Source organism: Nicotiana tabacum, chromosome 16, assembly GCF_000715075.1.
Source record: "Nicotiana tabacum cultivar K326 chromosome 16, ASM71507v2, whole genome shotgun sequence".
Classification (NCBI taxonomy): domain Eukaryota; kingdom Viridiplantae; phylum Streptophyta; class Magnoliopsida; order Solanales; family Solanaceae; genus Nicotiana; species Nicotiana tabacum.
This window is the reverse complement of record NC_134095.1, coordinates 142582618-142654706: the sequence shown is the minus strand read 5'-3', so window position 1 is coordinate 142654706 and position 72089 is coordinate 142582618. Positions and strand designations below refer to the sequence as shown.

General features: G+C 38.3%; 3 protein-coding genes across 4 annotated transcripts; 2 read left to right on the top strand and 1 right to left on the bottom strand.

Moving 5' to 3' along the window:
• Positions 1-23724: 23724 nt before the first annotated feature.
• Positions 23725-26767, top strand: LOC107812371 (uncharacterized). Its single transcript, XM_016637438.2, has 3 exons — positions 23725-24090; positions 24188-24334; positions 26206-26767. Exons 2-3 carry the CDS (start codon positions 24209-24211, stop codon positions 26524-26526), a joined length of 447 nt encoding a protein of 148 aa, XP_016492924.1. The 5' UTR covers positions 23725-24090; positions 24188-24208; the 3' UTR covers positions 26527-26767.
• Positions 26768-27386: 619 nt separating this feature from the next.
• LOC107824919 (65-kDa microtubule-associated protein 6) lies at positions 27387-35041 on the bottom strand. 2 transcript variants are annotated; one of them, XM_075233391.1, is made up of 12 exons: positions 34018-35041; positions 32627-32830; positions 31735-31998; positions 31256-31471; positions 31034-31189; positions 30541-30700; positions 30304-30455; positions 30061-30148; positions 28713-28786; positions 28558-28632; positions 28086-28438; positions 27387-27793 (listed from the first exon to the last, which is right to left on the bottom strand). In XM_075233391.1, the coding sequence occupies exons 1-11, from the start codon at positions 34096-34098 to the stop codon at positions 28103-28105; spliced, it is 1806 nt and encodes a 601-aa protein (XP_075089492.1). In that variant the 5' UTR covers positions 34099-35041; the 3' UTR covers positions 27387-27793; positions 28086-28102. The 2 variants fall into 2 exon arrangements, with proteins under 2 accessions (XP_075089492.1, XP_075089493.1); XM_075233392.1 differs by having other exon boundaries at positions 27387-27781; positions 34018-35033.
• Positions 35042-44879: 9838 nt separating this feature from the next.
• Positions 44880-45731, top strand: LOC142170443 (uncharacterized). The gene is made up of 2 exons (XM_075232352.1): positions 44880-44998; positions 45056-45731. Exons 1-2 carry the CDS (start codon positions 44880-44882, stop codon positions 45729-45731), a joined length of 795 nt encoding a protein of 264 aa, XP_075088453.1.
• The last annotated feature ends 26358 nt before the right edge of the window (positions 45732-72089 follow it).

The following is a 72089-nucleotide window of genomic DNA, read 5'->3' as shown; positions in this document are numbered from 1 at the left end:
CTCTCTAACACCTTTATATAAAGAGGCAAATATGTTGTTATAAACCAAGGAACAAAATACATAATTTGATTATGCAAAGCACAATTTTCGTAAAATTCTTGAGAAATACTGTTTAAATCTTCTTTGCTATAAGTATCAAAAAACCAAGTTTTAAACTGGCTCCATTTATCACTAAAAAATTCCTTTTGAATATATTTTCTTGCCGGTGAACCTGGGCTAAAATCAATTTGGTGTGGAATCATTAAGTATCATTGGGGTCGAAATTCATAGTCTATGATTAGAAAACGAATGTCTATTATAAACAGTAGACTTATCATCAAATTGAATACAAATCCTACCATCCGGGTTTTGAGTAACATGCGAACAATCAGTATTTGACAAATCATTAGTAATCTGACTTGGGGATATAACCGAATTTAAAGTCCAAGTAGTTGGGAAATTAATTTCTTCCCACCTAATAGGTCTCCTAGTGGTGACCTTGGACCTTGTAAAATTGGTTTCTACTAATATGGTCTGATCTGATGTATCGTATAGCTTACATCAAGGATTTAAAGTAGACAATAATTTAAAATATATCCTATAAGATAAACATATAAGTTCAGAACCAGGCACATAATTATAACCATGCGTTTTCACATTTAAAGTCAAGGCATCAAGAATATTAACATCAGAAAGAGATAGTTGCAAATTGGGTTGAGTATTAAAATATACTGGACCATAGGCCACAGTAGATTCAATCGAACCCATCAGAGACTGTCTGAAATTCAGATCTCTAGCATCTCTAAGGACTGCCAAAAAGGTCTCTGGTAACCCTTTAAGGTTTAAAGGTTTAAACGCAATTTGAACCATACCAATATGCAAGTAATGATAATGATGTTTGTATAAGTCAATATCGTGTTTGTTTAACAAACGAATAGTTTGTTCAGAAGAATTTAACGCCAAAGACTGTTCAGCCGTTTTTATCAATTGTTTTGAAGAAAGTTTATCAAACCAACCATAATCATAAATGGTTTTTATAGAAACTTTAGGAATAGTCCATTTATTTAATAAATCAAGGTTTCGAGGTATATCTACCTCTTCAAGTCTAGAACTTTTAGTACTTGTTTCTCCCAGATCTATTCCAAAAGCTTCATATCTATGTTGAATATTTCATATTTATTACATATTTACCATCAGAGATAGATAGATAGATAGATAGATAGATAGATAGATAGATAGATAGATAGATAGATAGTTTATAACACAGTGTCGTAAGGCAATATATAATTATATATACATACTATATATACTATATATATTTATATAGCTATATATAAGCAATTTATATTAGTATATACATATATAGTTTACAAGAAATTGCCTTAGATAAAAAAAAATAAAAAAAAATAAATAAAAAAAAAATAGCCCGGAACGAAAAAGCCCTTTTAGGCCCGCGGGCCCCGCCCATTTAGCCCGGGACCATGTGGGCTTAGGACCGCAGTGGGCCAGTTCCACTCATTTGGCCCGTTAGGCCCGGACCACAATACAGCCTTAAAGCTGACAAACTCACTTCTTTTGTAACCTTTTTGCATCTTCTTGGTACCGATTATGATATCCTACTTACCGTAAGAATTTAAATTTTATCGAATTTAAATTCATAAAATAATTTGAACCACGTTAAAATTTAAGAAACTAATCCAAACAAATATTGTGGCTAGTAAATTGAGTTAATTATTTAAATTCAATATATATGTGTTGGGCTAGTCCATTCAATTGGACTACAAATTAAATGATAAGCCCACTTCATTAGTCCAAGGTCCAAATGGATATTATCCCACCACGTGTCGAGTGATATGGCAATCCAAGCCAAATAAATAAGTCAATAAAATCATGACACGTGTCAAGTGATGTGGCATTAATCCAAGTCAAAAGAACGAGCCAACAAAATTATGTCACGTGTCAAGTGATGTGGCAATCTAAGCCAAATAAATGAGCCAATTAAATCATGCCATGTATCAAGAAAGGGTGGCATACCAAGTCAAATCAACAACCAATAGAGTTGTGCCAAGTGTCTAGATGATATTGGTCAGTTCAAATGGACCAATCAAATCTCAGAGCCATACCACTCCAACAACGACCCAGTATAATCCCACAAGTGGGGTTTGGAGAGCCACACCACTCCCTACAACTATAAATAGAGGTCTTCATAAAGCTAGAAGACACCAGAAGTGATAACAAGAAGCAAGCAGAGAGCTCGTGGATCAAACACCACAAATTTCTCTACAAGCTACAAGTTCAAGCACTCAAGCTACAAGTTCAAGTTCCAGTTCAAGATCAAGAACGAAGCCAAATCAAATACTAAGGTGTTCAAGATCAAATTACTTGTTCGTGATTAAATTCAAATTCAAGCTCAAGAAGGAGATTCAAGACCAAGCTTTACAAGCCGTTGAATCAAAATCAAAATCAAGCTCATCAAGATAGTTTATATTCTTGAAGAATCAGATGAATACCATAGAGATTGTAAGACTTTCATTTATTGAAATCAAATACTACATTTGTGATGCAATTTTTTGGCCTTGATTATTTATTTTTCTCGACGCGAAAATTTGTTGTTACAAATTTCTGGCACGTCCGGTGGGACCATCTCTACCTCTAATCTCTTCAAGTTACCAAATTTCAAGAAAACATAAATGGCTCCTAAGAAGATCAACTTCAAACTCACTACTGCTAAGGATACGGATTCCAAGTTTTCATCGGGTGTGGAAAACTTGCTAGATACTACTATGGAAAGCGTAGGACCTATCACTAGGAACAAGGCAAACTTGCTGGGACAACAAGCATTTCAAATGCCGCCTGCATCAGTTTCTATCCTTGATTTTCGATCCCTAAAATGGAAAAATATCATTTCCAACTAAATTGGAAGAAGGAGCAAATATTGTTGAAATCGTTGAGAATATATTGGCTCTACTTAGCCCATCTAGATCTAAAAATCTCATCACATATGATGATGATGATGTCTTGATCACTGGATCTACTCCAAGCACTCCACGTGAGTTGTTCCACTCAAAGTATGGTGTAACAGAAAATCCATGCTTTGCTCCACCATCCACGATGGTTATCAAAGCAATGGTGACTAACACTTCAACTGTTGAAGAACAACTCGCAAATTTAACAAAGGAAATTGAAGGGTTAATGAAGCATATGCAAGATCAAGACAATCAAATTGTCAAGCTGGCAAATAGAGTTGAAAGCACGATGGAGGGAAATTCAAGTCATGCACTTGGAAAGCTCCCTATGATGCAAGATAAAGGAGACTCATCTGTAAGGCAGACAATGACTCCTAAAAAACTTCAAATTTCATCTGACGGGGTTATTCCCATTAACCAATTGAAAGACTTCATCATGTGAACCATCAAAGATAAGTACGACGTTGCTGCCAAGTCTTCTCTTGTATATGCGAAGCCATACACTACGAGAATTGATAGTTTGAAGATGCCTGCAGGTTATCAACCCCCAAAATTTCAACAATTTCATGGTAAAAGAAATTCAAAGCAACACATTGCACACTTCGCCGAAACTAGTAGTAATGTTGGAACATATGGAGATTATCTTGTCAAGTAATTTGCCCGTTCCTTAAAAGGAAATGCATTTTATTGGTATACTGATCTCGAGGCTGGCTTCATTGATTGCTGGGAGCAACTTGAACATGAATTTCTCAATCGCTTCTAAAGCACAAGGTGTATTGTAAGTATGGTTGAACTTACAAACACACGTCAGTGGAAAGATGAACCAGTTGTTGATTTCATCAATCAATAGAAGCCTCAACTACAAAGACAGACGTAGTGAAGCTTCTAAAATGGAAATGTGTATCCAAGGAATGCATTGGGGACTTCGTTATATCCTACAGGGTATCAAGCCTAAGTCTTTTGAAGAATTGGCTACACATGCTCATGATATGGAGTTAAACATGTCTTCAAGTGGAAATCAGGGACCACCTATTTATGAACCTCGCAAAGTAAAGGATAAACAAGAAATAAAGAAAGTAGGCAAGTTTTTTCCGAAGTTTGAGAGCAAGGAATCAATGAATGTTAATGCCTCGCCATTATAGGTCACTACAAAAGTGAGTAAGAAGCAAGGTGTGAAGACAACGTTTTGACATGATAAAGTTGGTTGAAAGTTAGCTCTGAAGGAAATGCAAGCGAAAGAATATCCATTCTTGGACTCCGATGTCCCAGCAATTTTTGAAGAACTCATTGAGTTACCTAAAATGAAATGGCCAGATGAAGCTGGAAGGACTAATGATCTAAATTTTTGCAAGTACCATTGGTTAATTAGCCACCATATTAAAAAGTGCTTTATCTTCAAGGAGAAAGTCACGGACTTGGGTGCTGAAGGAAAAATCTTTCTTGAGGATGAGAAGGAAAGCTCGAATCAAGTCTCTGTCACTTTTAGTTCACTTGATTCCATTTTCCTTTGCAATTTTGTTGAAGTACATGAATATGATGGCATCCAAACTGCATCATTACCAAATATGATTAAATTTAGTGACTTTGAACCTATCGATGTGAGCAAAACATTGCTTCTCCCTATAGTGAATGAAGTAGTAGTGGACGAAAGATCCCAAGAGGAAAGTGAATCACATGATGGTCAAACTGATGATGAAGGTTGGATTCTTATGACTTGGCGGAGATGCTGCAAGACAAATTTACAAAGGAAGTCAAGTAAGCAATTAACTAGGGGAAATGGTAAAAAGACCCAAAAAGAAAATGATAAAGAAGAATTGGAAGAAACAAAAATGGAGGAGAATCGCTATCAAAGGCTACGTTGTCCAGTGACATTGGAGGAATTTCTGCCAAGCTGGTTACCTACGCAAGCATCCTGTGAAGATATCAAGGCCTCATGTTGTATGGTAGATAAAGAAGAGACAAAGAAGGAAGAAGCATCACTGCTGCCACATCCCTTGTCTGAAAAACTCACCAAGCATCTCTCTAAAGAAGATGACACTTGTGATGCAAAAATCACATTTACTAATGATGATCTTTTGCTTGGTGAAACACTCTATAATCGCCCCCTATTTATGGTTAGCTTTGTGCGAGAACAGAGAATAAGTAGAATTTTAATTGATGATGGATCTGGCATCAACATTCTCCCAACTCGTACTGTCAAAGAGCTTGGCATACCGATGGATGAACTATGTAAAAGTCGTTTGATGATTCAAGGGTTCAATCAAGGGGGCAAAGAGCTATAGTGGATATCTAATTAGAAATAAATATAGGAGATTTGCATTCGAGTGTATGGATGCACGTGACTGATGCAAAGACCTCGTATACTATCTTGTTAGGAAGGCCATGGATACACGAGCACAAAGTGGTCTCATCTACCTACCATCAATGCTTGAAGTACTGTGAAGATAGGGTCGAAAAGAAGATAGTTGTTGATGATAAGCCATTTACTGAGGCTGAATCATACTTTGTCAATGCGAAATTCTACTTAAAGAATTACGTTCAAAGGAGGTTAAGGTTGATGATGTGATGGTGACCAAAAGTATTGCAAAGAATGTTGATTTCACAACTATTAAGGCAAAGATTACGTTGAAAAAGATCAAGTGTTTTATGATAGGAACAAGATGAAGGAGGCATCTTCAAGTAAGAAAGTGACTCATGTTCTTCGCTATGTCCCAAAGGCAAGGAAGGTTGAAGATCCATCTTCTGAACTACAAGGTAATGTGTTAGGAGACTTGACCCTTCCTATCAAGCGAATTGATGCAATTAAGTCGTCTACAAAGTTGCTTAAAGGGTTTGTCAAATCATCAAACCACAATTTGCTTCTAAATCTAGCACCTTCTGCAAAGCGCACAGATAAGGGCTTTGACCCAAATGGCTACAAATTGTTAGCAAAAGCTGGATATGATCCCAATGAACCATCCAAGTTGGGAAAGCTCCCGCCTGAAGCATCAAACCCTACTCAAAAGATGATGATGGAGAAAGGATACCCACTGAAGCAATCACGTGAAGGATTGGTTACAAACAACCCACCAATCGGTATCTCCATTAAAAGGGAAAACTGTAACTACATTACTGCTAAAGAAGTGTCTACGACGCTTAATGAGACGTTTTTTGTGTTTGATCGACTTACAAAACCAAGGACCTTGGTCTTTGGTAGGTTGGGACCACTTAAGAAGGAAAACTAGCTCTATGGAAGTAATAGAAGGATTGAAGCACCTATCTTCGCTAAAAAGGAGATTTTGACCACAGACTGCCTAAGTCTTAATCCTTTTAGAATGAGGCGAGAGACCAAACTTGTAGTTTCGTGTGGAGAGGTCCTCAAAGCAAAGGCTAATACTATAGTCCACACTAAAGAACGAGAGGAAGATAAAGAAAGTGTGGGGTCATCATATCATATCACTATTCATGACGAATAAAATGCTTCATATTATATGGAAGTCAAGGAAAAGTGCATTGATATTCATTTATGCCATCACATATCTTTCAATGATGGTGATTGTCGCGCCCCCCTCGCGGAATCGGGTTCATGACACTTTGGTTGGGACAACTCTTTCCTTTTGGGAAAGGGTTCTTGTAATTTTGGAGAGTCACCACCTAACGATTTAAGGTGCGCTAGGACACCTATGGGGTTCATTTATAACTATTTTTGGTAACCAGAGATAGATTAAGGGCTTGAAATTATCCTAAGGGGAAGGTGTTAGGCACCCCTCAGGATCCACTAGTGTAGTTCCCGGCCAGACAGTTTTTGTGAATTTGTGCAATTAGCAAATAGACAAGTAAGACTCAAATAATAGGGGATTTAAGTTTAAGTACACAAGTGTTTGAAGAGCAATTAATGAAAAAGCAAGATTTTTAAAAAGAATTACAATCTAAGCATAAAAGGGGAGGGGGTCCTAGGTTTATTTATAATATGGATCACATTAATGCAATTTCCGGTATGACACTCCTCAAAAGAGGGGCTACACGTGGTATTAGAGCATCGGTCATCATATCCATATCTACCCTTTCCCGCCCGTGAAGGTAATTAAAGCGAGGGTTGGTCTCGGCCCCTACTACATGCTATTACCCGTCCCTTCCTATCAGTCCAGGAGGAATTTAGGACTCTTATCCTATAAGAAGGAAGTTCTAGGCAGACCCTCAGATTTAAAGGGGCAAATTACTAAGGCGACATACAAAACAAGTAGGACTGCATTTAAAGGGGAAAATACAGAAACAAGTAGAAGGCTCAGATATACCTCCACAAATAATACACATAGACGGCATAACTCATACACAATTAAGGTCCATATTTGAATTCTAAAGCATGGTATCTAAGTGATAACAACAGAACCAGATTTATTACATGACTCAGAAAAGAAGTTCGAATCAGGTTTGCCTACTGATTTTAACAGTTGATAATTAAACAAAGGCAGTTCTAATTTTATTTAATTTATTACCTAAGGTTGCCTAGGTGTAAAGCAATATGCAGTAGTTATTCAGCATTATTGAAAGATGGTTTGGAAATTATTTTACCCTAAGAGTATGCTGTTCTAGTCAAATGCAGAGATTATTACCAGTTATTTTAAACGGGAAAATCAAGTGTGAAGCTATTTTTACCTATTTTATAATCAGCAATTTACACTAAATGTGAATGCAAGTGCAAATAAGATCCTAAAACACGGTGTCTAAGGTTCATGTATAAAACTCATGACGCAGAATACCTAGAGCAGGATTTCTAAATGCATATGGCAGGATTGCAGAATTTCCTAAAAGCAGGATTTCTAAATGCACATGGCAGGATTGCAGAATTTCCCTAAGAGCAAGATTTCTAAGTGCATAGACAGAGAGCATGGATCAATGAATGAGGTGCTGAAGCAAGAAACATAGGTCCTAAGAACATGGTTTCTAATGCATTGTATGAATCCTAAGCATGGTTTCTATTGCACAATTAGGAATATAAACCTAATAACATGTTTTCTACCCTTAACAAATTATGGCATGCATTTTTACCCTATCTCTTTTCACTAGCCACCCCAATACTTGTTTACAAAATTACATACCAACGTTACATAAGTAGCAATGAAAATAAGAAGTTACAGTATAGGAAGCCTGATTAGGACCTCCCCTCTGAGTTATGTAATAAACCACCTCAAGTGCCAATATTGTTCCATAGTCTTTCTCATACCTGGGTGTGTCAGAGTTCCCTAAGGACCTCCAGGGATCCCGGGCAGTGCTCACACCCAGATTATATAACCAAGACAGAGTAAGTACAGTGTGGAAGGGGCAGCTTTTATGTGTCCAAGTTCAAAGGGAGCTCAAGGGTCCCAAAGCAAGGCTCACACAAAAGGGGCAGAACCTAGTGGTCTAAGAGTATATGTGAGAGTGCTTGACATAGATTTAGAGGAGTTGAATTAAAAAAACAGTTTTGAAAACAGTCATGTTTGAAGTGAGTTTGCAAAAGACAACAGAACAGTTTTTGAAAAGGAGAAAGGAATATGAGCAACAACACCACATATAGAACAAGTTCAAAGAGTAGTACATCTTCAGGAGTTACAAACAGGGAAGTAGGGGGTGGGGACATAGAGGACCCAAATCAGAAACACATAATCATGGCTGAGAAGAGATGCACATAGACCAGCAAATACAAGGAGGAAGTAGGGGCTGATTGGTCTTCAGAACACAAACAGCTACTGCAAGGGAATCCTGCTTGAAATTATAACAGTAATAGGGGACAGGGTATGGGGGTAGTCATGCAGGAGTCTATTACACATAATTAGCCATGAATTAGTGTTAATCAAATAAATACGGAGACATACTGACTGAGGGACATAACCAAACCTCAAATAGACATGCTGATTACATTTGAACAAGAGAGGGCAGAACTTAAACATGCTGAGTAAAGTAGTGAACAAGAAGTGAAATAAACAACATGAGCCATTAAGTTAATGTAGAAAGAGGCAGGGATTGACAAGCAATAGAGCACATAAGGTTGAGTTTCAGAATTGAACTAGGAACATACCAGTTAACGAAGCAAAATGCAGAAAAGTAAAGCAAGTATAGTTCCACAGTTAAGGGTGTTAAATGGGCCGGGTTGACCCGAAACCGGACCGGCCCGGTATATAGGGGCCGGGTGGGGCTGGGTAGAAGGGGTAGAGGGGGTTGGACTATTTATTTTTTGGTAACGGTTAACCGGACCGGTCAAACCTGGTCCACGTGAACAGTACCGTGTACCTGTTTAACCAGCCCAGACCGGACCGGTACAACGGCTATAACTTTTTTTTTGTTTTTTTAAATTTTTTGAATTAATTGGGGCCCACTAACCATTGGCAACGGTCAGACCTGGAATTGATCCGTTGGCCAGCGGTTCAATTGCATAAATAGCCTCTTTTTTAAAAAACATTTAACCTTTTTTCAATTTACAAAATTAACCTTCTCTAAAACTATAAATAACCCCCCCCCCCTCTTCTTCATTTCTTCACTCAACTCTCATTTCTCAATCTCAATTTCTCTCATTCTCTCATTCTCCAATTTTCAAGACTTCAAGTCTTCAATTCATCTTCTAATTTTATTTGGTTCTTTTTTTTTGAATTTAATTTATCGTGTTTTATCATTCGGATTTTGAAGTTTGAACAATTGAACTTCAAAATTAAAATACTTGCTTGACATTTGTTTGTGGTAACATCGGAATTGCATAATCAAGTGCTCAATTTATTGTCGAATTCGGTGCACTCCCTCCAACTCTTTCTCTTATTTACTATTTTAATTGAATATTTAATTTTAGCTTATACTTTAATTTTTACAATACGTTTAATGCTGCTAAAAGAGCGTGTAGAAAAGTTACTGGTAGGGAAAATAAAAAAAGAGGTAGTCCTTCAGCATCTGGTAGTAATAGTAATACCCCATTAACTTTTACACATGTTTCCGAAACATCTCCTAATGATAATATAGATTATGAACAATTACAAGAAGATTTTGGAATAGAAGATAATGAATTAGGAATGGAAGATGAGATACCAGCTACACCTACTAGTGCTGGAGCTAGTAGTGTTGGAGTTGCTACAAGTGGTGGTGGTCGTGGCACTAGTAGTAGACCACCTGTGGCTCCGAATACTAATCGTAGAAAAAGAAGGTTTGGAATTTTTTTGAAATAATAAAAGGTACTGATAGAGTTAAATGCAAACTTTGTAAAGGTGATTTTAAACATTTGACTGGAGGAAATTTAGGGGAGACTGGGACGCTTAGTAGACATATGAGAACTGAGCATCCCATAGAATGGGGCGCCGATGGTGATGGAAATCAAACAACTCTTAACCCTACTACTGGAGGTCTTGTGAAATATGATAAAATGAAGGATCGTGAGGAGTTAGCAAAAATAATTGTTTTGGGTTGTCTACCTTTTTTTTTTTGCTTCTTCATCATATCTTATTATGTATATTCAAAGGATTTACAATCTTTTATTTAAAGGTATCCCTAGAAGTACTTGTAGAGCTGATGTATTTAGACTTCATGGACAATATCAAACATACATATGTTATTTATTTAGCCACCTTCCTTGTAGAGTTTCTCTAACTTCTGATATTGGCCATGCTGTTAATGAAAATGATTATTTGACAATTACATGTCATTGGATAGATGATACTACTTGTATGCAAAAACGTATTATCGTTTTTAGATATGATGAAGATCAGAGTCATACTGCTGCGTTTATAAGTAGTACTATTTGTGAAGTTGTTGAATTTTATAATCTCAAGCAAAAAGTTTTGTGTATGTCTTTTGATAATGTTTCTAATAATAATGCCGCAATTTCAATATTAAAACTGTATTTGCAACCACCTCTTGATGAAATTTTTCATGTTAGGTGTGCATGTCATGTTTATAATTTAATTGTTAAAAGTGCCCTTGATTTATTTTCAACTGAGATTACTCACGTTAGAAGAGCAGTTGGTATTATTCAAGGAAATAATAGACAATCTAGAATAAAGGAATTTAAGAATAAGTGTGTCCAGTATAACCTTAAACCCAGATTCATGCCAGACGAAATTGTTACTAGATGGAATTATACATATATATTTTTAAAATGTTGCTACAAATATATATTCCCAATAACTGAAGTTGATAATGCGCATTGTACTGATCCAAACCGTATGTTAACAACTACTACTTGGGAGGTCATTAATGATGTTGTTAAATTTTTACATAAATTTTATACAGCTACTGTTGAGTTTTCTGAAGCATATTACCCTACTGTTACTATGGCTTTAGTACATATAGCTGAAATTCTTTTCTACTCTTTGAATTTAAGAAGAAAGAAAAATATAGAGATGTTGTTGAATAAATGCAAGCAAAGTTCAAAAAATATTTCTTTTCAATTCCTCCGATTTACTTAATTGGTGCTGTTTTAAATCCTTCTATTAAGATGTCTGATTGTCACCAATTAATGAATGTTGTATATACTTATATGAAGATTGGACCAACTGAAACCCCAGATTTATATGTTTGTATGAACAAGCTAAATGAATATTTACAACAATTATATAATTATTATGCAAATGTAATTGATGATGATGCTCGTACTGTAGGCAATGTTAATCCCACTATGCACTGTACCACTTCTGCTACTGTGGATGATAAAGAAGGCCTTGATAGTTTTAATATTTTTTCTACATTTTCTAACACTCAAACCAGTAGCAGGAACATTGATGAACTTCAATTCTACTTGCAGAAGCAAAAAGAGCCTCGCACAAAGGAATTTTCACCGTTGGGATGGTGGCATGAGAATGGAAAGCAATTTCCTGTTCTTTTCGCTATGGCTCGGGACGTGCTGAATGTGCCAATTTCTACTGTTGCATCGGAGAGTGCATTTAGCCAAGCAAGACAACAACTTGGAGACACTCGTCACTCATTGGGAAGCATGCTTTGGAAGTTTTAGTATGTTTCAGAGATCGGATTAGATCGGAACGAAGAAATCAAGGACGTGAAGATGTTGATAGCCCAGAAGACGAGGAACTTGGAGATATATTAACACATGGTAACCCATCCGAATTTAACACTCTAGAAGAAGGTCACTCAGTTCATATTGATTATGAAGAACTTACTAAGGCAATGCAAAACCTTTGAATTTACTCTTTTTTGGTTAATTTACTTGTTGTTAAATGTAAACCTTTCAATTTGTAATTTGAATTTTGAAATAAATGTAGCACTTGCAATTTATAAGTGCAATTTTTTCCCATCTTCCTTGTATTATTTATGTTAATGCTTTGTATTAATATAACTTAGAATAGTTATACAAAATATAAAAAAAGAAAATGCACTAAACCCGGCTTGGCCCCCTCAACCCGTAACCTTTACGGTTCAATTTTTACCCGGATGAACCCGAACCCGTTAAACCCGTTAAGACCCAACCCGTAACCGGCCCGGACCATAACCCGTACGGGTCCAAAAAATCCTAACCCAGCCTGGCCCCGCCCACCCATTTAACACCCTTACTTTTAGCCAGCTAGACAAAGCAGTAACACAAGTAGTAGAGAAAGAAAAGAGAGTTTGAATGTGTATGTGTGTGTTCTAAACTATTGTTCGTGTATTTAAAGAAGAGAGGGTAAAGTATTTATAGTTTTTGAAAACAAGCAGGAAAATAAGGTAATAAGTACTGACTTAGCATAATTACAGAAATAATACAAATTAGAATCAATTAAAGACCCAGACTTCCTTCAATTAGGGAGTCATAGTTCAAACAGGTACAAGTTGTATCAAACAAGGAAAAGAATTGCTTGTAAGACTGATTTTACCCTAATAGGAATAGTAAAAGCATGTAGCATGTAATAAGGACTAAGTACAGAATATTTTCAAGTAAGGAAAGTATAATAACAGCATATTGTGCACATAAACAGGGTAGAGTACAATTTGATTCTAAAATTTAGTTCAGAGAAACACAAAATGAGATTGAAAATCACAGGGAATCGACACTAACTAAGGAAAGTATCACAAAAGTAAGGAAGCAATTTCGAAAAATCAGTACAAAATTACAAGAAAAATACACAAAATCAAAGTTGTAGGTTTAAGGAGATTACACAAAATCACCATAAATTATGTGAACAATCAGTAAAACAAATAGTCGAACCCATAAATGACACGGGTTTGGGCAAAATCAAAGAAACCTTAAGAACAAATCAAAACAGGAAGCACAGGAGCATGTAGAACACACATAAAGCCCAGAATGTTCATGATAGTCATGCAAACAAACCGCAAATAAATTCAAACTTTGAATCGAACCCAGAAGTATTAGGGTTTCTTGACAAAAAAATGAATCGAGCCAAAAGGAAAGACTTAGGTAATGTTTAAACATGCTAAAAATAACAATTATCAGAAAGAATTCATTTTTTTGCAAAAAGGATTTAGAAACCCTAGTTTGAAAAATGAAGAAACCGTTTGAAATCGTAGAAACATTTTGAGGAAAACAAGTGAAAACCTTAAGAAACCCATAGATCCATCACAGATCTAAAAAGATCGGAGAATTTATAGCTAGGTTTTTTTAGAAAATAAAAGAGACGAAGAAAAGATCGGTAAAAACCCATGGATACACCTAGATCGAAGATAGATCTAAAAAGAAGTAAAAAATCTCGAGATCTAGGGTTTCAGAGAACCCAAAGAGGATGAGAAAACAATAGATCGTTATCGGTTTCAGCCGGAAAAGCCATGGATCTGACTCGAACAGCCATGGATGGCTGGAAAGTAGCATAAAAGACCATGGATAGAAGTTGAGCAAGGTATGGACTAGATATCTTCGAGATCTTTCCATGAAATCACGAAAACAGACAACCAAGAGACGTAGGAGACAAGTATACGTCTCAAACAGCCATGAGAGTCCATGGATTGAGTGAGGATTGAAGGGATTAGGGTTAGTTTCGGTGGCGGAGGCTAGGGTTAGCTTTAGGTTTCAGAGAGAGTTGGAGAGGAGAGGGGATTCAAGGGCCGCAGATTGTAAGAATGAGAGGGTTTGGGGGGAGGGGTCGTTTGGGATTAATTATGGTAAGGGGAAGTAAGGGTCGTTGATCTTAGAGATCAACGGCTAGGATGAGACGGGTAGGTAGATCGGGTATAAAATTGGGTTTGGGCTTGGGTCCGGTGGGTTTTAATTGGGCTGGGAATTGGGGTTTTGATTTGGCTATAATTAAAACCAAATTTGGCTATAAGTTAAATAGTCATTTTTTCCTATTTAAATTATAAAAATAGTAAATATTTTTCTGAAAACTAATTTAAAGGGCTAAAATGATTTATAATATATAATTAACAATTCAAAAAATACAGGATCCAATTTTATGAGTATAAAATATAATTAAATCTAAAAACGGCTAGTGTTGCAATTATGTACAATTTAGCTTTAAAAATACTAAATAAAATTGTAAAAATATGTAAAAATTACTTTAACTATATTTTGGCATAAGTATAGAAATAAAATAGATGAATTATCAAAGCAATAATTTTGGAAATAATTATTAAGGATTTTATGGATAAAAGGGAGAAAATAAATCAATTTAAACCTATAAAATTATGGAAAAAATAATAAAACCTTTGGACATGCTTATATATGCATATATATGCTATTTTGAAGGTATTTTGCATATTGAAAATATTTATATGGAAAATTGGGTATCAACAGTAATCCTCAAGAGGATGAAGACACTAAAGATGCACTGCCTGAGCTTGAAGAAAGGGTGAAGACAACGGTCGATGCACTAAAAGAAGTCAATCTCGGAGTTGTTGAAGATCCAAAGCCTACATATGTAAGTGCCTCTCTAACTGGTGATGAAGAGAGCAAATATATTGAGCTACTTAAGGAGTTCAAAGATGTATTTTCTTGGAGCTACAAATAAATGCCAGGTTTAGCCCCCAAGGTGGTTGTTCATTATCTTGCTGTCAAATGAGGTGCTCATCCTGTGAAGCAAGTACAACATCGCTTCAGACCTGAACTGGTTCCCTTGATTAAAATCGAAGTTAACAAGCTTATTGAGGCTGGTTTTGTTCGTGAATTTAAATATCCTACATGGATTTCAAGCATCGCCCTTGTAGGAAGAAGAATGGCCAAATCCGAGTTTGTGTTGACTTTAGGGACCTAAATAACGCTTGCCCTAAGTATGAATTTCCTCTTCCTATCCCTGATCTCATGATTTATGCCACGACTGGATACGAGGCGATGTCATTCATGGATGGTTCGTCTGGATATAATCAAATTCGCATGGCTCTGAAGGATGAAGAACTTAGTGTCTTTCGCACCCCTAAAGGTATATACTGCTACAAGGTAATACCTTTTGGTTTGAAGAATGCCGATGTTACATATCAACGTGCCATGCAAAATATTTTTGATGACATGATTCATAAAAACGTGGAGTGTTATATTGACGACTTGGTGGTAAAGTCAAGGAAGAAAGATGATCACTTGCAAGATTTGAGAATGGTATTTGAACGGCTTCGAAGATAACAACTCAGAATGAATCCGTTGAAGTGCGCCTTTGGAGTTACTTCTAGGAAGTTCCTCGATTTTATTATTCGACACCGAGGTATCGAAATTGATCAAGCTAAGGTGGATACTATCTTGAAAATGCCCGAGCCTAAGGATATTCACGAATTAAAAAGCTTACAAGGTAAGTTGGCATATCTTAGAAGATTTATTTTAAATCTGGCTAGAAGATGCCAACTATTTAATTATCTCGTGAATAACGGGATTCCTTTTGAATGGGACCAAGCTTGCAAAAATACTTTTGAAAGCATTAAGTCTTATTTGATGAAACCTCCAGTACTGGCAGCCCTCATACCTGAAAAACCATTAATATTATACATTTCAGCACATGAAAGATCAATAGGAGCGCTTTTGGCTCAAGGAAACAATGAAGGCAAAGAAAATGCACTTTATTACTTGAGTAGGATGAGGACGCCAAATGAGCTCAAGTATTCACGTATTGAGAAGTTATGTTCGACACTTATCTTCTTTATTCAGAAGCTGAAGCATTACTTCCAAGCTCACATTGTGAGACTCGTCTCAAGAGAGAATCCTATCAATTTTGTCATCTCTAAGCCAGTCCTAAGTGATCGATTAGCGAGGTGGTACCTCCAATTTCAACAATTTGAAATTGTGTATGTTGCTCAAAAGGCGATAAAAGGACAAGCATTAGCAGATTTCCTAGCTAACCATCTGATTCCAGATGATTGGGAGTTGTCTGATGAATTGCCTGATGAAGATGCAATGGTCATAGTAATTCAACCTCATTGGAAGATGCATTTTGATGGCGCTGCACATAGTGAAGGAGTTGGCGCTGGAATATTGTTTATCACTTCTCAAGGAGAATTTTTTCCATATTCTTTCACTCTGACATAACGGTGCTCCAATAATGTTGCTGAAATATCAAACAATTGCAACTACAAGTTTTTGGAGACTCCAGTTAGTGATCAATCAGATTTTGGGGTAGCTATGAGTTCAAAAAGCCAGAGTTGGTACCTTACCACAAATATGCTCAAAGATTGGTAAGTTGGCTTGGAGAGGTAAACTATTCAACACGTGTCGAGAAAGAAAAATAAGAGAGTTGATGCATTAGTAGCTTTAGCTTCTACATTATCTTTGCTTGATCAAACACAATTCGTTGTTTGCCAAAGATGGGTAGTTCCTCCACCAAATGACTATGAGGAAGAAGAAAGCGAAGTTGAGCATCTTGCTTCCATTCTTGAGGTTGAAATTGAAGATTGGCAACAACCATTAATCGATTATCTTTGTTATGGGATATTGATAGAAAATCCCTAAAGGAAGACGAAATCCGAAGGAGAGCCCCTCATTTTCTTTGTTACAAGAATACACTCTATAGACGATCATTTAATGGAGTGCTCCTACGTTCTTTGGGGGCTGATGAATTCCTTCAAGACCTGCAAGAATCACACTCTAGAGTATGTGGTTCACATCAATTTGGGCCAAAACTATATTTTCACATAAAAAGAATAGGGTATTACTGGCCAACCATGATGAAAGATTGTTTAGATTACGCTCGAAGGTGTAAATCTTTCCAATTCCATGCTAACTTCATACATCAACTACTTGAAGTATTGCACCCAACTGTTGCCTCTTGGCCATTTGATGTTTGAGGCTAGATGTTGTTGGTCCATTGCCAAATTCTTCTGGTGGACATATATACATTTTGGCAGCAACTGATTACTTCTCGAAGTGGGCTAAAGTTGTTTATTTTAAGGAAGTAAAGAAGAAAAATGTGGCTAACTTCATCCTAGTCAATATTATCTATTGATTTGGCATTCCTCGATATATATTGACGGACAATTGTGAGCTATTTTATAACAAGTTTATGAATAAAATATGTGATCTTTTTGGCTTCAAGCAACGCAATTCCTCCATGTATTATGTTGCTGCCAATAGACTTGCTGAAACATTTAACAAAACGATCTGCAACTTGTTGAAAAAGGTTGTCTCTAAGTCTAACAGAGGGCATATAGGACCACATATCGCACACCAACACAAGTGACTCCTTATTCACTTGTTTATGGAGTTGAAGCAGTCCTTCCACTTGAGCATCAAATCCCATCGTTGCAGCTTACCATTCAAGAAGGACTCACTGATGAAGAAAATGCTCGGTTACGCTTTGAAGAACTAGAAGCTCTTGATGAAAAGAGGCTAGAATCTCAACAAAGCCTTGAATGTTATCAAGCTCGTACATCTCGATCTTTTAACAAAAGGGTGCGCCTTATATCTTTCCAAGTGGGTGACCAAGTTCTTGTGGTCAAAAGGCCTATTATTACCTCTCGTCGATCTGGGGGAAAATTCTCTGCTAAGTGGGATGGACCATATATTGTACAAGAGGTATACTCAAGTGGCGCTGATAAGATAGTTGACTCAGAAGGTTTGCAAATTGGCCCCATAAATGGGAAATTCATGAAGAGATACTATCCATGAATAAAACAAATACGCTCCTTAATGCACGAGCATAAACTGCATGTTACTCCTGCCCCGCAAGAGTATAGACTGTTCACGGTCTAAAAAACGTCCGCTAGGTTGAAAACCTCGAAAGAGGCAGCCTAGGCAAACGTTAGGACATCAAAAAAAAAGTCACCCATTTCGAACTACGGAATGACTTGATTATCTTCATCGAGGTATGTAGGCAGCTTAGAGTTTCATTCTAAGTTCAGTCATATGAGTTCAAAAAATATATATCTCCCAAGGCATTATTCAAATGAGGTACGATAGAATATAATTCACTTGATTGACATTTGAAAATTAGGTGTACATGTATTTTTTCATTGAACCTTCTGTCTTGTCTTGATGGCTTAATAGGGGCAAACCCTCAAGATCAAACCGAGGCCTTCGAATTCGTCAAGAGTTGAAGTCTTCAATTCTGCAAAAATTTCAAGTTGAATCATCAACTTAAAATCTTCAAATCTGTCAAGTCTTCAAGTAGAAACTTTCAAGTCTGCCATGTCTTCAAGTTGAAATCTGCAAGTTAATCCTCAATTAAAAGCCAATCAGAAGCTGCCATAATAGTCTCGAAGTCTTCAAATTGATATAGCCTTCAATTCTTTAATTGGAAGCTTCAGTATATCTCCAAGTGTATAGTAAAATCCTTTAATATAGTATGCACCATCTTCAAATATTTATATCTTGAGTTATTTGAAGAAAGGTTTTAATATGTCTTCAAATTTTCAACTGGAAGTATTAAAATATTGACTTGCATGACTTGATTTGTGTTGCAGAAAGAGGATCCTTCAACTGTGAGGTTTTCTTTACTAAAGTGGTATCTTTGGAATTGATTCTTCTTCAGCCTGCAAAAAAAAAAGGAGAAACATATCTATATAAAGGAGATCATAAAACTACATGTGCAGATTGAAATTGAAGAGATATTCTTGGTGGTCAGCTTTTTAAAAAAGAAATCATGCTTCATACAATCTCTGATTCATGCATCTCAAAATGAGGACGAGTTTTCGTTCCTTTGCACCAAAAGATCAAATCTTTTGGCGGTAAAGTAAAATCTGCAAGTTAGACTCTATAATGGTCTTCGCTGGTTTTCGTCTTGGATAAAATATAGTCTTCAGCTTAGACGGAAGACCTCGGACAAAGTAAAGTCTTCAGCTCAGATTGTCATCACCTTTGCAAAATAAAATTTTCAGCTTAGACGGTGTAATGGTCTTCACCTCAGACAAAATAAATTTTTGCCTCAGACGGTGTAATGATCTTCACCTAAGATAAAGTAAAATCTTTAGCTCAGACGGTGTAATGGTCTTTGCCTCAGATAAAAGTAAAATCTTTGGCTTAGACGATATAATGGTCTTTGCAACAGATAAAGAAAGTCAAATTTTCAAATAAAATGAAGTCTTTAGCTCAAACAGTGCAATGGTCTTTACCTCAGATAAGGTAAAATCTTTGGCTCAGATGGTGTAATGGACTTTGCCTCAGATAAAAGTAAAATTTTTGGCTTAGACGATGTAATGGTCTTTTCTACAGATAAAGAAAATCAAATTTTCAAATAAAATTAATTCTTTAACTTAGTACACCCGCTTAGACGGTGTAATGATCTTTGTCACAAATAAAGAAAATTAAATTTTCAAATAAAGTGAAGTATTCAGCTAAGCCTCGGAGCATTCACCTTGCACGAAATAATGCCTTGATAACCTCAATTAGGGTAATTTCTTAGACAAAATGAGTAAAATCTATTACAAGATTATTTGTGTGCATAAAAAAGAAGAAAAAGAGGAGCAGCTGCATGGAGTAGGAACCTCAACAACAACAACAACAACAAAAAGGAAGAAGAAAAAAGACGAGCATTACCTGAGAAGAGTTGTGTCGAGACTGCCTTTGGTTATAAATCATGACACGAAAAATAGATGTTGCTCAGTATTTGTATTTATAGGCGTGGATTCAATAGAGACCCAACGAGTTGATCTCCTTAAAATAAGGATTTGAGTTCATCAGATTGGACACTGTTGAGAGAATTACAGTCCGACTGAAACTCAAAGACTCTAGAATCTATCTTTACGAGTCCATTCAAATACAATTTCCATGGAATTAGGCATAAATTTGGAAGATAGTGGAATTGGATATCTTCTAGAAATTAAGTTCAAAAATATCTAAAATCATGAGATACTCACGTGGAGCCAAATATGTATTGACTTTAATTGAGGGTTTAAATCTTGAAACAAGACTATTAATCCTTTGATTTTATAATCAATCAAACTATCTGAGAGGAATTGCAAGAAGACAATTAAAAGTCTTTTGTCTTACTTCAAGGCTAATCTTTAAGGATTAACAAGCTTTTTTTATACTCCAACAAGTCTTGAAGTAGGGGCATTTGTGAGCATTTAAATCCATAGAATAATTTGGACCACGTTAAATTCAAGACACTAGTCCAAACAAATATTGTGGCTAGTAAATTGGGTTAATTATTTAAATTTAATATATATGTGTTGGGCTAGTCCATTCAATTGGACTATAAATTAAATGATAAGCTCACTTCATTAGCCCAAGGTCCAAATGGCTATTAGCCCATCTTAAAGCCCAGGCTCAAGCCACGTGTCGAGTGATATGGCGATCCAAGCCAAATAAATGAGTAAATAAAATCATGACACGTGTCAAGTGATATGGCATTAATCTAAGTTAAAAGAACGAGCCAACAAAATTATGCCATGTATCAAGTGATGTGGCAATCCAAGCCAAATAAATGAGCCAATTAAATCATGACATGTGTCAAGAAAGGGTGGTATACCAAGTCAAATCAACAACCAATAGAGTTGTGCCAAGTGTCTAGATGGTATTGGTCAGTTCAAACGGACCAATCAAATCCCAGAGGCACACCACTCCCTACAAATTATAAATAGAGATCTTTATAAAGCTAGAAGACACCTGAAGTGATAACAAGAAGCAAGTAGAGAGCTCGTGGATTAAACATCGCAAATTTTTCTACAAGTTCAAGATCAAGAACGAAGCCAAATCAAATACCAAGGCGTTCAATATCAAATTACTTGTTCGTGATTAAATCCAAATCGAAGCTCAAGAAGGAGATTCAAGACCAAGCTTTACAAGCCCTTGAATCAGAATCAAAATCAAGCTCATCAAAATAGTTTATATTCTTGAAGAATCAGAGGAATACCATAGAGATTGTAACACTTTCATTTATTGAAATTAAATACTGCTCTTGTGACACAATTTTTCAGCCTTGATTATTTATTTTTCTCGACGCGAAAATTTGTTGTTACACTTCATCAAAAAAAAAAAATAGAGACATAAAAAGCACATAAATTATTAGAAAATTTGGTGAAAAAATAACGTGACTTCAATAATATTAGTTTTAAATTAAATTAATTGACCCATATATTACTTAATATCTTTTTTCATCTCAAATCTAAAAAATACAGGATGAGCCCGGGAGTAGAGTAGGAAGAAAAAAGAATAGCTGAAAACAAAATCCAAAAAGAAGAAAAGAAAAGAAATAAAAAGGAAAAGAGAAACGAAATAAGCAGTGTTCCCGTTGTTTAAAAAACCAAGAAAAAAGAAATGGAAAGATTTGTTTTTGAAAAAGCGGGCTCCCTGCTGAAGAAAAAGTAAAATAGAGGGTTTACTTCTCCGGCACAGTGTAAGTCAGTGACGAAACTCCGATCAAGCCAACAATAGAGAGACCATTTGCGCTCATTTCCTGATTTTTTACCATAACAAATAATCTAGCCTGACTTGGGGAAGAAGGTTCTGAATTTCTAATTCAAATTTAACAGACATGGCGTCGGCCAATCGAGTCATAGTCATTCCCGGTAAACACTTTCTTCCATTAACGTGTTGATATATAGTTTAATTATTAGGATAATTTAAGTTAATAATTATAATATTCTGTTGTTTTTGTCAGGAGGAGGACGAGGAATTTTGCCATTGCTGACATTGGGAGGAATCGGTATCGCTTTTTTTGATAAATTATTACGGGAAAAGACCTAGAAGAAAAGATCTATTTTTGTGGTCAAGTGCAAGACGATTAATTAACAATTTGGTAAACTTGTTTACTTTAACCTATTACATACACATTTTTTGCTATATCCCCAAACTTATTTGGACTTAGCCATAGTAGTAGTAGTTGTTGTTGAATACACATTTTGCTATTTCTGCTAACTTGTTTGGGATTGAGCCGTAATAGTAGTAGTTGTTGTTGTATACACATGTTGCTATATCTCCTAACTTGTTTGGGACTGAGCAACAGTAGTAGTTGTTGTTGTATACACATTTTGCTATATCTCCTAACTTGTTTGGGGCTGACTCGTAGTAGTAGTTGTTGTTGTTGTATACACATTTCTCTATATCTCCTAACTTGTTTGGGATTGAGCCGCAGTAATAATAATAGTCGTAGTAGTTGTTGTTGTATTTGTATACACATTTTGCTATATCTCCTAACTTGTTTGGGACTGACCTGCAGTAGTAGTAGTTGTTGTTGTTGTATACACATTTTTCTATATCTCTTAACTTGTAGTAGTAGTAGTAGTTGTTGTATACACAATTGCTATATCTCCTAACTTGTTTGGGACTGACCTGCAGTAGTAGTAGTTGTTGTTGGATACACATTTTGCTATATCTCTTAACTTGTTTAGTACTGAGCCATAGTAGTAGTAGTTGTTGTATACACATTTGCTATATCTCCTAACATGTTTGGGACTGAGCGGTAGTAGTAGTTGTTGTGTGCACATTTTGCTATAACTCCTAACTTGTTTGGGACTGAGCTAGTAGTAGAAGTTATTGTTGTATATACATTTTGCTATCTCCTAACTTGTTTGGGACAGAGCCGCAATAATAGTAGTAATTGTTGTTATACATATTTTGCTTGATAAACAATAAGTGATCTCCCTCTGTTTCAAAATATGAGGCAAAGTTTGACTAGCATGTAGTTTAGGAAAAAAAATAAAAACTTTTGAAACTTATGATTTTTAACATGACATAGCTTTTATCTGGCTATAAGACTTTTGAAATTTACAATCTTAAACATGCCATGACATTTGTGTGGCAATAAAAACTTGTTATTAAGGTTAAAATTAGAAGTTTATATTAAATTGTTTCCAAATTTGAAAATGTCAAATAAACTAGAACAGAGGAAGTGGTAAATTTCCCCATAAGCCGAGGAAGGGGCATACAATTTCTCTAGCTCTTCTATAATATGTGGCTTCTATTAAATTCCTTCTTAAACATTTTTGTTGGCACTTTAGGTTCATAATGCAAAGGAGGACTACATCAGTCAGCTACCAGATGCAGTTTTGTCTTCCATTCTTGCAAATTTGACAGTAACAGATGCTGTTAGGACGCGCATTTTATCCAGAAGTTGGAAGCGTCTCTTTTCTGCTATGCCCGCATTAAATTTCAGTTGCCTTGACATGTACGGGGTTTACTGTGATGATCACGAGTGGTAACCTTACTATCAACAAAAGTTCTTGAAAGGAGTAAATGAGTTACTAGAACTTTATTCAGGTCGTAGAGTGCCCCGCATTAACATGGCATGTTGCTTTGCGAGAAAGTTTTATAGTGAATTTAACCACTTGATGCATTCTATTTCACGACTAGATGTTGAAACGTTATACCTTTACTTTGATTGTGGCACTGCTCCCTTCGCTCTTGGCACCAACCCCATCTGCGACCCCAGCAAGTTGTTCAATTTTTCTCTTGAGCTCCTCTCTCAAGCATCCTCGTTGAAACATTTGCTTTTGCACCATTGCATTGTGCAACCAAGTTCTAAAGTCTGTTTTAATTCCCTTGTGATTGAGGGGTGTTTTGTTAGCTAGCGGACAACTGGAGGGCATTTTGTCCTCTTGTTTTAACCTTAAGTTGTTAGCTCTTCGACTTTGTAAACTTCCTTATAAATTACGCATCTCTGGTTCAGTAACCTTTGTTGTTTTTTGGTCTTGTGGCGGAGTGGAAGAGATTGAGCTTCAGGCTGCAAATCTTCGTAAGCTTGAGAGTGAACTTTTTAACAAAGCAAGATTCTTTTTCTCATTTGTTCCCGTGTTGGAAGATGTAATAATTCATCCTCTTAAAGACGATATAGTGTCATATGTATTTGATGATCTTGCGAGAGATTTACCTGCTCAAGTTAAATCTTTAACAATCAAACTTGTTCCGTCTCAGGTATTAATTTGACGTGTCTTGTCTTCTCAAAGTTTTTAATCTTTGTCTTTTTGTAGACCCTAATCATTTAGCTATTCTTTTATATTGTGCATTTCAGGTTAACTACTTCCCAACGGAGATGAAGATGTTCAGAAACCTTAGGCTGTTAAGCTTGATACTTGTGAGCACGCATGACTGTTTTGACATAGTTAAACTATCTCCACTCTTGGGTGCCTGTCCTCTTCTTCAGTATTTGGGTCTGGTGGTGAGTTATTTATGTTCAACATTTTCGTCTTTTTTTCTTATTTGGATATTCTTTGCTTGGTCTTTTATATATATTCTGGGTGAACCCTCAGGTATAGGAGTGTTTGGTTTGTTCTTTTCTTCGAAATGGTATAATGTATTATAAACCGAAAGGCACAAAGATTGTGCAGTATATTGCATCCCAAAAGAACCATTGACTATGTATGCAGTAAATCTATGAACTGTAACAGGGTCTCAGCTTCATCTACAAATTCCGAATTACACCAAAAGGAAGCTATCAGTTTTTATCTTCACAGTAGAGCTGGTTTTTCCTTCAAAAATTTTTCTCTTTCTTTTCTCTCCATACGCACCACCATATGAACTCTTCATTGCTTTAGGCAAACCTTTTCTCTCCAGCTTCACAAAACTTCTGTTGCAGGTGATTTTTGAGTCCTCAGCTGTCTTTTGTTGTCATTTTTTGTAAAAAGTTGCATTGCTGCCCTTTCGAAACCTTCAAATTCTACTCCCATTAGTTTGCAGAGTTTTAAAATGTTTCTGCGAACCCAACAGTTGCTTCGGCCTCTCTAGATAAAGTTGGGGCCTCCCCCTCTTGTTCATACCATTCTATTAAAGGGAATCGATCTTCATCAATTGCCCCAGACCCCACTGATGGGATTATACTGGGATGTTGTTGTTGTTGATCTTCATCAATTGCTTGTGTAATCATCATTTTGACCCAGGTAGTAGTCTCTGACGGCCTGCATGTCGGTTGTTAGTTCTTCTTTGTCATCTGGATTATCATGCTGTAATACATAATTTTGAGAAAATGAAGATGAATTCCTGTGATGGAACTTGGTCGAAGCTTCAGTTTCGACGAGAAAAGGGTCTAGTTCAGTCTTGACCTGCGTCAAAAACGAGTCTTTTGTCTTAAAACATAATTCAGCTGGGTCTGGTCTTACTTGGGGCTTTGTTTCGGGGACAAAAAGTTTTGGCTGGCCCTTTTCCTTTTTAATTGGGAGCCATTACAAACTCTGTGGATATAGGCGAAAAATAGCAGCATACTTTGTAACCAACGGCATTTCAGGTCTTTTTCCTTGCCCTGCCACCTGTCTCCCATCTGTTATCTTAGATATTTTTGAAATTTGAAACAGCCCCTTGAATTCTCGAACAGTACCGCATTTCCTTCATGGTAGTGTATTGCCCATGAATCCGCAGCCCTTGTTCCCCGGTTCTCAATTTTGAAGCCTGCATGTGCCCGTTACATGCTTCTTAATACCCACAGGTCCTTGTAAATCTTCAAAGGTCCCAAACTCGGATTTGTGAACCTATTTTCTGACTTTGTTGCTTGTTGGAATCTTATTCTGGTTTTCTTCAAAACTGCCTACCGGATAATTTTGTAGGTGATCCATTTTCCAATTTGTAGCATCAGGAACTGCCCATAGTTTGTTGGCAGTGACTTTTGGTTCCGACCAGTGTCTTCCTCCGACATTTTAAATATTAAACTTAGATGCGATTCTTTTAGTACTATTTACTAAAAAAATAAGGTGCTCTTGATGATATATTTGACAAGGACTGTTTTGTAGATTGATAAACTTAGTGTTTGAAATGGCTTGTCTACTATATTTTGCTACATCCACATAAATTAATGAAGAGACATAATATGATTAGTATATCATCGTTTCACTCTCATAAAGTCATGTTTACACCAATAAACAAGTATTAACCAATGGTAAGCTAGGGATAATGTACTCTGAGTCTATTCCTTACCGTTCATGTTTTTGCTTTAGAAATTACTCTTAGTTCAGTTAAATGCTTGCATTGCAGCTTGCTAAACTACGTAAGTCGTCTTGATCATTTAGCAATATGTTGATCTCATTCTCATTGTGACCTCAGGTGACAACACCAAGGACAAAGAGGAATGGAAAAGGAAGTAGAGGGCCTCCGTTATCTCCTACATGTCACACTGAACTAAAAGAAGTGATATTTTGTGGATTTGATGGAACAGGATCAGAGATTGAATTTGTTCTTTATATTCTGAGAAGTGCAATAACTCTTGAGCAAATGTGTCTCTCCCGAGGGTACAGCTGTTATTTGGGTTGTGATAAGTGGGAGAACAATTTGGATGTTCCATTCAGTGGAAGACAACGTAACTCAATCCAAAAGAAACTAAATGGTCAAGCTATCTCTAGTAAAGCAGAAGTGATCATCCAATAGGTTCTTGTACAAATACTATATTAGATCTTTATAGTCATCAATGATAGGTAAATTTGAGTTTTCTTCTTTTGGATAATATAGTTTCTCTTTTGGTGTTTTAGCATATAGTACTGGTCAATTGCTTTCTCTCCAGTTTGGTGCATTGTTTCCTTCGTCGTTTGGCATGTCAAGCGCCCGTTGTAGTGTCGTGAAAGTTCTCTGTTTTTTTTTTTAATTCTGACATAGAAGATGTTTCTTTAGAGTTGTTTTTTGTCAGCATTAACTGGGAGTTGGAAGAATTGCTATCTTGGTTGCAAATTTGCAATCCACTAGTTTACTGAGTGACATTAAGACTTTGACTATATTATTATTGTCCCTTTTAGGGAGAGAGTGTTAATTAGTACTGCTACTTTCAGTGTCAAGCCTAGCTTCATTGTGTTCCATATCTGGAGTTAATTTCTCAATTATCATCCAACTTATAATTTTTATTTACCAAGTCATTGAATTTATTTTGTACTTTAAGATCATTGATGTGTTGTATTGGCTATTTGTATGTTTCTCTCTCTTAAGTCTTTGCATTTTTGCAGAAATGCATAGTAAGGCTACGTAAATAGATCCTTGTGGTCCGACCCTTTCTCGAATACAATGCATAGTGGAAGCTTAGTACCTGGGTTGTCCTTTATTTCTCTCTTTAGTCTACCATCCTCCTCCCCCTTTTTCAATGAATGACATTATTTTCCTGTATTTTAAACTATTACAAGCTAAGCAATTTCAATTACATTAAAAGGTCCAAGGTTAAAACGTCCAAACACCAACTGATTATCAGTAATTCATTAAGAGAATTAAATTTCACCCAAACAAACATGAGTAAGAATGATCAATGAACATTTTAATGGTACAAGCTTTATTGGCAGCTAGAAATTTAAGAGGTCCTAAATTACACAATCCAAAAAATAAGAAGAGTTCCTAATCAAATCATAGCAATCACATTCCACTATATGTACATGCAAATGACTAACAAAGAGAAAATATTCAAGGTACATATTGGTCAGTGAGCTTCTATTCAAACAGAGAACTTCCATATCACTAATATATCCACAACAATCTATATAGTAACCAGCAAAGTCACTAACAAAAAAAGTTACCAAGTGCCAGAACTGCCCAACACTTTACAGCATTACAGTAGTGTACAATCCCTTCAGTATTCACATGTTCTAAGGTATATCCTTCTTCTGTTATGTTGCCTTGGAATTAGGAAGATTACGCGATCATCTCCCTGCAAAGACATCTGAGTATAACGTGAAACTTAACAAGTGTTAAAAACTTCTATGCATTTTTCATGCACTTAAAAATTAATAAGTTAAGACATTACAGCATAATAAGAGGAGATCACAGAAGAGGCAACGAAAAAACAGTGACAGGATCGCCAACTCCTTGTTTGCTTAAGTTATCAAGGATGCAATTCTTATCTTCAAACATCTTAAAAGATGATCTTGAAGTCCCAAAGTTTCACAGCGAATTTTGACATGTTAAAATTTCCAAAGTTCGACGAAGTACATCAAACAAAGGGAAAGACTTACCTACTCAAGTTGTGAATTCAGCCTTGAGGCGGGGACTCTGGCTCAGAACCGCCAATGGAAGAAAATGACATGGTATCTTCCTTTGCTATGGCCACAAAGTTGAGGGGGGCAGTAGATAGTCTTCGCATTTCCTTGAAATAGGTATTCTGCCGCCCAGAGTAGGAACGGGGTGTTGAAAGCTCTGGAGTTGCACAACCAACTGAGTTCCGGCGTGGTGAGGGGGTGACTGACCCATTTCCATTTGCATGGTATCCATTCGTTTTCCTAAAGCTGCTGCTTCTTCTCGGACTAGGTCTAGAACCATATATAGATTCCTTCTCTGCCAGCAGCATATCTTGGAGTTTCTTTTGATCCTGTGTAAAAGAAAAGATAATAGATTTCAATGAGTTTTTGATATTATGCATTCCCTTACATACATACGCTTCATCTACCAAATCAGCATTTATTAGTATATGGGGGTATTTGAAAATACCCGAGCCCGTTTCTTCTCCTCTTCTTTCTGATGTCGACTAACTTTGTAATCCTCCAATATTGACACCAATCTCACCTACAAGTAAACCAAGTGCACTTGATCGACGGTAACAACAAAAAAATAATCTAGCAATATGTAGCTGCAAAAGAACTCACCCCATCGTACAGAAACAACTTCTGTTTCTCATCTTCCCAAGCTAGTGTCTTGATAATCAAACTGTCAACCATACCTGAGTATAAAAAGACATTGAGTTCCATTTATACTAAGCCTGTGTAATCGGGCCGGTCTGACCCGTTTCCAGCCCGCTTCAACCCGCTTCAGCCCGCTACTGTTCGCTATTGGGCGGGTTGTGGACGTTCATGTTCTGGTTAACGGTGCACCGAACCCGCTAAGCCCGTGACCCGTTAACGGGCTGCAGCCCGTTATGAGCCCGTTTACCGTTGCTGAATTATTATTTTTTAAAAATTATTTGGACCGTTGCCAACGGTCAAATTGAGAAATGACTGTTGGGGAACGGCCAGATTTTGCAGAAATGGCCATTTCGGCCTCCCCCATTAAAAATATAGCCCTCCCACCCCTAATAATTAAAAAAATTACATTTTTAACCTTTTAAAACCTATAAATAGCCCCCCTTCTTTATTTTTTCTCACAATTCACTCTCTTTCTAGTTACTACTCTAATTCTCTCTCAATTTCTCCCTTGATATTATTGTTGTTAAATTCTCAATTCAAGACTTCAAGTTAAATCATGCCCCGTAATTCTAGAGTGCGCTCATATGTTTGGGAACACTTTGATGTGGTAGAAGAAAATGAAGAAGCTCAAAAAGTAAAGTGCAAGAACTGTGTTCTAGTCTTAAATCTTCGTCCAAAGTGTGGCACAGGCTCTTTAAGGAGGCATATCAAGAGTTGTCTTGAGCGTACTCCAGAAATTCGTATTTTAAGTTAATTTGAGACAATTTGTGTTATTTTAAAATTATTAGACGTATTTATGCTTAATGTTTTAGTTTGTTAGATTAATTTGAATTTTGAAGTATTATTAATTTATTATGCATGAAAATTTAGTTTCTCTTTTTTCGTTCAATTTTATAAATAATTTGCCTATTGGTCTTATTAAATAATTTGTTGTAGCCACTTACTTTCTAATTTCAATTTTATAATTTTAAAATACAAATTTCAAATATAAAACTTTAAACTTCAAAGTTTAATTTTACGTCTTAAAAGTTTGCAAATATTTAAGTATCAATAACATTGAATAAGAAAAATAAAATTTTATTTAAGAAAAAAAAGTAGCCAGGCCCGCCCGAACCCGAACGGGCCCTAAAAACCCGAAATTTCCCAACCCGCCCCCAGCCCGTTATCCCAGCCCGCTAAACAGCCCGCCCGCTAACCGAACGAGCTGGAGTTTTTCCCGTTCAGCCCGTCCCAGCCCGCCCGATAAACACCTATAATTTATACTAATGATCCAGGATTATATGACACCAATGAATGCGCTAGAGTAGAATACCTGGAATCTTAGTCACTGTAATTCTTGCTCGTTCTGCCCGCTTTAGATTTATGTGAGCACCTCTTCCACCACTGTAACGTGTATGATCCTGATAATCAAAAACTAATCAAACTTTTGCCGATGTAAATTTTTTGTCAACAATAAAAGTAAAAGGTACTAGAAGCATCGGTCAGTAGGGAATGGAGATTTTAGATCAGCTAATATCATTGGCTACATGAAATCAATTACTTAGATTTTACTTACCCGGTTATAATCTTCAAGCCAGTTTTCCTCATCACATGCTGAAAGCCACCGCTCTATCCTATCCATAATTTCTTTTCGGCTTAAAGCTTCGTCCTTCACATTGTTTATTTGTGCTTCAATATTTGCTAGGAGTTCACAAGGGTCCACAAGACCTTCAAATGGAGATTGGATTCATTTCTGTGCATTGAAAGTTCAGATGAACAGAGCATTTAATGAATCTAAGATCAGATGACTTACCAGAGTCAATCATTGCACTGGATTTATCAGCAGCAGTACTTTGATCAGGTTGAATATGGGTTTTGTAGCATAAGTCCTCCAATTCTGCCCTCCTTTTCATGACCAACTCCTTCATCCTGCTTGCTTTCAATTTGTTGAGCCTCTCAACTTCTGCTGATACCTATCAATGTCAAACCAATGTAATAGACAAATTCAAATTTCTAGTCAGCCTTTGAATTCATCAACCTCAAGTGATCACTACTTGAGCATATTCGCCATTTGAGTACATATGTATATATGCACATACTACTGGTTGCATTTCTGCAAAATCAGTCCAGCAAACTGGTATATGCACTCTCTTCTTCGATAATCGCTCACATTGGAATCATTCTTTGTGTCAAATCACTCGAGGAGAAAAGCAATGAGGGTGGAAATGAAACTTAACCAACAACAAAAAAAAGCAACAGAGCAAGAGATAGGGAAAAATTATAAGAGGTGGGAAGTGCTTGCAGACCTGTTGAATAACCTCTAATGAAAGTGCACCAGGCTCCACAACCTCTGATTCAGAAATATCAAGAACGGAAATGATCCTTGATAACTTACTCCTTTCTTCTCTCATTGTATCCATCAAGTTCCAAAGCTCAAACAGCGATCCCACCACATCCTTTAGCTGCATTATTGATGTGATTAGATAGGGAGTACATAAAAGACAGTACAATGCCGAGGAATATAATACCTTCTGATATCGAACTTTTCGTTCTGTTTTCAATCGAAGGATGGCCTGGTCTAGACCTTCCAATGTGCTGTCACTGATGTTTGTGTATTGTCCGGGGTTTGTCTCATGCAAGCTTGGATGCACAGTACTTACAGTATTGCTAAAATCCAGCCCAAGTACGCCGCAAAAAGTGTGAACCTCATTCACACTGTCCAGAACTCTTTGGATCCGCACAGACTGCATGCAGAAAAAATTATCTATTATTTAATTTGCTAAAAGAAAGACAACCGCAAAAATGCACCATTCATGATGGTTAACTCAGTGGCCTTTGACAGAAGAACATCCTCAGTTGAGGGTAACTCAGTCATTTAATATTGTAACTTTAAGAAACATGCCTGTCGCAATGTTTCTAAGATAAGCTTCAGCAGAAATGAAAATTGTAATCGGATTCTTTAAAAATATTAAAAAATAACACGAAACACAGTTTAGTCCATGCATACCTTCTCCTTTTGGAGAGCAAGTAGATGGGATTGGCACTCCGAGAGCTTTCTCATCGACAAGTCATGTTCTTCCAAGTTTAAGCTACTCAGAGAATTGACAATATTACAACACCCTGAAATCTCACCAGTTATTTTCTCAATTTGCGCCTTTATATCTCCGAACTGCTTAACTCTTTCATCTTTCTTAGCTCTTAAATCATCTACAAGAGGCATGATTAACCCAAGCTGCTCCTTCAGTGAAGCTGATTTTTTCTCTGACTGTATCTGTTTTAACCAGAAAAGCAGAATTAACAAGCAAAAAATAGGATCAGTTGTTCAAAAGGATTCCAGAAAGTTTTTCAAAAACCAAAACTGAAGTTGTTTGGTTCTAAAACAATATTTTCGTTTTGGAAAATAAGAAATCATGAGATGGATCATCCTATATATTTTCACACCAACAAAACTTGTGCAGTTTCGCCTTCCCATTTACGAGATCCACTTCTATTCAGAAGATTCTTGTTTGATAAGGTAATATCATCTCAATTTGAGATCTCTGTTATTGGGAAGATCTGCCCTTGATTTTGAAACCATAGGCTGTTCAATCACGCTAACTGCTTAAGAAAAGATACAACATAACAGTCCAGAAGAACTTCTGAGCCATACGGCAAAAGTAACAATAGCATCTACTATATCCATTTTGCACGAACTGGGGTATCACCAAAAATAAAGCTACAAGCAAGAAATCAGTTTATAGATATTTGGTGGATTTGATGAAAGTAAGTACCCTACCAAGAAGAAGAAGCAGTACTAGTACCATATGAAAGGAAATATATACACAAGGGGGAGAAGAGGGGTTTGGAAGATAAATCATTTATGATAAAAGCTTCCGCACTTGGAGAGAAGCATTCAATACCGGTGAATTAATGTTGATTTCGCCAAGAGCAGCCATTAAGGTAGCAAGCTCAGCTTCTTTAGCTGCAACAGATTGATGAAGACGTGCTTTTGCATTGGCCGCTTCTTCAACTTTTCTTCGATAGACTTCCCTACACTCTCTTTCCAGCTCCAACAGCATACGGTCTTTATCAGATTCGCTCTCTCCAATGTCGGTCCATATTTGCTGGACATCACATCAATACCGAGTCAATACATATTACACAGTTCAAGCACCAATGTTATGCAATTTCTCACATACATGGGAAACAGGAAAAACCTACTTGCTTCTTTTCCCTCCCAGAAGCCAGAAATCCCTTTAAAGATTCCCAGGCAGGCTAAGTCCCCTACTTAAGATTGAATTCATAAGGCTAATTTTATGTTGTCCCGAGGATTTGGTTAGGCCGACTACTATAGGTTAGCTACTTCTAGCTTCTATTGGCCCTTCCACTTTGGTGTAGCTTTAGTTTGTGTTCCTACTGTATGAACATATCAATTAAAGAGTGAGCAGTGCAAGCCCTTCTCTGCATCTTATTCAACCAGAATCCTATGCAGGACCTACATGAATTCTTGGATACAAAATGTTATCTTTTCTGCTAAAGGGGCAGCACGGTGCACGAAGCATCATGCATTCACACAGAGTCCGTGGTAGGACCGCACCCCAAAGGAATGTGGTGTAGGAAGCCTACCCTAATTGAAGTATTAGTGGTTGATTTTACGACTCGAACCTGTAACTTATAGGTCAATAAGGAGACGACTTTACCGTTATCTTTTCTGCTATCGTAAAATTCCAGTTGAAAACACAAACATAAGCTGAGCATTTATGGACTACTGTGAGAAAGATAAAAACAAAGAAAATATCCAGAATAAGTCAACATAAGCAGACCTGGACTTCATCATTCATAAACCATCCTATCATAAAATCCATTAGACTTTAACTTAAAGTTCAAAAACTAAACTACTACAATGATTCTATCTACTTGACAAGCCATGATTACTACCAAATCATTAAACAAACACACAGTAAATAGTTTTCTTAAAGCATAGACTACTGGTTCCTAGACTACCCAATATAGAGTTAACTCCAGTTTATTCACCACTGAGCATAACCCCACCTCAAAATCAGGTAAAAGGTCCAATCTTTTTCCAAAGCAAAGAAAACTGAAGAGAAATAAACCAAGAAAAGTAAATTATTTTTCGACAAGTACCATGAAAAAACAAAATTCAAGAACTATAAACAAACTTCCCCTATACAGAACATTCAGTCACAAGGATTTTCAGGCTTCAGACCAAGATACAAGAAAGACAAAAAACAAAACTTGAACAGTAAATTAGTAAAGTGAAGAAAAAAAGAAAGTGAGAGAGAAAAGAGACCTGCAGTTCTCTAAGTAAAGAGTGGCAACTAGAGCTTGTAAAACCAATATTGCTACAAGTAGGACTTCCAAAAGCCAGCATTTTTACTTTTAACCAATGATTATATCAATACCCCTCTTATCTTTCTCTAGCAAAAGCCACACAACAGCCTAAAAAAAGCTGATTCTTGAAAAATTTGTCCCTCAAGAAAGCTTCTCAAAAAACTCCAAAAATAGCTGACTAGTTTCTACTTTCAGTCCTTCAAGTCAACGACCAAAAAAGAAAGGACCAAGAAAGCAGTAGCAGCAACAACACTTGTTCTTGTCCATCTTCAGATCTGAAGCTTCCTTATACTCACAACCTCAAATTTTGCTAAAAGTTGTTGTTTCACCATGTTACAAACTACCAAAACTACAACTTTAGACTTGTTTTTTTTCTAAATGTTGTTGTTTCTTGGCTCCTTCATGCTTTTTACTTCATAAAAATATGGACTTTAAAAGAGGGTGTGAAGTGGGTACAAAGAAAGGTACTAAAAGGACAATAACAAAGAACAGCAACAACAAAGGACAGAAATGGATTTTACTTTTTATTAAGTAAAGAGAGAGGGGATAGAGAGAATAGTGAGGAAGAAAAGAGTGAATGAGATACTTTGGGGTTAGTGGGTGGGGCTAAAATGCGCCAATGCCGACGGATCTACGGGCATTAAGCTCGGACTTCAATGGTGGTTGGTTCAATGGTTCTCTCTTTCTCTTTCTCTCTCTGTGTGTGTGGAAGAAAAGGGAGGGAGTGAGCAGTGACGGAAAAACACAGCTTCTTATGTATTGTAGTTTTTATTTTTCAATTTTTTTGAAAATCTTTCAGGAATACTCGCATAGGCTATTCTTTGGATGCACACTCACACTGGACAATTTGTTCACTATGCAGTAGCTCCCAAATTTATATAAACCGCACTGCGAGGAGCTTTGATCGGGGAGATTGTTAGTGAGAAAAATTTTTCCTTTAGTGAGAAAAATTGTCCGATATTTTCATTGAGGTCTGACTATCCATTAATTCGGAATCTTATTACATAGTGTTCATTAAAAGAAAATTGTTTTTTACTAAACAAAAAATCTCATTTCTAAAATTTGAACATGCGGTCTTGATTAAGGGGTCGTTTGATATGAGGTATAAGAAGGTATAGGGTGGTATAAAAATTTAATACCACCTTAATATTTTGTTTGGTTAGCAAATCAGGTATAAGTTATTCCGGTGTTAATTTTAACACCAGGATAACTTATACCTTATAGAGGGTGGGATAATTAGCACCGGTATAACTTATACCTTCTTCTTAGAAATTATGCAATTGTCACTCTTAATATAACATACCAAACAGTGAATAAACAACAATCCCATCATAACTTATCCCAACATAACTTATACCAGCATAATTTATACCGGCATAAGGCGTATTCCAACCAAACGACCCCTAAGTGTTAAGGATCTTATACATCATATTATAATTTATAAGTGGTAATAACAATAATAATATACTCAGTATAATCTCATATAGTGAGATCTTGGGAAGGTAATGTGTAAGCAAAACCTTACGTCTACCTTAGGAGATAGAAACGATGTTTCCAATAGACCCTCGCCATATTATAAGTGGTAGTAATGGAGTACAGTCAGATCTCTCTATAGCAGCATTCCTATATAACAATCATTCACTATAAAAGCCAAGTTTTCCTTAGAAATCGAGTTTTTAAGTTATATTTTACCTCCCTATAACAACTGTTTACCTATAACATCAACAACCATATTTGTAGCAGAACGCTCTTTGTAAAATTATCCATCTATAACCTATATATAAAATCTTTAAGATTATTAATAATAATTCTAAAAAAATGCACACTCTTTTCCAAAGTTTCTATCTCGCATAAGACATAAAATTTGGAGATATGCACATGATATATTTTATATTTTTCATTAGATATCTTTTTGCTGAAAATTTGCACACGAATATTTGTCACTTCAAGCATTATATCGGTAGTAAGAGAATGAAATCTATAAAACATCTACAATTATAAAGTTCTTTCATCAATCTTGAAAGAATTTATATTCCTAATAGCTTTAAAATATGTCTTAGAGTTTAAATCTTTGTATGCTTAGTTACAAATTTTATTAATAATGTATTAACTTTATTCAATATATACCTAGTGAAATATGCATATCTTTTGAGATTTTAAATTTGAAGAATTTTCTTATCTTTTATATGTAACATTAAAATAAAATTAATTTTTGGATAAGTTTTATCTATAACAACCAAAAAATATTAAAACATCAAATGTCGTTATATGTGTATAATAACTATTCGCTATAAAAGTCAAAAAATATCGAAATAAATAAGGCTATTATAGAGAAGTTTGACTGTATATGTTATTACATGTGAAGTACTTTTTTCTTTTTTTTGGCTTGAATGTGAAGTACTTGCATTAACTATTCGTCTATTTTGTTTACTAGTAAAAGAATCAGTTTATCTTTTATGGTGTACATGCAGTAAGGATTAGATATTAGTACGATATTTTCTATTCTATATTTGTTAGCCGTTACGACTCCTTTTTATATATTTGAGGTATTTTTTCTCACAAGTCTCACCAAGTTTAGGAGTTACACAAAAAAAGAAGTGTGTAATAGCCTGTTTGGCCAAGCTGGAGAAATCAGCTTATTTTGAGAAGTGCTTTTGAAAAAAAATACTTTTGGAGAGAATCAGTTTGTGTTTGGCTAATCAGTCTGAAAAGCACTTTTGAGAAATAATTTATGTTTGGCCAAACTTTTTAGAAAGTACTTTTAAGTGTCAAATTACGAATAAGGACATGAATAGATTTACTTAATAATTAATATTATAAGTAAATAAATAATATCAAAATTTTGTTATTACATGCAATAATTAAAAAAATTCATTTTATTTAAGTAAAATATGAAAATAAAATTAAAAAGTACTTAATTCTTTTAATATAAGTTAAATATATTAAAATTCCTTCAACAAATATAAAAGCATTCACCCCTAAAGTCACTATATATTAGAAAGTTTCCTAAAAATAAGAAGAAATATTTATAAATTAATATCCTAAGTATTAGGTTTAAGGGTTATTTTGGTATATACTATATTTTGTTAAGGGTATTTTAGGTAAGAAGAAAAGTCAAAACTGCTTCTGTTTCTGCTTTTGGAAAGAAACTACTTTTTTCTGCTTCTCTGAAACTGCTTCTGCTTCTTCCCAAAAGCACTTTTTTCCCAAATAAGCTTGGTCAAACACCTCAAATTAGGAAAAGAAAAGTGTTTTTGGAAGGAAAAAAAAAGCATTTTTTTGTCTTGAGAAGCTTGGCCAAACAAGCTATAAGTAGCATACTAATAATAAAGAGTTTAAACTATACATATTAATATTCTAAAAAGTTATATATTATCATGTCATATTTACTTGTTAAATCACGGACATATTTTATTTTTAAAATTATAAATTTCATTTTTTGTGGAGTCACGTTGATATTTTTTACGTGACTCATATAAAATCTTTACTCTATCCATGCATATGAGCTAATCAATAGTAAATTAGATAACGTCGCCAAGATTTGAAAAGAAACATATTAAAAATTCAATTATGAAGATTTAACAAAAGTTAAGAGATGAAATTTTTTCAGATGAATTGTCCATCAAAATCACTTTTATCAAAATTGAGAATATGTGATATTAGTCACTTATTTTTATTTGCAACATTCTCAATTTCTAAGTTATAATCAATGAAGAGGTTTTGAAGAGTAATTCGAATTACGAAATGACTTTTGAGGATCTATAAGGCTAATTACATATGATTGCATGTGGGATGATCCTTGTATGTTGGATATTGGTCATATCTTAGCATATGTTCGGATGCTTAAGTCATAAGCCCATGAGACACGAGTCTGATATGTCTATCTTAGGGGATTTTACGAGTGCATCATCCAAGAAAAAGTCTTAATTTTGCCTTTTAAAACATTGATACTACATAAATTGTTATATAATGATAATCTAAGAATAAGAATTATTATGGGTGAATAACATTATATAAAGTGTTATATGTTGACTAATGATACACGGATTGTCATGTAAAGATTGTTTAATTTTCTACTAAAAAAAGATTGTTTACTTCTAGGCCTAGCACGTATTACTTCACATATTGATGATATATGTAGTTGTTCCACATTTTATATCACATAAAATAATGTATAGATTTCTGAATAAGTTATGATTTATGCTAATTATAGTAATATAAATTTTAGAAAAATATATAAGTTGCTCTTTAAACTTCCTCGAAAAAATTATTTATATATTGACGACCGTTTACGCTTATTCTTGTTTATTTAAAGAGAGTAAAAATAGTGTCTCTTTCAAATTTTAAATATTTTTCTTTTCAAGCCAATGATGTAAAGTTGTAAAACCATGTGATTCATAAATAGATGAAATCCAAATTCCAACCTGAAATTCAGAAAAGACACAATTTTTCAGTTTGCCCCTCCTCTTAAATTCGGGTGCTGTGCAAATTCCAATTTATAAATAAACTGTGAGCTTCACGTACCATTAAAGCGCGTGAGCAATAGAATCTATCTGATAGAAATCCAGTAGTGACCCAGCTGTTAAGAAGTACACTTCAAGGCCGAAACTTTCAATAAATTATACTGTAACCCCCAATTAATTTAATCTACATGGTCTCCATAGCTTGATGTTTTTCCTCACAAAAAAAAATTGAAAATCAGAAGACCTCGGGTTGAGATCTCAGCTAAGATAAAAATACTAAGTAATTTCTTCTTATTTATCCCGACCTTGATGGATAAAGCTAACGAACATCATAATTATAAGAAAATATTATGAGGCACTAAAATAAATATATGCCCTCAAGATTTTCTCGAATTGCTAAGAAAATTTACCTTTTGATCCCATCATTCAATATAGGGGTAACAAAGGAGAAGAAAAGCAGTTCCTTATTTATGGTAAATGCAATTATTTTCATACTTTCCAACCATAACCTTTTAGTATATGATTATTGCTAAAGTTATTCTTCTTTTTTAACAAATCACTTTTTGGTTGCCCACCTTTAGCTTTCTTTTAATTACTGTAGTTTCTAGTTTGCATAAAGTAAGTATTTGCTAGTGATTTTGGACTAATTGAGTAATATCTATTCTGCTTTCAAAGTTGCACCCAATATATGTTCGAAATGCCACTACTTTATAGACTATTTAAGTTACTGGGTTCGAAATTTATATTTGTACATATTTAATAAAAAATTTAAACACATATTAATTAGGGTCGAACCATAAGTTGATAAGTTTAGTCAAACTCATAGCTTATATGCTAACTCCGCGCTTGCTTTAGAATTTCTTCCAAGTGTATACTTTTTGAAAGTGTTTCAGTTAATTAATCATTACTTATAGCTCTAAAGTTAAAGTAGCATTTAAAAAATGACAAGCATATGATTCTCTACCAATCATGATCAACATGATATAATTTCAGGTGGTAAAGAATTTTCGAAAGTGAAGAGCATCCAAACTTAAGCAAAACTAAGAAGCCGACAATATTTTTAGAATTAAAAAAAGAAGTTAATATAAGTTTATAATTATAGCATTTAACTTCGATACAAATGGCAACATAATATTTTTTTTATACTATTAGATCACCCAAGTGTATAGGTCCAAATTTGGACGACCACGACTATTGACGAATACGACAAGAGACGAGATCTTCACGACACGATATCATGTGGTCGTTGAAGACGGTGACGATCGACAGCGGCTAAATGACGCTGACCTTTGCAGTAACATAAGCCCAACATGAGGCAGTAGAAATATACTTTCAAATATTCTCTATGATATGTCTTTTAGGGTTCAGGAGGGGATTGTCCCTTATATATATTGAGTAAAAACCCTTGTAAAGGAGAAGACTTTTGGCTAAGAACACCTATTGTAATATCTTCCTACGTTCAAGGTTGGCATATTTGACGCTTAATCACTCAGTTTCATGAGATCAAGAAATACTATCCACCTTATTCATCCCTTGTATCTTTTATTCTAGAGTTTATTATACTTAGGTGAGATTTGCCTCTCCATCTTCTTTAATTAATTTAATCAAAAAGATCTCAATATCTATTGGGTCAAACAATTTGGCGCCATCTGTGGAGATTTCTTTAGCTAAGATTATAGTTTCATCTAGACTCCTGAAAGGGATAATCACTTCTTCCGAGCTTGGCAAACCACCAATGGCAGAGAAAGGAGATGCAAGGCAAAAAGCCATAGTAGGCGTCACAACCAACCTCTTAGACACCATCAATGAAGACAGCAGAGAGGACAACGAAAATGAAACACCAAACACCACACCCCGAGGGAGACACTTCACCTCCCCCGCACGAAAGCGTGATTGCTTCACGCGAAAGGGAAGTCTCCCCATCTGCAATAGGAGAGGCACCACTGGTAGCAAGAAGAATGATGGAAGAATGGTTAACAAGTGCTCTGAACATCATACTTGATAAATCCGCCTAAAGGGATAATAGGAATATGGCACATGCAGATGTCACGATAAACGAGGGTGAGCAAGACGCCCTCCGTACAGGTAACACTTATGTTACTAATGGCGCAGGCAATGATACGCTTGCAGCCGTTTTCAAGAAAATGGAGGAGATGGAAAATGAGAGTAAGGCACTTCATGACCAAATGAAGGAACACCAAGAGAGAGTTGACAAAATACTAGGCGCTCCAAAGTTGCTGCCAAAATGCGATGTTGGTCGATTCATCGAGCAACCATACAGTGAATAAGCGCCCCCTATACCATTCCAAAAACCTTCAAAATGTTGTCCTACTTAAATATATATGATGGTACTACCAATCCAGAAGACCACATCATTCACTACGTTACAGTCGTAAAGGCAACGATCTCTCAAAAGAACAGGTACCATCGGTGCTGTTGAAAAATTTCGGCAAAACCTTAACAGGGGGAGCCTTGACGTGGTACTCTCAACTACCAGCACGCTCGATAGCAACATTCGAGGAAATCGCAGACAAATTCGTCACTGCCCATGCAGGAGCCAAAAAGGCAGAGGCTAGGGTAAATGATATATTTGCTATAAGACAGATGCAGGGCGAGAGACTCAGGGACTTCTTAGCTCGGTTCAACAGGGTGAGAATGAGCTTACCGAATGTGTTAGAAGGAATGACAGTAGCAGCCTTCCAGAACGGATTAAACAGAAATGGGTCGAGAGCGACCAGAAAATGGCTAAGTAGGCTCATGAAATACCCTACAACTACTTGGGAAGAAATTCATAACGCCTACTGCGCCGAGGTACGAGCCAACGAGGACGATCTAAATGGCTTGACCCAACGGTTAACGTCACTTCAAACTGAAGCAAGGAAAGATTGTCGCAGCAACAGTCGAAGAGATCAGTCGGGGTCCCGCCCCGGTCGGGAAAGGCATCAACCCTACGTCAGGACGTCTGCCCCGCCTCTACCAGGGCGCACAGATACACCTCCTCGATATATGACACTATATCGACACGAGAAAGGTATGCTTCCACTTCTATCCATTCATAATTTTTGTGTTTCTCCTTCAGAAATAGTGTACGCCCTAGAGAAACTCGGTCCAAAGGTGCAATGGCCGCAAAAGATAAGGCCAGACCCCAACACTCGAAAGTCAAGTGCTTTCTGCAAATTTCATTAAGAAACAGGTCACAAAACCGAAGATTACATAGGGTTGCGACATAAAGTAGTACGAATGCTAAACGAGGATCACCTAAAGGATCTGCTGAGCGATCGAGGATGGACTAACTTCGCCCGCGGACGCTAACAGCCCGAAGGACCTCCAAAACCAACTTCTCCCGCTTGCACCATACAGATGATCATCGGCGGGGGCGATGGCGCAACGATCAATCATGTCAAGTTCACCACCATACATAAACTCAACGATCAATCACCCACGAACAGTATGATGACCTCGAAGACAGTATCATCTTCGATAAGTCAGATGCCGACGGTTGGTCTTTCCCTCACTATGATGATCTTGTTATCATTTTACGTATCACAGATACTGGTGTAAAAAGAATAATGGTAGATAACGGGGGTGGCGCGTGTATTATCCATCCTCGAGTCCTCGTGCAAATGAGACTCGAAGATAAAATAATATCGCGTTGTATAATGCTAACAGGTTTTAATAATGCAGTTGAACGGACTTCTGGAGAGAGAGTGCTACCCGTCCTAGCCAGAGGAGTCACCCTAGAAACAAAATTTCACATCATGAACCAGGAAACAACTTACAATGCCATCATAGGGCGTCCATAGATACACACCATGCGAGCGGTCCCTTCCAATCTCTATTAAGTGATCAAGTTTCCTACCCCATGGAGAATATTCAGCATTCGAGGGAGCAACGTACCGCACAAGAATGCTATCGCATCGCCCAAGATTGCGCACATACCCAACAACTCAAAGGAGAAAATGAGGAAGCATACAAATCAGCAATGTCGGGAGCCAAACTTGACGTGTGGACTGATGTTATCAAAAACCCCAACATCATGGAAGCATCCGAATCAACGATAGAAAATCTTGATCCTGTCCTGCTAGACGACAACAACAGCACAAAAAAGGCTTATATTGGGCACAACCTCTCGGAACCAGGTAAGTTTAATAAGTTCTTGACTGACCATGCCGATCTGTTTGCCTTCTCCCATGCAGATATACTGGGCATCCCAAAAGATATCACCACCCATAAGTTAAACGTCGACCCCCTTTACCCGCTGGTGTGACAAATGAGAAGGAAGTTCAACGTTGCACTCAACGAAGCCATCAGCGAAGAGGTCGATAAGCTTCTCACAACTGGCTCCGTCTGGGAATCGAAATATCCTCAATGCGTCGCCAATATGGTCATGGTGAAAAAGAAAAACGAAAAGTGGCGGATGTGTGTAGATTTCACGGATCTAAACAAGGCATGTCCGAAAGATTCTTTTCCATTGCCACACATCGACCAGCTCATCGACGCAACAGCAGGACACGAGTTGCTAAGCTTCTTGGATGCCTATTCGGGTTACAATCAGATCCTCATGGAAGAAGAAGACTAGGAGAAAACCACTTTCATCACTCTCCAAGGAACATACTGCTATAAAGTGATGCCGTTCGGACTAAAGAATCAGCGGGCGACATATCATAGATTGATCACCAAAATTTTCAAAAAACAACTCGGTAAAACAATGGAAGTCTACATCGACGATATGCTGGTTAAGTCGAAAAGGAAATAAGATCATATCGGTCATCTGAAGGAAGCCTTCGACATATTAAGACGGTACGACATGAAACTAAACCCTGAAAAAAGTGCCTTCGACATAAGCTCGGGAAAGTTCCTCGGTTTTCTAGTGTCACAAAGAGGCATCGAGGTCAACCCAAAACAGATTAAGGCCATCGAAGGAATACCTAAAACACTGACCAGCAAAAAACAGGTACAAAAATTGACGGGACAGATAGCCGCCTTGTCGAGGTTCATCTCACGGTCATCAAATAGGTGCCATAAGTTCTTTAATGTATTAAGAAAAGACAATGGGCTCCAGTAGAATGCAAAATGCAGAATGCATCGATGCCCTAAGGAAACTAAAAGAGTACTTGTCTTCGCCACCCTTACTTGCCAAAGCAGACCCAGGCGAGTGCCTCCTAGTCTACCTAGCTGTATCCGAAGTCGCGGTAAGTGCAGTTCTAGTCCGAGAAAACCAAGGTACGCAATCTCCAAGTTATCATATCAACAAAACCTTACTTGATGCCGAAACAAGGTACCCCCACCTTGAAAAACTGGCTCTGGCGCTAGTCGTAGCTTCACGAAAGCTTAGACCATATTTTCAGTGTCATCTCATAAAGTTGGTGACAACCTTTCTTCTTAGGAGTATCCTGCACAAACCCAAATTATCGGGTCGGCTGGCCAAATGGGACATAGAACGGAGCGAGCATGATATAATATATCAACCATGAACCGCAATAAAGTCGTAAGTGCTCGCCGACTTCGTTGCCGATTTTAGCGTAGAGATACTGTCCGAAGTCGAACAAGAAGTGCTTCGCACTCCATTTGAGCGATCCAACCTTGGGTCCTCTACACCGATGGCGCGTCCAACGCATTGGGATGGGGACTGGGACTTGTACTCGAAGTCCCAACGGGCGAAGTAATTCGTCAATCTGTATGATGCCTTGAAATGACTAACAATGAGGCCGAATATGAGGCCGTAATTGCAGGATTAAAATTGGCCCTGAAGTATGGTGCTCGGCGGGTCATCCTCCGCTACGACTCTCAACTCGTTGTGAATCAAGTTACTGGGACTTTCCAAATTACGGAGTAAAGGTTGCGGAAATACCAGTCCGAAATCCATAAACTGCTGCTAGAATTCGACGAATGCCGATTCGAGCAAATACCCGAGAACAAAACATCAAAGCAGACAGTCTCACCAAGCTGGCAGCAACAACTAAAATCATCACCAAGTAGAACGTGGTCACGCTCCTCTACTCATTAATAGACCAAGTTGAGATACATTCCATAAATTTAACTTGGGACTGGCATAATCGCATCATATCATATCTACAGGAAGGAACATTCCCACAAGAAAAAAAAAAGCTAAAAAGCTCCAAATACAAGCGGCCAGATACAGTCTCATAAACTACAACCTTTACAAAAGGATGTTCGGTGTCCCGTTAGCCAAATACCTTGGACCAAATCAGACAAGGCGTGTGCTCGAAGAGGTACACGAAGGCCATTGTGGCTCCCATACAGGCAACCAAGCCCTCGTTAGGTATCTTATTCGTGCAGGATACTACTAGACCACTATGAAAAAAGACGCCGCGGAGTACGTCAAGAAATGTGAGCAATGCCAGAAATGTGCCCCTATGATACACTAGGCGGGAGAACTCCTGCATTCCATCACCTCTCCATGGCCATTTATAAAATGGGGGATGGATATCGTCAGGCCCCTCCCAGTAGGGCGAGGTAAGATACGTTTCCTTTTGGTTTTAACTGACTATTTTTTCAAATGGGTGGAAGCAGGTGCATCACTCAAATACGTGAACAAGAAGTCATCACGTTCAACTGTAAAAACATAATATGCCGCTTTGGCATCCCCAAAGAAATCAATTGCGACAACAGACCCCAGTTTGTCGGGAAAAAGATGACTGAGTTCTTCGAAAAATGGCATATCAAGCGGATACTCTCCATGCCATATCATCCTGCCGGCAACGGTCAAGAGAAATCCTCCAATAAAATAATATTAAACATATTAAAGAAAAAGCTTGAAGATTCCAAAGGGCTATGGCCGGAACTGCTATCGGAGGTTCTATGGGCCTACCGCACAACGTCGAAGACCAGCGCAGGTGAGACGTTGTATTCATTGGTCTACGGCACCGATGCAGTCATACCTGTTGAGGTCAGGGAACCTAGCCCGAGATATTCCAATAAGAGTGGATCAAGCAACTACGAAAGTAGGTTACAAGACCTGGATGAGGTTGAAGAACAAAGGGATATGGCACACATAAGAATGGTGGCCCAAAAACAACAAGCAGAAAGGTACTATAACAAGAAGGCCAAAGTACGACCACTCAGAGTCGGGGACTACGTACTAAAGTCCAAAATGCAAGCAGCGAAGGACCCGAATGAAGGGAAACTGGGAACAAATTGGGACGGGTTGTACAAAATCACAGCAGCAGCAAGTAAAGGAGCATTCTAACTAGAAATAATGGAAGGAAAACTATTACAAAATAACTGGAATGTCACCCACCTCAAGTACTTCCACTTCTGAAACAAGACGCAACACAAGTCTTACTCTCTTTCCCTCGCCCGGGTTTTGTCCCAATCGAGTTTTCTCGGGGAGTTTTTTAATGAGGCAACGAGGGGGACATCTCGAGTTCGAAGTATTGTTCATTGCCCCGCCTACCGATTACATCCCCAGGCCGAGCAATGAAGGGACTAGATATAATCTCCATTATATGTACGAAATCGACATGTATATCCGACATATGAATAAAATCACTCCATTATGTATACGAAATGAACACACGTCTCCAATGTATGAATGAAACTGTCATCCACGATACTCCAACAAATAAAATACAATGCCACCCTCACGACTGGATATTACTTTGGCGCCAGCTCGAAAGTAACATCCCAATGGCTAAGGCCATCGACAAAAAATGAGTTCGATATCATTTGAACCACGACGGGATATAATTCGGCGCCAGCTCGAAAGTAACATCCCAATGGCTAAGGCCATCGACAAAAAAAATTAGTTCGATATCACTCGAACCACGACGGGATATTACTTCGGCGCCAACTCAAAAGTAACATCCCAATGGCTAAGGCCATTGACAAAAAATGAGTTCGATATCACTCGAACCACGACATGATATTACTTCGGTGCCAGCTTGAAAGTAACATCCCAATGGCTAAGGCCATTGACAAAAAAAATGAGTTTGATATCACTCGAACCACGACGGGATATTACTTCGGTGCCAGCTCGAAAATAACATCCCAATGGCTAAAGCCATCGACAAAAAATGAGTTCGATATCACTCAAACCACGACAGGATATTACTTCAGCGCCAGCTCGAAAGTAACATCCCAATGGCTAAGGCCAATGACAAAAAAAAAATGAGTTCGATATCACTCGAACCACAATGGGATATTACTTCGGCACCACCTGAAGTAACATCCCAATGTCTAAGGTCATCGACAAAAAATGAGTTCGACATCACCCGAACTACGACGGGATATTACTTCGGCGCTAGCTCGAAAGTAACATCCCAATGGCTAACGCCATCGTCAGAAAAAATAGTTCAACTTCATTCAAACCACGACGGGGCATTATTTCAGCACCAACTCGAAAGTAATATCCTTGCGGCTAAGGCCGTTGCTAACAAAAAGAGTTCAACTTAACTCAATACAATAAGTTTAGCATTTCAACAAAGCGTCGGAGTGACGTAACTGCAGCAGAAGTCGTCGTCAAACAAACCAAAGAAAGGAAACGCCTTAGAGATGTACGACCAAAACGACCTTAATTTACAGCAAATATGTTACAAATATTTGTCTTTACAAAGGGCTTAAAGATGCCCTTACAAAAATCGCGAGGAAAAAAGTAAGTACAAAACAAATACTACACATCATTTCCGGTGGCATACACGTCTTCGTACCAAGAGTCGGAGGCAAGTCTGTTCGCATCATCAGAATTAATATCATCTCCATCAGGCATGAGAGGATCGTACCCACATGCCTCACGAGTTACACGAGCCTTGGCGCGTACATCCCGAAGCTCCGCTTCAGACGCCCTCCCATCAACACGAAAAGCCTTGTACACATCAAGCTGAGCCTCGGCGTGAACCCACAACTCATATAAATGTCGAGGCACGATAGGATCAGCTAGAGCATAAGAGGTAGAAGGCTGCGACTATCATTGTACGTCCTCCACTTTTAAAGAATCCACTTGGTTGTTCAATGAGGACAATTCCGCCTCCAACCCTTGAATACACCCCTCAAGTTCCGCTGTCTTAAGCGCAGACGTCTCCATCTCCTTAGTCCGCTCTAACTTACAAACACAGAGGACGTCTTCTGAAACTGGCGCCTCAAAAATGGCGGTCGCCCTCTCCCTATCAGCATGGGCCAATCTATCAGCATTCACACTCAACTCAACCTTAAGCTCATCGACCTCAGCCGTCTTCATATCCAATTCGGTAGTTAAACTAGCTACCTTTGCTTGAAGGTCGGCATTTTCGGCCACTACTCCCCTACTTAGCTCGAGCTCGTCTTCCCTGACCCTGAGGGCTGCCTCAAGCTCACTGCAATGAGCAACGGCCTTCATAAGGTCCTCATCTCGTTCCTTCAACTCCTCGACCTTACGCGCCAGTTGATCCTCCCTCTACTTGAGCCCTTCACGTAACAGTTAGAAGTTGCAATCCTGATTGTAGTGTCGGCCATCGCACGATGCTTGGTATGATATTTTTGGTACTTGGAATACATCTTTCCATAGATGGTCGTCCTCCTCCTTTCCCGACGCTCATGCTCGATCTCCATGATGAGGGTCTAGCACTACAAGTAAAGTTAGAACAAATGAGCCAAAAATAGTAACGCAGATCCAGAGACGAAATGGCCAAGAGTTTTTGAAAAAACAAACCCTTCACCTATTTATAGGATTGGGTGGCGCCAGAATCGAAGCGGAAGGCTGCAAAATGGCACCAAAATCAAAGCGACAAACCATCAGCCTCTGTCTAGAAAGCACATATAATGCTGACGCACGTGGAAGTGACGTCATTTCCCGATAAGACACACTACCCAGGGTATCGTTGGGCACGCTAACCTTCCGTTGTTAGCCAAACCATGGCGATTCGTAAAACCAAATTTCTCCATAGGTGTGGGCGATATCCGCTTATCGAGGACGCACCAAGCCGCAACCTCGACAAGTGGAGGGACTAACTATATAGGTCCAAATTTGGACAACCACGACTATTGACGAATACGACAAGAGACGAGATCTTCATGACACGACATCTTGTGGCCGTTGAAGACGGCGACAATCGATAGCGGCTAAAGGATGCATGACCTTTGCAGTAGCATAGGCCCAACATGAGGCAGTAGGAATATACTTTCGAATATTCTCTATGATATGTCTTTTAGGGTTTAGGAGGAGATTGTCCCTTATATATAGTGAGTAAAAACCCTTGTAAAGGAGAAGACTTTTGGCTAAGAACACCTATTGTAATATCTTCCTATGTTCAAGGTTGGCATATTTGATGCTTAATCACTCAGTTTCATGAGATCAAGAAATACTATCCACCTTATTCATCCCTTGTATCTTTTATTCTAGAGTTTATTATACTTAGCTGAGATGTGCCTTTCCATCTTCTTTAATTGATTTAATCAAAAAGATCTCAATATCTTTTGGATCAAACACTAAGATAACTACATTTACATGTAACTAGTTATACTGAAATTAATAACCAAAAGATAAATCAAATTACATGCTACAACAAGTTTATATACTTTATTGGTGTAAAAAATATTTTTTACTACTACTTATATATATATTATACTATAGAATTCTAAATTTTAATTCCTTCTTGTTTATGTAATTGTTAATATATAATTTTTTTATTTTTAGCCCGCGCTAAAAATTATTTATATTCGGTAGCCGAAAAAGTATATACAATTTGTATAATTTTTGTATATAACATACAATATATATATATATATATATATATATATATATATATATATATATATATATATATATATATATATATGTTTCATTGAAAGGTTTTTGTTAAAGGCTGTACAATGTCATCTCATGGCCTACCATGAAATGTTTTAAATTTAAACAGTTTAATTAGGGGATAGGTCATGCCTGATTTGGTTGTTAGTTTTGGATTCATTTTCTTATGCTCTCTTGTCCCATCTATAATTGGGATTTTATATACGGTAATCATTATTGTGGATAACCTAAAAAATGTGTTAATAATTGCTTTGCTTAGTGTACTTTCCAGAATTGCGATATGGATTGTAATAATGTGCGGTATTTAAAATCTAAAAATATGATAGAAGTGTTATAAATATATTATATTATGGATGTTCATTTAGTACTCCGTTGTAAATAAGCTTTCTGAAGAAGCTTATCCATATGGGACTCCACCGTAAATATGTTTATCTATTTAGTACTCTATTGGAAATATGCTTCCTGAAGAAGCTTATCACTTCGGTACCCGGTTATGGATAAATATTACCCCCGGTAGAAGATTATCCATACCGGGTATAATAAGCTTATCCTTTCAGTACCCAGTTATGGATAAACATTACCCCCGGTAGAAGATTATCCATACCGGGTATAATAAGCTTATCCTTTCAGTATCCAGTTATAGATAAACATTACCCCGGTAGAAGATTATCCATATCTGGTATAATAGCAACTTACACAACAGCTTCCTTTCTTCTATAAGTAGAAGAGATTTCAGTTCATTATGTACATCAGTTTGAATTCGAATAATATAACAGTTTCTCTCTATACTTGTCTTTACTTTACAGTCTTTATTTCATAACACGTTATCAGCACGAAACTCTGACATCTCGAGCAAATACTTTAAAAGTATTAGAGGTAAGAACTTTCTTTTCCTAAATAATGTCAAATCTTTCTAAAATTGAATTTGTAGCTCTGGATATATCGGGCAAAAGCTACATGTCTTGGGTGCTTGATGCTGAAATTCATCTTGATGCGATGGGTCTGGCAGACACCATCAAGGATAAAAATCAGGCATCAAACCAAGACCGTGCCAAAGCAATGATATTCCTACGCCATCACCTTGATGAGGGCCTGAAAATGGAATATCTCACTATTAAAGATCCAGTCATACTGTGGAATAATTTGAAAGATAGATATGATACGGAGACACCTAAAGTTGGCACGATCTTTCACTTAAACACTTAAACTAGACCTCTTTCCAATTAGACACGTTTCCTAGGCAATTCTCATACCAATAAGACACGTTTTTTGCTGGCTTATTAATTAACCAAGCGCGTGTTATGCAATCTCCGTCTACGTGGCAAAAGTAACCATTATAAATCATGCCACATCATTTTATTTGTCCACCTCACTGTCCACCTCAGCTATATAGTGTTATTTCCACTAAAATACAAATAACTAGCCCTAAACAAACGATCTAGACATATTATCAACCCACCCCTCCCTTCTATCATCTTCCCCAACGACCCCCACCCCCTTCCTTTCCATCTTCATCTCCAAAACAAAGTACTCCAATAACCATGACTTTGCTTAATTCTCGGCCACATTGCCGGAAAAAGCACAAAAGTTGGCTCCCCTTTCTAGTGTAGTACTACCATTACCATTTTTCTAGTCTTCCCTAGTTTCCGAGGTAAGTAGCAAGAAGGAAAAATGGGAATCTGGGATTTCATTAATTCCGGCAAAGAAACGGTGAAAGGATACACACCGGATCCGGTGAAGAAGGTGTATAATACTACCTATTATTACAGTGCTGCTGCCGTTAGAAAGATCGACGACGTCATTAGAGTTAACGACATACAGAAGCTGGATCAGTACATACCTGATGATGAAGGTCGGGCTAAGATCGTTAGTTTCAGCACAAAATTCATCAAAAATGCTTCCGTTTTTGCCGTCAAAGAAGCAGCCAACATCTTCGAAACTTGAACTGATTGTTCGACGAAGAAAGCGAACTTAGGTCTTTTGATTTTGCGGTTGTTTGTTCGAATTGATCATTGGGGCTTGGTATTGATGTTGTTTAGAGTTTTCATTTCAAGTTTTAAATCATTTGGTGAAGATTTGAGTAAGATTGGTTCATTTTGGGTTTGCTGAAGCACAATGATATTCTTGGCTTTCACTGGAAAAATTCAAGCTATTTCCATTCATTTTGCTTCTTCTTCTTCTTCATTTAGTCTCAATTCTCTGCTTCTTCTTCATTTCAGTTCTGGCAGTTGGGTTAGGCTTCTTCTTCTTCACTTTATCCTTTTTGTTTTCTTCCAATCACAAATACTCACCTTTTCGTTTTCGGCTGAATTTGAATCTGGTATGGGATTCGAAAGAAGAAGAGGAAAATGAGTCGGAGAAGATGACGGAAAGTGGATGAGGCAATGGTGGTGGACATAAAGAAGAAGAAGGAAATAAAAAAACAAAAAATATCTGTTTTTTGGGCTTTTCACGTGCCCATATTGGGTGAAACTCACTTTATGTACCAACTCAACAAGAAGTGTTTAATTGGAATAAAGTTCATGTAACGTACGTGCTCAATAAGAACTCTCTTAAGTTCAGGTGTCTAAATGAAAGACCGTGCCAACTTTAAGTGTCTCCGTATGTATTACGCCTAATTTGAAAGATAGATATGACCACCTGAAGATGGTCGTTCTTCCACATGCACGTTATGATTGGACTCATCTAAGGCTACAAGATTTTAAATCTATCAGTGAGTATAATTCTGCTATATTCAGAATTATTTCCCAATTGAAATTATGTGGTGATAATATTACTGATCATGATATGTTGGAGAAAACTTTCACCACTTTTCATGCCTCGAATATGCTCCTGCAACAACAATATCGAGAGATGGGATTTAAAAAGTATTCTGAACTTATCTCACATCTTCATATAGCAGAGCAACATAATGGGCTATTAATGAAAAATCATGAAAGTCGACCTATTGGTTCTTGTCCAGTCCCTGAAGTGAATGAGACGAACTTCCACCAAGCTAAACGTGGAAGAGGTCGTGGCCCCAGTCGTGGTCATGGCCGTGGTCGGGGAAGAAACCCAAATCATGGTAATAATAATGCACCAAAGAAGCCTCCTTACCACCAGCAGTGGAAAAGGAAGGAACAGAAACATGAAGCGGTGCAAGCGCCAAATGCAGAAAATGCATGCTATAGATGTGGAGGAAAAGGGCACTGGTCACGTACCTGTCGTACGCCAAAGCACCTGGTTGAGCTTTATCAAGCCTCCCTGAAGAAGACAGAGAAAAATGCTGAAGCAAATTTTATTTCTGAAGATAATTTAGACTTCATGCATTTGAATGTAGCTGATTACTTTGCACTCCCAGAAGGAGAAACAAGTCATGTAATCGGTAGTGAATATGTAGAAATGTAAATATTTTAATTTTTGTTGTTTGTAATAGATAGTATGGTTATGTAATTATTGTACATAAATAAAAGTTATGCTTTGATAATGATGTTTACTATAATATATTTTATTTATGTTATTTTGAAGAATATGGATAACCCTCAAATTATGTTTGGATCAAAGATAAATCATGAAGATATTTGTGTTATTGATAGTGGAACAACTCATGCCATATTCAACGATCAGAAATACTTTTCTTATTTGTATAAGGAAAAAGCAAATGTTTCAACAATTTCTGGTAATATTAGTTTGATTGAAGGCTTCGGAAGAGCCATAATATTTCTGTCTAAGGGAACAAAACTTATTATAGACAATGCATTGTTCTCCTCCAAGTCCCGAAGAAACTTGTTGAGTTTTATAGATATCCGCCGAAATGGGTATCATGTTGATACAATAGATGAAATGAACAGGGAATATCTTTGTATTACAAAGAATATTTCTGGCCAGAAATGCATTGTAGAAAAGTTACCAACTTTATCTTCTGGCTTATACTATTCAAAAATTAATACAATTTAAGCACACTCTATCGTAAACCAGAAGTTTATGGATTCAAATACTTTTGTGCTTTGGCATGGCCGTTTGGGCCATCCCGATCAATAATGATGAGACGAATTACTGAAAATTCGAGTGGACATTCATTAAAGAACTTGAAGATTCTTACAAATGACGAATTTTCTTGTGATGCTTGTTATCAAGGAAAAATGATCACTAGACCATCACCAATGAAGGTTGGTATTGAATCCCCTGCCTTTTTAGAGCGTATATATGGGGATATATGTGGACCTATTCACCCACCAAGTGGGTTGTTTAGATATTTTATGATCCTAATAGATGCATCTTCAAGATGGTCTCATATGTGCCTGCTATCATCTCGCAACCTGGCGTTTGCAAAGCTATTAACCCAATAATTCGATTAAGGGCACAATTCCCAGATTATCCTATAAAGGCTATTCGCCTTGATAATGCTGGAGAATTCTCATCTCAAGCTTTTGATGATTATTGTCTATCTGTTGGGATAAAAGTTAAACATCCTGTAGCTTATGTTCATACTCAAAATGGCCTTGCAGAGTCATTTGTTAAACGCCTGCAATTGATAGCAAGACCACTACTTATGAAAACAAAATTGCCCACTACTGCTTGGGGCCATGCTATCTTGCATGCAGCATCACTTATCCGTCTTAGACCGACACATTATAATAAATATTCTCCATCACAATTAGTTTTTGGTCATGAACCAAATATTTTCCATCTACGAATTTTCGGATGTGCTGTATATGTGCCAGCAGCACCACCACAACGTAGTAAGATGGGACCACAAAGAAAGATAAGAATATATGTTGGGTTTGAATTACCCTCTATTATTCTCTATCTTGAACCATTGACAGGAGATTTATTTACTTCTCGATTTGCAGATTGTCGGTTTGATGAAACAAATTTTCCACAATTAGGGGGAGAGAAAAAGGAAATCAAAAGAGAAATTGTGTGGAAAATTTCATCATTATCTCACTTTGATCCCCATACCCCTATATGTAATCAGGAGGTCCAGAAGATCATCCATTTACAGAATATAGAAAATCAAATGCCAGACCTATTTACTGATTTGAAAAGGATAACTAAATCACATATCCCAGCAGAGAATGTGCCTATCCAAATTGATATCCCAGTAGGACCATCTACTAGCATGAGAGATAGTGAACCTAAAGCACGCCTGAAGTGTGGTAGGCCTTTGGGTTCTAAGGATCGAAATCCTCGAAAAAGAAAATCGACAAATGATCAAAACGATACTATGAAGGGATCTCCTGAAGAGATCCAAAATCTGATTAGTTCTGAGATTCCTGAAGAAATAAATGAACCCGAAGCTCATGTGAGTGAAGAACTTTTAATAAGTTCGATCGGTGATGGGATTAATTTAAATCGATCTGAAATAGTGGTGGATAATATTTTTGCATATAATGTTGCACTTAATATTATGCAAGATAGTGAGGATCTTGAACCTCGATCTGTCGAAGAATGTCGACAAAGATCTGATTGGCCAAAATGGCAAGAGGCAATTCAATCGGAATTGAAGTCACTTGCTAAAAGAGAGGTCTTTCGACCAGTAATCCAAACACTTGCTGGTATAAAACCAGTTGGTCATAAATAAGTTTTTGTGCGAAAAAGGAATGATAAAAATGAAGTTGAAAGATACAAAGCTCGCCTTGTTGCACAAGGATTCTCACAACGACCTGGAGTCGATTTTGATGAAACATATTCACCTGTTATGGATGCCATAACATTTCGATATCTCATCAGTTTAGCACTACATGAAAAGCTTGAAATACATCTAATGGATGTAGTTACAGCTTATCTGTACGGTTCACTTGATAATGAAATTTATATGAAAATCCCTGAAGGATTTAAAATGCCTGAAGCAAAATCTCAGAAAATGTATTCAATCAGATTACAAAGATCTTTGTACGGTTTAAAGCAATCTGGGCGCATGTGGTATAATCGCCTTAGTGAATATTTGCTGAAAGAAGGTTACATAAATGATGTTATTTGTACATGTATTTTTATAAAGAAAATGGCATCAGAATTTGTTATATTTGCTGTTTATGTTGATGACATAAATCTTGTTGGAACTCCAGAAGAGTTCCAAAAGGCAATTGAATATCTTAAGAAAGAATTTGAGATGAAAGATCTTGGAAAGACAAAACTTTGTCTTGGTCTGCAAATTGAACATTTAGCAGACGAGATCTTTATCCATCAATCTGCCTATACAGAAAGGGTCTTAAAACGCTTTTACATGGACAAAGCACACCCATTGAGTACACCAATGGTTGTTCGATCACTTGAAGTGAATAAGGATTTGTTCCGACCTCCAGAAGAGGACGAGGAACTCCTTGGTCCCGAAGTACCCTATCTTAGTGCAATTGGTGCACTAATGTATCTTGCTAATGCTACAAGGCCTGACATAGCATTTTCTGTTAATTTACTAGCAAGATATAGTTTCTTCTCCTACACGGAGACATTGGAACGGGATTAAACATATATTGCGATATTTAAAGGGAACTCTTGATATGAGTTTGTTTTATGCTAACAAAGATAGTGCAGACCTTGTTGGTTATGCAGATGCAGGTTATTTATCTGATCCCCATAAAGCTCGATCTCAAACCGGCTACGTATTTACATATGGAGGTACTATCATATCATGGCGCTCCACAAAGCAATCTATTGTTGCTACTTCTTCAAATCACGCTGAGATAATAGCTATTCATGAAGCAAGTAGGGAATGCGTATGGTTGAGATCAATAATTCATTTTATTCGAGAAAAATGTGGTTTGGAATGTGAAAAAAGACCCACAATTTTATATGAAGACAATGCTGCATCCATAGCCCAATTGAAGGGAGGATTTATAAAAGGAGATAGAACGAAGCACATTTCACCAAAATTATTCTACACACATGATCTTCAGAAAAGTGGTGACATTGATGTGCAACAAATCCATTCAAGTGATAATCCAGCAGATTTATTCACTAAATCTTTGCCAACTTCAACTTTTGAGAAGATGGTATACAAGATTGGAATGCGGAGACTCAAATATTTGAAACAAGATTTTCATCAGGGGGAGTAAAATACGCGATACACTCTGTTTCCCTTACTAAGGTTTTTTCCCATGGGGTTTTCCTTATAAGGTTTTTAATGAGGCACCTAGCAATGCGTCTTACTAAATATGTGTACTCTTTTTCCTTCACTGGGATTTTTTCCCACGTGGTTTTTCCTAGTAAGGTTTTAATGAGGCACATTATCTTTTAATGAACATCCAAGGGGGAGTGTTATAAATATATTATATTATGGATGTTCATTTAGTACTCCGTTGTAAATAAGCTTCCTGAAGAAGCTTATCTATATGGGACTCCACCGTAAATATGTTTATCTATTTAGTACTCTATTGGAAATAAGCTTCCTGAAGAAGCTTATCACTTCGGTACCCAGTTATGGATAAATATTACCCCCGGTAGAAGATTATCCATACCGGGTATAATAAGCTTATCCTTTTAGTACCTAGTTATGGATAAACATTACCCCCGGTAGAAGATTATCCATACCGGGTATAATAAGCTTATCCTTTCAGTACCCAATTATAGATAAACATTACTCCGGTAGAAGATTATCCATATCTGGTATAGTAGCAGCTTACACAACAGCTTCCTTTCTTCTATAAATGGAAGAGATTTCTGTTCATTATGTGCATCAGTTTGAATTCGAATAATATAACAGTTTCTCTCTATACTTGTCTTTACTTTACAGTCTTTATTTCATAACAAGAAGTACTTATTTCGGGGCATTGATTTTTCAGAATTGTTAAGTTAAGGATAAATTTTATGTAATATCTGTCATACAACTTTCACAAAATTTATTAGTGTGGTTTTTTTCTCTAATATCCATATACTCTCTCCGTTTACTTTTACTTGTCCATTATTGACTTTGCACACCTATTAAGAAATAATAAATAAAATATATAATTTACCATGATACCCATATTAATTGGTGTATAGTCTTAATGAATTTGAAAAATAATTTAGAATGAGTAATTAATACTAAAGGTAATTGGTACCCATATTAAGTGTTCACTTTTAAAGAACTTAGAGGATCAAAACTACTCAAGATTATATTCAAGTGACCATTTTAATTTACCCCTAGAATAAGGGACAATTTTTGTCATTTACTCGAAAGTAGACATTTAAAGTTTTGACTTTATTCCTTTCTATTTCCATGTAAGAATATAATTTTAATGTTTCATATATGCTTTTACCAAAGAAGAACCACCTTTCCCTTACTCGACCAAATGGGACATAAATCATAATAATGTGTATATAACTCAGTCCATCCTTTTTTCATCTAAAGCTTAATCCTTCAAGCAAATTCAGAATCAATAAATCAAATCCTGGCTCTGTCTCACCTATGTATCTTGGAATACAGGGGCGTATCCAATGAACAAATTACGGATTCATCTGAACCCATAACTTTTGACTTAGACCATGTATATGTGTTTAAAAACCCACTAAATATGTACAAGTAGTAGATATTGAACCCACTAAATTCTACTAAAATCTCAACAAATATTACATTTGAACCCAAAATTTAGTATAATTAATTATGTGCAGAGTTGAACCCATTATTTCAATCTTGAATCCGCCTCCGAGACTTCCTCCCAACTTTTAGATACTTGTCGTACACAAGGGAAAAAATTTGACTTAATTGGCAATGTTGACCAACACAAGTGAAGTTCTTTACTTGTCAAACTTTTGAACTACAAATGTTTTGATATCTTCATTCTAACAAACATGCAAGACCCCAAAATGGCAGTTCACATTGGTTTCTTTAGGTCAATACAAATAATGTAAGTTTATTCCCTTGGTCTCATATTACATTATTGTTACAAAATAATATTATGACCAGTATACATTTCAACCAATTAGTCCTATATATTTAGCTAGCAAGTATAAAATGTACGTGTCAACATTTTTTCGTACCTGCAACTTGTTCTTGTTCTATCCATAATGTTTGATATCCCCTTAGTTGAAATTTATGTGACATAGTGTTTACCCTAAAAAACGGATAACAATTGAATTTATATATAGTTTTAAGGACATGCGGATTAATTCAATACAAACGATAAATTGCATTAGATTAAACAGATAAAGGACGTAATAAATTGTCAAACAACTTAAGAGGAGTGATTCCGGACTCAGTAACAGGCTTAATGCCTGCCTTCGATCCCAGACTCACAATAACGAAGCACAGATGAACCAAAGTAAGAACTTTAAATAACAGAGAAAATAAGAGTATATTACCGTAATGTGCGTGTTACAATGATGCCTAATGAATAGTTTGATCCCCTTTATATAGTAGGGGAATTTTACCCTAAGTACAATTTCAAAAGAGGTAAAAATCTTCCGTTTTGCTTATCACTGAATTTCTGCCGATACGTGCCGAGATTCATGTCGTGACATCCGGCTGGACCTAGATATTACGGACCGTTGCTTGTCTTGCTCGATTATTTGATAATGCTCTCCGAAGTTCTGGGCTTCGAATCGGACCTGAGGGACATGGCCCCGATTCCTTCAAGGGCAGGTGTTTCGCCCAGACCCCGACTCGGGGGGCTCCTTGCCCCGATTTCGGTTCTTTACGGTTGCATCTCTGCTCCGTTTACTTCATCGTGAACCGAGATGTCCAAAGGGCTCGGTTTTACCCGTATACAGTTAGTCCCCTCGTTTCTCGGAGAGCGAGTTTATGGAAACAACGAGAAACGACATATGCACTTCGATTCCTTCTTCAATACGTCGTGACAGAAACGACGAAGAAAACGAAACATCCTGTCAATCATGTCATTATGACTTCAAACACACGTCAGCCGCTGACATGTCATCCCTGAATACAAAACGGCGTGAGGCCTCTATAAATATTTCCCTAATTCGTTCATTGTTTTTACATTTTGACCAAGCTTCTACCGTCGAGTCTTCAGGATATTACTACCCTTCTTCACACTCCAATATTTTTACCTATGTTCTTCAAGATTTCTAGTAAGTTGCAAGTTTTTACTCATTTTCTACCCAAACCAACACACTTGGCCTTTCATCATTCAACCTTTCTTTGTATTTTTCAAGCTTTTTCCAGATAACAATGGATATAACTTCCAAAATTGTTCCCCAAAAAGTAGCTTCCTCCTCTTCACAATAGACCTCCGAAGTCGAGGAGACCACTCCCAATGTGGTTGTCGCGCCCCCTTTTTTCCCTCCTCGCGGAGAGAGGTCTGGGTTTCGACATTCATGGGGTGCAATGACTCATTTCCTTTTGGCAATTGGGTATTTGAAGAGTCGCCACCTAACGGATTATGGTGCGTTAGGAAACCTAGAGTGATTAAATCTTGGGTTGGTTTGCATTACCAGAGATTAGGGTAAGGGCTCGGGATAACCTCGAGGGGAAGGTGTTAGGCACCCCTCTTGGTCCACAATTGTGGGTCCCGACCGAACTTATATTTACAAATTAGTCCATACAAATAGTTGAATCAAATAAGTAGTAAAGCTCATTGAACAGGTCAAGTAGTGAAATAGAGGTTTGAACAAATTATATAAAACAAAGTTTAAATAAGAAAAAGATTTGGGGTAAGGATGGGTCCTAGGTTGTTTATCCTATAGGATCACCCCACGCAATGTCCGGTAAACACTCCTCAATGAGGGGCTACACGTGACATTAACACGTAGTCATCATATCCCATGTCTACCCTTCCCATCCCCTTATTGGTCATGCAAAGCGAGTGTTTGGTCACTGATTCCTATTACGTGCTGCTACCCGTCCCTTCTTAATAGTCCCGAAGGGAGTAGGACCTCTACCTATAGGTGGTTCTAGACGTACCCCTAAGGTTTTTAAAGTCAAAAATCAAAGGCGACAGTCAAAAAACATTTAGGACTTCACATAATGGGAGTAGTTAAGAGGCTCACAATTCCTCCTCAAACAAACTGTCACGACCCGGATTTTCCACCATCGGGTGTCGTGATGGCGCCTACTATCGGAGCTAGGCAAGCCAAATATATAAAACATTTTTCCTGCTTTCTTCCAAACAATATAATAAACGAGACAAAATTTAAGCGGAAGACTTTAAATCTAAAGCAACTGAGAACCAAAAGTGCGGAAGTTTGAACCAAAATGCTACCCAGAGTCTGGTGTTACTAGCTCACGGACTACTACAGAATACTACAATCAATGCCTGAAGGGAAAATACATCATGTTTGTCTGATACAAGATAAACAAACGAAAAACATGGAAAGGGACTTCGGCCTGCGAACGCCAGCTAGGCTACCTCGAGAGTCCCTGGACTGAAGATAGCTCCCAGAAGTCCTACTGCTGTGGTCCGTAAGCTGCTCCCTGATCTGTGCACAAAAATGCACAGAGTGTAGCATCAGCACAACCGACCCCATGTGCTGGTAAGTGCCTGGCCTAACCCCGACGAAGTAGTGACGAGGCTAGACAGTACCTACCACAATTAACCTGTACAGATATATATACAACAAGTGCAAGAAAACAATAACAAGATAATACAAAGTAAAACTGGGAGGGGACATGCTATCGGGGAGTAACAGATAAAAATGAAATATCGAAAATAAACAGAAGAAACTCCGGTTTCCATGATATATATATATATATATATATATATATATATATATATATATATATATATATATATATATATATATAGTGGACGACGTGCCACACGATCCCATAATATCATATATAAGTGGACGGCGTGCCACACAATCCCATAATATAGTATATAAGTGGACGGCGTGCCACACGATCCCTTTTAACAATATATAGGTGGATGGCATGCCACACGATCCCAATTCATCTTTATCACAGTGCACAATCGTGCCACATGATACCATAATATCATATATAAGTGGACGGCGTGCCACACGATCCCATAATATCATATATAAGTGGACAGCGTGCCACACGATCCCATAATATCATATATAAGTGGACGGCGTGCCACATGATCCCATAATATAGTTCATAATATCTGACTTCATATAGTAGACCCCTTCAGGGGAGAATAACAACTCAATACCTTTAACCCGACAAGGGTACAGCTAATAGCCCGAAATATCCCGACAAGGGAGAATATATATATCAGTCTACACATCCCGGCAAGGGAGTATTCACAATACATTCTCCTTTTAAATCATTCTTCCTCAACCGTTCATAGTATATGAAACTTATCAAATAAACAAGGAGCTTGTGTCACTTTATTCGAATTAAAAGCAATCAAGACTCACGGTCATGCTAGACTCCGGTGCATAGACAACCGTCACCATGCCTATACACCGTACTCCACATTAGCAAGTAGCAAATATCATCCTAATCCTATTCCCTCAAGCCAAAGTTAGAACAAACACTTACCTCGAATGCTCGAAACTCAACTCACGCTTCTAGTATAGCTTTACCTATTGATTCCACCACCAATCCGCTCGAATCTAGTCATAAGTTGCTTAATCACATTAATAATTACTAAATGAATCACTCCCAATGCATGAAAATAATTCTTACAAGGTTTTTCCCAAAAAGGTCAAAAATACCCCCGGACCCACGTGGTCGAAACTCGAGGTTCGGACCAAAATTCGGTTACCCATTCCCCCATGAATCCAAATATATGATTTGTTTTGAAATCGGACCCCAAATTGAGGTCCAACTTCTCAATTTGTAGAAAACCTAGGTTCTACCCAAAACACCTAATTTCACCCCTGAAAATCTTTGATTTGAAGTTGAAATTATGTTAAAAGATGTTAAGGAATAAAGATATTAAGTTATAAATCACTTACCAATCGTTTTGGAGAAGAAAAGTTGTTTGGAAAATCGCCTCTTAGGTTTTGGGTTATTGAAAAGTGAAAAATGACTAAGATTTTCCGAACTTGTATACCTTTCTGAGGACCTGGCGTAGACCGCACAAAAATGTGTTGCGGCCGCGCCGAGTGGGAGAAAAATTGGGGCTTCTCTGAACCCTTCCAGCGCGGACCGCACTGTTTTGGTGCGCGGCCGCGCTGGTTAACCTGAAACCCTAGCCCTCAGACTCAGCCACGCGGACCGCACAGAAAGGCATCGCGGCCGTGCGGCTCCAGCGCGGACCGCGGCCGCGCTGGTGTCTGCAACACCTTAACTTGCATTTTCTTAAGTCCAAGACCTCCCGGGCCCCATTCAAAACTCACCTGAGCCCTCGGGGCTCCAAACCAAACCTGCACACAACCTTAAAAACATCTTACGGACTTACTCGTGCGATCAAATCGCCAAAATAACATCATATACATAGGATCAAGCCTCAAACACATGATTTTCTTTCTTCAACTTTCATAACTCAAATTCTCCATTTTTAGTCAAAAACACGTCATATGACGTCCGTTTTTAGCCAAACTTTACAGATAGTGCTTAACACGTATTTAAGACTTGTACCGGGCGTCAGAACCAAAATACGAGCCCGATACCTATATTTTCTAACTCCTTTTCATTTCAAATTTTCATATCAAATTTCAGAAAAACAATTTCTTTCAAAAATTCATTTCTCGGGCTTGGGACCTCGGAATTTAATTCCGGGCACACGCCCAACTCCCATATTTTTCTACGGACCCTTCGGGACCGTCGAATCACAGGTCCGAGTCCGTTTACCCAAAATGTTGACCGAAGTCAACATTATGCATATTAATACCAAAATTCATCAAATTTTCACAAAATCCACATATTCTAACATAAAAACTTTCCGGCTACGCGCCTGAACTGTGCATGCAAATCGAGGCGACTAAAAGCGAGGTTTTCAAGACCTCGGGAGCACGGAACAAGGAAGAATTACGGTGATGACCCCTTATGTCGTCGCATTCTCCACCTCTAAAACAACCGTTCGTCCTCAAACGGACAAAAGAAAGAAGTACCTGAGTCGGGAAATAAATGAGGATAACGGCTCCGCATATCGGACTCGGACTCCCAGGTCGATGCCTCAGGAGGCTGACCTCTCCACTGAACACGCACCGAAGGAAAACTCTTCGACCTCAATTGTCGGACCTGCCGGTCTAGAATAGCTACCGACTCCTCCTCATATGACAGATCCTTGTCCAATTGGACAGTGCTAAAATCTAACACGTGCGATGGATCTCCGCGATACTTCCGGAGCATAGATACATGAAACACGGGATGCACAGCTGACAAGCTGGGTGGCAAGGCAAGTCTATAAGCCACCTCTCCCACACAATCGAGAATCTCAAATGGACCGATGAACCTAGGGCTGAGCTTGCCCTTCTTCCCAAATCTCATCAAGCCCTTCATAGGTGATACACGGAGCAATACCCGCTCACAGACCATGAAAGCAACATCTCTGACCTTGCGGTCTACATAACTCTTCTGTCTGGACTGAGCTGTACGAAGTCTATCCTGAATAATCCTGACCTTGTCCAAGGCCTCCTGAACCAGATCCGTACCCAATAATCGAGCCTCTCCCGGCTCAAACCATCTAACTGGAGACCGGCATCGCCTACCATACAATGCCTCATATGGAGCCATCTGAATGCTGGACTGGTAGCTGTTGTTGTAGGCGAACTCTGCTAAAGGCAAAAATTGGTCCCACGAGCCTCCAAAATCAATGACACAGGCTCAGAGCATGTCCTCAAGAATCTGAATAGTCCTCTCGGACTGACCGTCCGTCTGGGGATGAAATGTTGTACTCAACTTAACCTGGGTGCCCAACTCTCGCTGAACCGCTCTCCAGAAATGCGAGGTAAACTGCGTACCCCGATCCGAAATGATAGATAGCGGCACCCCATGAAGGCGAACAATCTCCACGATATAAATCTCGACTAACCTTTCGGACGAATAGGTGGCTGCAACAGGAACAAAATGCGCTGACTTGGTCAGCCTATCAATAATGACCCAAACTGCATCAAACTTTTTCCGAGTCATCGGAAGTCCAGTAACGAAATCCATCGTAATCCTCTCCCACTTCCACTCGGGAAGTGCAATCCTCTCAAATAGACCACCAGGTCTTTGATGCTCGTACTTAACCTGCTGACAATTCAAACACCGAGCCACATGTCTTTTTTCATCTTACGCCACCAATAGTGCTGCCTCAGATCCTGATACATCTTCGCGGCGCTCGGGTGAATAGAATATCGAGAACTGTGGGCCTCCGCTAAGATCAACTCTCGAATCCTATCAACGTTGGGCACACAAATTCACCCATGCAATCTCAATACACCATCATCATCTAAGGTTACTTTCTTGGCACCTCCACGCTGCACCGTGTCTCTCAAGACACACAAATGGGGAACCTCAAACTGCCGCTCGCGGATACGCTCTAATAGTGAGGAACGAGCAACCGTGCAAGCTAACACTCTACTAGGCTCAGAAATATCCAACCTCACAAGACGATTGGCCAAGGCCTGAACATCCAAAGCAAGCGATCTCTGGCTGACTGGAATATAAGCAAGACTACCCATGCTGGCGGACTTCCTGCTCAATGCATCGGTCACCACATTGGCCTTCCCCGGGTGGTATAAGATAGTAACATCATAATCCTTTAGCAACTCTAACCACCTCCTCTGCCTCAAATTCAACTCTTTCTGCTTGAACAAATACTGAAGACTCTTGTGATCAGTGTAAACCTCACACGTCATGCCATATAAGTAATGCCTCTAGATCTTCAGGGCATGAACAATGGCTGCCAACTCGAGATCATGAATCGGATAATTCTTCTCGTGGATCTTCAACTGCCTCGAAGCATAAGCAATGACTTTTCCTTCCTGCATCAACACTGCACCAAGCCCAATACGAGACGCATCACAATAGACCGTATATGGCCCTGAACCTGTAGGCAAAACCAATACTGGTGCCGCAGTCAGAGCCGTCTTGAGCTTCTGAAAGCTCGCCTCACACTCGTCTGACCACTTGAACTGGGCACCCTTCTGGGTCAATCTGGTCATAGGGGCTGCAATGGATGAAAACCCCTCCACGAACCGACGGTAGTAACCTGCTAACCCTAGGAAACTCCGAATATCTGTAGCTGAAGCTGGTCGAGGCCAGTTCTTGACTGCCTCTATCTTCTTCGGGTCTACCTGAATACCTGCTGCTGATACGACATGACCCAGGAATGCGACCGAACTCAACCAAAACTTGCACTTTGAGAACTTAGCATACAACTGACTATCCTTTAGGGTCTGAAGGACCACTCTGAGGTACTGCTCATGCTCCTCCTGACTGTGGGAGTATATAAGAATATCGTCAATGAAGACTATCACGAACAAGTCCAAATAAGGTCTGAACACTCGGTTCATCAACTCCATGAACGCTGCTGGGAAATTAGTCAATCCAAATGACATGACCAAAAATTCATAGTGCCCATACCGAGTACGAAATGCTGTCTTAGGGACATCAGACGCCCTAATCCTCAGCTGGTGGTAGCCAGATCTTAAATCTATCTTTGAAAACACCCTCGCACCCTGAAGCTGGTCGAATAAATCGTCGATCCTCGGCAGTGGATACTTATTCTTAATTGTAACCTTGTTCAATTGCCGGTAATCAATGCACATTCTCATCGAACCATCCTTTTTCTTAACAAACAACACCGGCGCACCCCAAGGCGAAACACTAGGTCTAATGAAACCTTTTTTAAGCAAATCCTGTAGCTGTTCCTTTAACTCTTTCAACTCCAGCGGGGCCATACGATATGGTGGATAGAAATGGGCTGAGTGCCCGGGGCCAAATCAATACAAAAGTCGATATCCCTGTCGGGCGGCATACCCGGCAAGTCTGAAGGGAAGACCTCAGGAAACTCCCGAACAACGGGCACAGAATCAATAGAAGGGGCCTCCGCGCTAGAATCGCGAACATACGCCAAGTAGGCCAAACATCCCTTCTCGACCATACGCCGAGCTTTCACATACGAGATAACACTGCCGGTACAATGACCAGAAGTCCCCCTCCACTCTAAACGGGGTAAATTCGGTAAGGCTAAGGTCACGGTCTTGGCATGTCAATCCAAGACAGCATGGTACGGGGATAACCAATCCATCCCCAATATAACATCGAAGTCGACCATGTCCAAAAGCAACAAATCAACACGGGTCTCAAGACCCCCAAACACTACCATACAAGAACGATGAACTTGGTCGACCACAATAGAATCACCCACCGGTGTTGACACATAAACAGGAATACTCAACGAGTCACTAGGCATAACTGAATAGGGTGCAAAATAGGACGACACATATGAATACGTAGACCCGGGATCAAATAGCACAGAAGCATCCCTATCACAGACCAGAATGGTACCTGTAATTACAGCATCTGATGACTCAGCCTCTGGCCTGGCTGGCAAAAGCATAACAACGGGGCTGGGACCCACCTCCCTAAATCATATCCCTGGGACGATCTGCTACTGGCTGACCCCTACCTCTAGCGGTTTGAGCTCCACATCTAAGACCTCTACCTCCACCTCTATGTCCTCTACCCCCGCCTCTAGCCGGTTGGGCAGGCTGTGGGGCAACTGGTGCCTGGATCATCGGGCGAGGACCCTGCTGCTGCGAGCTGCTGGAAGCTCGAGGGCAATATCTGGCAATGTGACTCACATCGCCGCAAGTATAACAAGCCCTCGGCTGTTGAGAATAACGAAGTGGTGGTGCACTGATAGGTGCTGATGGTGAACTGAAGAGCTGCTGGTCAGAATACTGTGGCTGAGAACCACGACCACCTGGTGTACCATGAGAAGCCTGGAGAGCTGACTGAAAGGGCCTCGAAGGATGGCCTCTACCATAAGAATCCCTACCTCCAGACGAGGTACCACTGAATATACCGGAATGACGGGGCCTCTTATCAGACCCATGACCACCTCCCTGAGCAAGTGCCATCTCTATCCGGCGGGCACCATTTGCCGCCTCCTAAAAAGAAATCTCACTACCGGCACTCATGGCCATCTAAACACGGATCGGCTGGGCCAACCCATCAATAAACCTCCGCACCCTCTCTCTATCGGTGGGGAGTATCACAATGGCATGACGAGCAAGATCAATGAACCGGGTCTCATACTGGGTGACCGTCATAGGACCCTGCTGGAGACGCTCAAACTGCCTGCGAAGAGCATCTCGCTGAGTAACTGGAAGAAACTTCCCTAGAAATAACTCTGAAAACTGATCCCAGGTCAATGATGGCGACCCTGCTGGCCTGGCTAAACAGAAATCCCTCCACCAAGTCTTGGCGGATCCTGCCAGGCGAAAAGTGGCGAAGTCGACCCCATTGGTCTCTACAATGCCCATAGTCCGTAAGACCTTATGACAGTTGAATATGAAATCCTGAGCATCCTCTGAGGGAGTGCCACTATATGTAGTAGTGAAGAGCTTGGTGAAACGATCAAGCCTCCACAAAGCATCCGCGGACATAGTCGCACCATCACTGGACTGAGCCGCAATACCTGGCTGGGCTGCCACAGCTGGCTGAACTACCACGACTGGCTGATCTACTGGAACCTGAGCCTGAGGAGCTACCGGCTCTGGAGTACGAGTATCGGGAGTCTAAACTCCTCCCCCAGCCTGAGATGTGGCTGGAGCTACGGGAAGCAAACCCGCTCTAGAAATTCCCTCCATAAAGCCTACCAGTCGGACCAAAGCATCCTGAAGTACTGGAGTGGCTATGAAACCCTTTGGGACCTGAGCTGGGCCCACTGGAACAACTGGGGCCGGAACCTCCTCCTCCAAATCGACCTGAGGCTCCGCCGCTGGAAATGCTGCTCGAGGATGAGCTCTGCCCCGGCCTCGGCCTCGCCCTCTGCCCCTAATAGGGGCTGCTGCTGGGGGCTCAGGCTGTTGCGCGGTAGAAGAGGAAGCACATATCCTTTCCATCTGCGAAAGAACAGAGTGGAGAGACAATCAGTACTTGAGAAACAGAATTGCATGACAAGAATGAACAAGGTGAAGTTTTCCTAACTCAGTTGCCTCTGCGGGATAAATACAGACGTCTCCGTACCGATCCCTCAGACTCTACTAAGCTTGTCCGTGAGTTGTGAGACCTAGGTAACCTAGTGCTCTGATACCAACTTGTCACGACCCAAATTTCTCACCATAGGGTGTCATGATGGTGCCTACTATCGGAGCTAGGCAAGCCAAATATATAAAACATTTTTCTTGCTTTCTTCAATATAATAAACGAGACAAAATTTAAGCGGAAAACTTTAAATCTAAAGCAACTGAGAACCAAAAGTGCGGAAGTTTGAACCAAAATGCTACACAGATTCTGGTGTCACTAGCTCACGGACTACTACAGAATACTACAATCAATGCCTGAAGGGAAAATACATCATGTTTGTCTGATACAAGATAAACAAACGAAAAACATGGAAAGGGACTTCGGCCTGCGAACGCCAGCTAGGCTACCTCGAGAGTCCCTGGACTGAAGATAGCTCCCAGAAGTCCTACTGCTGCGGTCTGTAAGCTGCTCCCTGATCTGTGCACAAAAATGCACAGAGTGTAGCATCAGCACAACCGACCCCATGTGCTGGTAAGTGCCTGGCCTAACCCCGGCGAAGTAGTGACGAGGCTAGACAGTACCTACCACAATTTACCTGTATAGATATATATACAACAAGTGCAAGAAAACAATAACAAGATAATACAAAGTAAAACTGGGAGGGGACATGCTATCGGGGAGTAACAGATAAAAATGAAATATCGGAAATAAACAGAAGAAACTCCGGTTTCCATGATATATATATATATAGTGGACGGCGTGCCACACGTTCCCATAATGTATATATATATATATATATATGTGGACGACGTGCCACACGATCCCATAATATCATATATAAGTGGACGACGTGCCACACGATCCCATAATATCATATATAAGTGGACGGCGTGCCACATGATCCCATAATATCATATATAAGTGGACGGCGTGCCACACGATCCCATAATATCATATATAAGTGAACGGCGTGCCACACGATCCCACAAGGGAGAATATATATATCAGTCTACACATCCCGGCAAGGGAGTATTCACAACACATTCTCCTTTTAAATCATTCTTCCTCAACCGTTCACAGTATATGAAACTTATCAAATAAACAAGTAGCTTGTGTCACATTATTCGAATTAAAAGCAATCAAGACTCACGGTCATGCTAGACTCCGGTGCATAGACAACCGTCACCATGCCTAAACACCGTACTCCACATTAGCAAGTAGCAAATATCATCCTAATCCTATTCCCTCAAGCCAAAGTTAGAACAAACACTTACCTCGAATGCTCGAAACTCAACTCACGCTTCTAGTATTGCTTTACCTATTGATTCCACCACCAATCCGCTCGAATCTAGTCATAAGTTGCTTAATCACATTAATAATTACTAAATGAATCACTCCCAATGCATGAAAATAATTCTTACAAGGTTTTTCCCAAAAAGGTCAAAAATACCCCCGGACCCACGTGGTCAAAACTCGAGGTTCGGACCAAAATCCGGTTACCCATTCCCCCATGAATCCAAATATATGATTTGTTTTGAAATCGGACCCCAAATTGAGGTCCAACTTCTCAATTTGTAGAAAACCTAGGTTCTACCCAAAACACCCAATTTTACCCCTGAAAATCTTTGATTTGAAGTTGAAATTATGTTAAAAGATATTAAGGAATAAAGAAATTAAGTTAGAAATCACTTACCAATCGTTTTGGAGAAGAAAAGTTGTTTGGAAAATCGCCTCTTAGGTTTTGGGTTATTGAAAAGTGAAAAATGACTAAGATTTTCCGAACTTGTATACCTTTCTGAGGACCTGGCGCAGGCCGCACAAAAATGTGTTACGTCCGCGCTGAGTGGGAGAAAAATTGGGGCTTCTTTGAACCCTTCCAGCGCGGACCGCACTGTTTTGGTGCGCGGCCGCGCTGGTTAAACTGAAACCCTAGCCCTCAGACTCAGCCACGCGGACCGCACAGAAAGGCATCGCGGCTCCAGCGCGGAAATGACCGCGGCCGCGCTGGTGTCTGCAACACCTGAACTTGCATTTTCTTAAGTCCAAGACCTCCCGGGCCCCATTCAAAACTCACCTGAGCCCTCGGGGCTCCAAACCAAACCTGCACACAACCTTAAAAACATCTTACGGACTTACTCGTGCGATCAAATCGCCAAAATAACATCATATACATAGGATCAAGTCTCAAACACATGATTTTCTTTCTTCAACTTTCATAACTCAAATTCTCCATTTTTAGTCCGAAACACGTCATATGACGTCCGTTTTTAGCCAAACTTTACGGATAGTGCTTAACACATATTTAAGACTTGTACCGGGCGTCGGAACCAAAATACGAGCCCGATACCTATATTTTCTAACTCCTTTTCATTTCAAATTTTCATATCAAATTTCAAAAAAAAACAATTTCTTTCAAATATTCATTTCTCGGGCTTGGGACCTCGGAATTTAATTCTGGGCACACGCCCAACTCCCATATTTTTCTACGGACCCTCCAAGACCGTCGAATCACAGGTCCGGGTCCGTTTACCCAAAATGTTGACCGAAGTCAACATTATGCATATTAATACCAAAATTCATCAAATTTTTCACAAAATCCACATATTCTAACATAAAAACTTTCCGGCTACGCGCCCGAACTGCGCATGCAAATCGAGGCGACTAAAAGCGAGGTTTTCAAGGCCTCGGGAGTATGGAACAAGGAAGAATTACGGTGATGACCCCTTGGGTCGTCACACAAACATACAGGCAACACGACTCAAACACAAGTAAGGTCTTTATTAATCAAAGTCCTAAAGCAGGATTTCTAAGTGATTATACAGAAATAAACCACTTTCAGATCCAGAAGTTATAACCTAGTAGTTGTCTAGGGCCTCTTCTTTAAAAGCTTATTAGAATCAGAAACGTTGACAGAAACAGCTTCAGAGAAATGCAGGTTTTGAAAATGCCCTAAGGCTTGCCTATATGCAATACTGTGTCTATACAGAAACAAATAGGTTTTGAAATAGACCCTTGTAATACCTATAGGTAGGATATTTATCGAGATTGAAGCAATTTGAAAGGACCAGTTTTAGGAAATGTTGTTGCTCAATTAGGCCAATTTTAAGAAGTAAACTAAGCGAAATGAAATTGACTTATTACGCCAATTAGATTTTCAGACATAATTACGAATAGAAATTCCTATAGGCATGGTATCTAGGCGTGTTACTGGTTTTAATCAATTTGCAGTAACATATGAAAGACTTACTAAATTAGAATTATGTCCTATAGGCATGGTATCTATACTTGAATTGATTTAAAACATGATGGCTAGAAACATGGTTTCTAACATGACAAATGCAGAGTTTATAAACATGGTTTCTATTTGATGCAAATGACATTAAAAGTGAAGTCCTTGTAGGTATGATTTCTATTTGATGTAGTGAAAATTAGAAATGGAATCCTATAGGCATGATCTCTATTGCAAAAAAAAAAAACAATCAGATTCAATAACAACCTATGAACATGTTTTCTATTTTGTAAAAAACAATCAGATTCAATAAAAACCCTATGGACATGTTTTCTAGTGAGTGAAGCAGGCAGATTTGAAAAATAAATCCTAAGAGCAGGATTTCTACCCATGTTACCCCACAAGATATACATCTTACCACCCTTTTACTAAGTACCCCAAGTATTTGTTTACAAATTATTACAGGTTAATAAATGAATTACATAAATGAAATAGAAAACTAAGAAGCTATTCTATAGAGAGCCTGCAATTAGGCCTAATTTTCCCAAAACCTCTAATGGTCTTTCAAACCTCATTTCCATAGACAAATCAGAGTCTAGGTGCACCAAAGTTCCCTAAGGGTCTTAAGGACTCCGGGAAATGC

Bases quoted from the DNA above. Each gene is read 5' to 3' on its own strand.
- LOC107812371 (XM_016637438.2), top strand. From the start codon at position 24,209: ATGAAGATGTTCAGAAACCTTAGGCTGTTAAGCTTGATACTTGTGAGC. The intron at 24,335-26,205 runs GTGAGTTATTTA...TTGTGACCTCAG, and splicing joins TTCAGTATTTGGGTCTGGTG to GTGACAACACCAAGGACAAA.
- LOC107824919 (XM_075233391.1), bottom strand. From the start codon at position 34,098: ATGCTGGCTTTTGGAAGTCCTACTTGTAGCAATATTGGTTTTACAAGC. The intron at 31,472-31,734 runs GTATGCATGGAC...TTCTGCATGCAG, and splicing joins TTGCTCTCCAAAAGGAGAAG to TCTGTGCGGATCCAAAGAGT. The intron at 30,149-30,303 runs GTAAGTAAAATC...TTTGATTATCAG, and splicing joins GGCTTGAAGATTATAACCGG to GATCATACACGTTACAGTGG.
- LOC142170443 (XM_075232352.1), top strand. From the start codon at position 44,880: ATGCCAGAAATGTGCCCCTATGATACACTAGGCGGGAGAACTCCTGCA. The intron at 44,999-45,055 runs GTAAGATACGTT...GGGTGGAAGCAG, and splicing joins GCCCCTCCCAGTAGGGCGAG to GTGCATCACTCAAATACGTG.